The 72,089-nt window shown below is 30.0% G+C and overlaps 7 protein-coding genes across 14 annotated transcripts; 3 read left to right on the top strand and 4 right to left on the bottom strand.

Annotated features, from left to right (window-relative positions):
* The first annotated feature begins 4,546 nt into the window (after positions 1 to 4,546).
* Positions 4,547 to 7,632, top strand: LOC108488056 (protein SRG1-like). The gene is made up of 4 exons (XM_053020076.1): positions 4,547 to 4,795; positions 4,979 to 5,220; positions 5,774 to 6,080; positions 7,174 to 7,632. The coding sequence occupies exons 1-4, from the start codon at positions 4,568 to 4,570 to the stop codon at positions 7,423 to 7,425; spliced, it is 1,029 nt and encodes a 342-aa protein (XP_052876036.1). The 5' UTR covers positions 4,547 to 4,567; the 3' UTR covers positions 7,426 to 7,632.
* A 2,148-nt stretch (positions 7,633 to 9,780) lies between these two features.
* Positions 9,781 to 14,581, bottom strand: LOC108489522 (transcription factor GTE12-like). 7 transcript variants are annotated; one of them, XM_053020080.1, is made up of 11 exons: positions 14,243 to 14,581; positions 12,660 to 13,409; positions 12,369 to 12,432; positions 12,145 to 12,297; positions 11,968 to 12,032; positions 11,819 to 11,879; positions 11,652 to 11,735; positions 11,395 to 11,516; positions 11,214 to 11,247; positions 10,460 to 10,581; positions 9,781 to 10,368 (listed from the first exon to the last, which is right to left on the bottom strand). In XM_053020080.1, the coding sequence occupies exons 2-11, from the start codon at positions 13,398 to 13,400 to the stop codon at positions 10,096 to 10,098; spliced, it is 1,719 nt and encodes a 572-aa protein (XP_052876040.1). In that variant the 5' UTR covers positions 13,401 to 13,409; positions 14,243 to 14,581; the 3' UTR covers positions 9,781 to 10,095. The 7 variants fall into 7 exon arrangements, with proteins under 7 accessions (XP_052876040.1, XP_052876038.1, XP_052876039.1 ...); XM_053020078.1 differs by having other exon boundaries at positions 11,214 to 11,250; XM_053020079.1 differs by having other exon boundaries at positions 12,660 to 13,416.
* Positions 14,582 to 21,401: 6,820 nt separating this feature from the next.
* LOC108488890 (bidirectional sugar transporter SWEET2a-like) lies at positions 21,402 to 23,604 on the bottom strand. Of its 2 annotated transcripts, none has more exons than XM_053020081.1 (6): positions 23,426 to 23,604; positions 23,153 to 23,189; positions 22,851 to 23,067; positions 22,615 to 22,773; positions 22,406 to 22,530; positions 21,402 to 21,882 (listed from the first exon to the last, which is right to left on the bottom strand). In XM_053020081.1, the coding sequence occupies exons 1-6, from the start codon at positions 23,484 to 23,486 to the stop codon at positions 21,798 to 21,800; spliced, it is 684 nt and encodes a 227-aa protein (XP_052876041.1). In that variant the 5' UTR covers positions 23,487 to 23,604; the 3' UTR covers positions 21,402 to 21,797. The 2 variants fall into 2 exon arrangements, with proteins under 2 accessions (XP_052876041.1, XP_017648657.1); XM_017793168.2 differs by having other exon boundaries at positions 22,411 to 22,530; positions 23,426 to 23,602.
* A 2,788-nt stretch (positions 23,605 to 26,392) lies between these two features.
* On the top strand, positions 26,393 to 32,502 carry LOC108488500 (exonuclease 1). Its single transcript, XM_053020082.1, has 15 exons — positions 26,393 to 26,777; positions 27,361 to 27,480; positions 28,279 to 28,402; positions 28,515 to 28,652; positions 28,787 to 28,996; positions 29,133 to 29,308; positions 29,397 to 29,469; positions 29,565 to 29,688; positions 30,234 to 30,418; positions 30,501 to 30,555; positions 30,623 to 30,978; positions 31,066 to 31,117; positions 31,572 to 31,791; positions 31,889 to 32,074; positions 32,169 to 32,502. Exons 1-14 carry the CDS (start codon positions 26,617 to 26,619, stop codon positions 31,968 to 31,970), a joined length of 2,076 nt encoding a protein of 691 aa, XP_052876042.1. The 5' UTR covers positions 26,393 to 26,616; the 3' UTR covers positions 31,971 to 32,074; positions 32,169 to 32,502.
* Positions 32,503 to 39,772: 7,270 nt separating this feature from the next.
* On the bottom strand, positions 39,773 to 40,577 carry LOC108488737 (uncharacterized). The gene has a single exon (XM_017793023.2). It carries the CDS (start codon positions 40,466 to 40,468, stop codon positions 40,019 to 40,021), a length of 450 nt encoding a protein of 149 aa, XP_017648512.1. The 5' UTR covers positions 40,469 to 40,577; the 3' UTR covers positions 39,773 to 40,018.
* Positions 40,578 to 47,530: 6,953 nt separating this feature from the next.
* LOC108488057 (subtilisin-like protease SBT5.6) lies at positions 47,531 to 50,698 on the bottom strand. Its single transcript, XM_017792372.2, has 9 exons — positions 50,624 to 50,698; positions 50,337 to 50,529; positions 50,072 to 50,248; positions 49,861 to 49,972; positions 49,197 to 49,758; positions 49,032 to 49,126; positions 48,598 to 48,952; positions 48,292 to 48,505; positions 47,531 to 48,203 (listed from the first exon to the last, which is right to left on the bottom strand). The coding sequence occupies exons 1-9, from the start codon at positions 50,696 to 50,698 to the stop codon at positions 47,668 to 47,670; spliced, it is 2,319 nt and encodes a 772-aa protein (XP_017647861.1). The 3' UTR covers positions 47,531 to 47,667.
* Positions 50,699 to 65,109: 14,411 nt separating this feature from the next.
* LOC108489731 (GDSL esterase/lipase At1g29660-like) lies at positions 65,110 to 67,356 on the top strand. The gene is made up of 5 exons (XM_017794442.2): positions 65,110 to 65,471; positions 65,598 to 65,722; positions 65,825 to 66,070; positions 66,531 to 66,786; positions 66,868 to 67,356. The coding sequence occupies exons 1-5, from the start codon at positions 65,237 to 65,239 to the stop codon at positions 67,089 to 67,091; spliced, it is 1,086 nt and encodes a 361-aa protein (XP_017649931.1). The 5' UTR covers positions 65,110 to 65,236; the 3' UTR covers positions 67,092 to 67,356.
* Positions 67,357 to 72,089: the final 4,733 nt, after the last annotated feature.

The following is a 72,089-nucleotide window of genomic DNA, read 5'->3' on the forward strand; positions in this document are numbered from 1 at the left end:
AACTTATAATCAAATATTATGGGATAATTAGAGTGTTAGTATAGTTTTTAAGGTTAGAATTGTTAGAATAGCTACTAGAATTTTTAGGTTAAATTAGTACAATGACCATTGTCTAAGTTACTATTATTTCTACAAAATCTTGTTCATTACTTTGTCTTTTTTCTTTTCAATTGAAGAATTTATAGATTGGCCATTCAATAATCTCTTGGATTGAAGTTTTTTCTACCCCAAAATCAAGAATTTTTTGCACTATTCCTAAGCATTTCTCAACCCTTGCAATTTCATCCTTATATTTTGTTTTATTGTATGAAATTGATTTGCTTGTTTAATTGTGTTATAGGTATTGCTAAATTACTTGGGTGATTGGTTAATTGGATTGTTAGAATATTATTTTGTACCTAAAATACTCAATTGAACAATTTAGACTAAATTAAATAAATTATAAAAACCTAGAATTGACAACATTGAGTGGAAATTAAGATAGGTGAGATCTAGAGGAGAATGTATTGAGTTTCGACTTAATTGAGTAAGGCTGAGTGGATAACTCAATTAATGTTCTTTATTTGATTAAATTAAGATCGAGTCGTAAAATTTGTTGAGTAAGAGAATTGTCGGTTGAGTCCTTATGTGTAATTTTATTGCTAGCATGAAAGTTTTATGCTACTTGAAAGTTTTATGCTTAATTACTTTTACTAATTTTTAGACAAATCACTTGTTTTGGACTGTTGTAGTAACTCAATAGCCTTTCTATTGCATGCTAGTTTTATTCTTTGCTTTATTTTGCACAATCTCCTTTAGGTTCGATCCTCGCACAATCACCTTTATTGTTTGGTTGACAAAATGTAGGATTATGAAAAAGCCCTCAGATTGCGACCGTTGTAAACAGTTTTGTTCAATCTTCTGTTAGAATAAAAGTTGTAACGGAATTAGATAGTTTGAATAACAAATCCAATATGTAAGTGAGTTAAAGAAATATATAAAGAGAGAATCAACACAAGATATTTGCTAATACAATTCAGATTTACCAATCTTACATCTACGAAGCCTTTGTTCAGAGAATTATTTTTTTCAACAATTTATTCGGTACAATTATTGGCTAAAGGTCGATCTACCCTCTCCTGTTGGATAATTGCAGCCCTAAAGTCGAACACAGATTGTTACAAATCACTCTCCTTAAACACCTCACATTACATTCGATATCTCTCCATAAACATCCCTAAACAAGGGATGCTCAAATACACCCCCAAATAACTCAATGAATAACTCGATCAATAGCCTATATATAGGCTAATAAAAGAGCCCATTCAGCAGAGTTTGTATGGACTTTAAACTGACATTTAAAAGTTGAATATTTATCTCAAAAAGTTCTTCATAAGCAAGCTCCCCAAAAGCTTCAAATTCTCAAAAAAATGACAAGGATAAACATAAGCATATTCAACACTTCAAACTTCTGTTATGCCCTCCAAGTCAATCAAATGGATAAAGATGATATTCTGGCACGAAATGCTTCTTCATTTGTTTCATTAACAATATTTAATTAAAAGTCAAATATGCCAACACAAAGACTTTGACTGTTCCAAACTAGTTTGTTCTAATTGTTGTTCGAACATGAAATGGGACACGTAGTACAAGCAATGTTTTATCATAAAGAACCTTGAGCTAATCAAATATGGGCCTTAAGCAACGTTCATGTCTCTACTGGTTTGCCCCTGAAAACATGGCATTTTAATGTCAATAATGGCAACCTAAAAGAACTTTGTCTGGAACATACACCGCTATAACATTAATTCAAATAGTCCATGAGACAGCAAGAGACGATCATGTTCCACAACTTGTTGTAAGTAACAAATTACTTAAAAATTGTTGAGTGTGCTAAATTATTATTAATAATTCATTTGTATAGGGGAAGAATTTGTAATAAATATTGACAAAGTGTTATTATCGCGAATTTTGACATTGTAATAAATATTGTTAACATGAAATGAAAAAATAATATAATCTAGAAGAGCCTAGATAATATAGAATCCTAATGTCCATTTCTTCATAACTATACTTTTATACAATAAAATAAATATATTTTCGTCATTGATGACGACGACTCCACTTAAACATATACAGTCATAGGCCCCAGATTTCAGAATTAAAAACGTGGCCTGCCTTTTAAACAATTATAGTGTAAATCATAAAAATTTGTGAAGCGACATTGTGGCAAATTTATGATTTAAAAAGTAATCAAGCACGTTTTTTGTAATTAGCTTTAATTTTGCTTGGGAAAAAGCAACTGCCTTGGTAAACACGGAACAGATGACAATGACTTGGTTTTTTCTATCAACAATGTCGACCATTCAATCAGATAATTATCAATTAACAGATAATTATAAACTATAATTTGTTTGATGGATATAGCTAAGTCATGAATCTTAACTTGAAAATAAACATTATTCAATGTATTACTGCAAATGTTTAAGGTTTTATACGTTTAATGTGTTCATAATTCATTTTTGTTAATGGATGAGAGGGATTCACACAATGAGCAAATGGCTATATTTTGTATAATTGAGGTTGAGATTAGGAAGTTTATTCTTCTAAATGAAGGGGGCTTAGCGATGATAGAGAGAATTTATATAAAGAGGCTTGGATTTTGGCGTCGACCCCCTTGAATTAGTGCTTTATTTGGTAGTGGTTGAGGTACATAATAGTAGATGTCACTATCATTTATGGTTAGTATAAAAATAACAGTGATGATAAAATAAATAAAAAAAAAGCTAAACGTATTGCACTGAAAATAAGCGTTCATTCAAAAGGACCTTTAGTACTGAAAAATCAATGTAGAATCCTCAAATGTGACCAGGTTTCATAATTTTTGAATTAGACGAGTTCCTACTTGAGTAAACCTCTTCTATTTATGTAGTTATCCTAGTAAATTCTTTTGGAGTGACATTTTCTGAGACAAAGTGATTTGGGTATATCAATGATGTATAAATTTTTATATCTATATTCATTTTATGATCTATATGTATTTATACTAAAAATAATAATATTTTTTAAAGAGGGTGGCATCACGAAAAATTTTTAATCTTTCAATAAATTTAATTAATTTAAATACAAATTAATTTATATTTAAAAATAAACATATTCTAAAATATTTGTGTTTCACTGAAATTATAACACGAAAAAACACCAAACACCCTTAATTTTTCTTTATGTAGAATTCAATTCTCATTCAAATGTTATTTTAATTATAAAAAGATTGGGAAAACGTTAGGGCAAAAAAAATTTCAAAGTAGGTTGAAATAAAATTTTAATTTTAATAGTTTTTATCTTTATAATTTTTAAAAGATTAAATTAAATTTTTATAATTTTAGATTCGCTTACTAATTTCTAAATTCGCCTTTAATTTATAGTATCTAATACATTAATATGTATTAATTTACATATTAATAGTAAATTACATGTTATAAATAACACAGGTTGATTTACATGCATTAAACATAAATCCTAGTTTGACACCTCTTTTATGTCATTATTCCATTTTAATAAATTTTGCCACTAATCTTCAACAAAATTATGCCATTAAAACTATACATGCCCTTCTTTATACGTTAAGATATTACTAATTTATTTTTATAATTATTTATTGCATCGACTAAAGTATAAATATTAGTGTGATATTATTTGTATTTTGTTTTATAATTATTTATACAATATAATTATTTATACAATCTTGTTTGTTCAAACGTTTGTATTTTATGTTACATTTGCATTCATCGTCTTTAAAATATCTAATTATTCATCTTATATATACAGTATATACTTAATTGAGTTGATATCATAAGTTAATTAAATATCTTCAATTAGGAAATAAGTAAAAATTCTCTCTTTTCACATAGTAATAAATATTTTCTTATGAGTATTTTTTTCATTTTTAACACATACGACGATAATTTCTTAAATTCTTAACTTTATCAATTCGATTAAACTCTCGTTTATTTTTTATATAAAATTATAATTTTTTTCACCCATGAAATTATGTAAGTATTCTCATTTGTTATAATATAGATATAAAATAATTTTGATTCAATTATATTATTATCCAGTACAATTATATAAAATGTTACAATCATGATGATGAAGAATTATTACTAATTCAACTAGTTGAATTAATTGTAAAAATTACATGGGCGATTATTTTTTAAAGTAAATAAACAACTATATCTTTAATTTCAAATTTTTAAAGTAATTTTGCGTCAATTTCCAATCCATTGAATCATATGATAGTGGAAATATGTAACCTAATTAAACCCAAATGTAAGATGTACAATGCATGCAGAAATTCACCTGGTACAGCAACAAGGAGAACGGCTGCTATATGTATAATTATTAGAAATTATGGTCAACCACGTTTGTAGCCCGTAGGTGGTAGTAACCGACATTTTTTTTTCTTTTTTAAATTTATCCACTTTTTGTTTTAAATTTAAAAAACAATCCAAAATGTTAGACGAAATTTTCCCTATAAATACTCTTGTAGTGAGCTGTTCTATAAGCATATCAACCAAGGTCAGCAAATATGGCGGCAATTCCAGCTCTTAGTGTTCAAGAGCTTGTCAAACAGCCTATCATTACAATCCCCCAACACTATGTTCGTTTAGACCAGCAACCCCTCACCGTCCCTAACGGTGGCCGTCCCTTACCAACGATCCCAATCATTGACATGAATCAACTGGTTTATGGGAAAGATTTTGATCTTCAACTCCACAAGTTGCACTCCGCTTGCAAAGACGGGGGTTTCTTTCAGGTTCTTCAGTTCACCCATATATTTTATAAGTTTGCATGCTATCTGCATGAAATCATAATTTTCTTGTTATAGTCTCACGTTTTGGACTTATATGTACTTTCACTATATATATAGATATTAATTTTATTAGAAGAGAAAGAAAAAGACAAAAAAAAAAACCCTAAAACTGGTTTTGCAATGCAGTTGGTGAACCATGGGGTTGACAGTACCGTAATGGAGAAGGTGAAACAGGAGGTTGAAGAATTTTATAAGCTTCCATTGGAGGAGAAGATGAAGTATAAGATAAGGGAAGGTGAGGTTGAAGGGTACGGAACTATAGAGAGAGAGGACGGCAAATTTGATTGGGCTGATAGGCTTTATATGATCACTAACCCTATTCTTCTACGAAAACCTCATCTCTTCCCTGAGCTCCCTTCATCCTTGAGGTTTTTAGCCTTTTTCTTTTAAAAATTTCGTTTTCTTGAAAATAAATAGTAAAATGGATCTGAAATATAGATATTGAATTAAAGAGAAAATAAATTAATAACACAGTTGAAATGCCGACATATAAATTTGCACCCCATCTGAAAACAGAAAATAGAAAGAGACATTTGTGGTCCTTTGATTTTTTTGTATTAATTTGGTTGGATATTTATGTCGGGCAGAAAATTAAGACAGAATTTCTTGATGTTGTTTTTCTCTTTTAAAAAGTCGGTGAAGTTTGATTCAACCAAACTTGGTTTCGTCAAACAATTTTGGTTTAATTAGATTATAAGAAGCATTTGAATTTCAACCCTAATGACTCAAATAATAAAAATTTGAATTTGAAGACTAAAATTTTAAATTGACTCTGTCTAAATTAATTAATTCGAAAATTAAATATGCACATTAGGTAGCTAAAATTATCTACCTCCCATTTCTTATCAATGTGGAAGTAAAAATTACAGATTATTAGTGAATCTATTAATGACAGATCATTGTTTTTCTCTTCATATGAAGAAATACGTTGGAGTCTTACATCTTGGAACTGCAAAACCTTGCGATGAAGCTTCTGAGTTTAATGGCTAAAGCTTTGGAAATTGATGAAAAAGAAATGATAGAATATTTCGAGGATGGCATGCAATCGTTGAGGATGACATGCTATCCTCCATGCCCTCAACCGGAGTTGGTGACGGGCATTACTCCCCACTCTGATCCCACTATCCTCACCTTTCTCCTCCAACTTAATGGAGTCGACGGCCTCCACATCAGCAAAGATGGTTGTTGGTTCCCCGTTACCATCCTTCCAAATGCCCTCGTTGTCAATGTAGGAGACATTTTAGAGGTTCAAATATTTCTCTCATCTATCTCTCTATTGTTTTAAATATGGTTTTATTCTGCAACACATCCTCAAATTATGGTTCATATTTTAAATTGGTCCCAAATTTTAGATTTTCTTGTTGAGTTCTTAGAATATTAATATCATAACAATTAGGTATATCCTTTGACTAATTTGGACGTTAAAGTTAGCTCAAATTTAACCAGGAGTATATTTTAAATATGTACAGGTTGTATGATCAACTAGAATGAGATATATTAAAAAAATGGCTCTCATAAATTAATAACACTATTTTTTTTAACACATCAATTTCAAGCTTTTCATGTCATAAATGCAACTTAATATAACATCTGATACTTTTTCTTAATTTGGTTCGTGATTTTTCTTGTTCAATTTGGTACCTAAATTTGACTTTTTTTTTCCTAATTTGGTACCTATACTTTTTTTGTCCAATTTAGTATAAAAATTTGTCAAACATTGTACAAATTTCTCCAATATGCTAACAATGTTTTTTTCATGAGGTAGAAAAAAATAATCCATTATCCATGATATGCCCAACATGTGGCAAATGATATGGATTTTTTTTCATTTTAAATATTCAATTACTTTTAGTTTAAGTTATTTATTTTATTTTATGTTTTAATTTAATATAATATTTTTTATTTTGGGTTTTAAAACTCTTGTTTTCTTCTTTAATATTTTATAATCCATTAAGCATAGCTCAAAGTACAATTTTTAACACAGACTTCTTCTAATATTGAAGATATTTTTTTATAGAATTAAGGCTTTGTGAAGACTAGACCATGCTTTTAGCAACAATCAAAGCAATTTTAGCGCCAATGAAAAGTAAAATTTAAGCCAATTGTTTAGCGATAAAAAAAACTACAAATAGATGTAACAATTCATGCCATTAATTTCATATCATGTGTGAGTGTCACTTGTCAGTCATATATATCCACTCATAAAAAAATATAATATTGATAGTGTTTAAATTTTAGACTATAGTTCAGGGATGCGCGGTAAAATTATCCTTTTATAATATATATATATATATTATGACTTAAATATTTAAATATTGCAGATCTTTAGCAATGGGGTATACCGCAGCATTGAGCATAGGGCAATACCGAATGCAGAGAAAGAAAGAATCTCAGTAGCCTTTTTCATAAAGCCTAAAAGAGAAGCATACGTAGGGCCATCGCCAAGTTTGATAAATCCTCAAAACCCTCCATTGTATAAAAGGGTTGGGATGGAGCAATACGTTAAAGATTTCTTCTCTCGTAAGCTCAATGGGAAAACATATCTGCAACATATGAGGATCAATAATGAATAATGAAGAAGGCTATCACTCTACTTGATTTTACTTGAAAATCAAAAACTATATATACACACACAGCTTTAGTGTGGTGTGATAATATTGGAGCTTTGGTGTTATATATGTATGAGACGTGAGCCCTGAGCTCAACTGCTTCTATCTGCAGGGATTTGTGTTCGTATAGCATAATGAATAAAAGGTGTAAAACGTATGTGTTTGTGTCTATTTGACTTTGTATAATAATACATTTATAATAAAAGCTTTAAAAAAAAACCATTAAGACTTTGATTGAAAAATTAAAATTTATATTGTTTGGGTAGAGTTGAAAAATGAGATGAAATTAAAAATTATAAACTTTAAATTAGGTCATATTTGATAAAACGTTGAAAAAATTCAATCAACTGAAAATTAATATTTTCAGCATCTTGATTATTTGAACACGTTTGATAACCCACAATGAAAATTACTATATAGAAATTTTTCTACAAAAATGTAAAAATAATAAGTAGATAGTAACCTACTTATCACTTAATACAGAATAATTTTGATTATTTTTATTTTATTTTATTTTATGTTATATTATATTATCTTTAATTAAACAATCTAATTATATTTAGAATGTAATTTTAAGTTTAATATGTCAAATAAATTTTATAACTTAAATTCAACACTTATTTTTTCAGTACTTATTTTTTCAATATTTATTTTTTAACACTTAATGTTTCAGTTTATCAAACATAGTCTAACACACATCATTCTCTCATTTTCTCGACTATTATCATACTAATTTAGAATTATTGGTTTTTGTGTATTAGGATAGTAAATGATCATCTCTTTTATTTTTCTTTCCTCCCACTTTTCTTTCCCACCAAATACACTCAAATTTTATTTTTTTCCCACTTTTTTCACTCCACAACTCTTTTTAAAATGATAAGCACCTGTACAAGTATACCATTAATTTTCTCTTATAACTGATTAATTTTAATCCGACCCATAATTTTTTGAAAAATATATCATTTTAAAAAAAAAATAAGGTTTAAAAGTTAGAATTTAGACTTTAAAATTTAAAATTTTAAAGTTTGAAGTTTTAAATTTATAGTTTAGAATCGAGTTTTTGAGTTCAAAGTTTAGGGTTCAAGAGTTCGATAAATAGAGGTTTTAGGATTTTTGAGTTTTGAGGATTATAGTTTAAAGTTTGAAGTTTAAAGTTTAGGACTAATAGTGAGGTTTGGTGGTTCGGGATTCAAGGGTTTAATTTAGAGAATTGAAATTTTGAGTCTTTTCTAAGTGTGGTAAAATTTATAAAAAATTTATAAAATTATTAATAATATAAATTATATCCAGTCATTTTCCTGAGAATGTTATGGATGGAAATGGAGTGGGAAATGAATGAAGAAATCATTTTAACATACGAAAAACAAGGTTGGGGATGTGGTCAAAGTTGGCTAAAGAAGCTCCAATTTAAAGCTTTACAACATTTCCAGCTATACTTAGAGGAGAATTTGGACTCATTTTTATACACACACACACGAGGGAGGGAGTGATTGATGTGATTTATGTCCCGAAGCTCTTGTTCCCCAACGTGGCTGTCAACGTCTAACGCCTTCACCATTTCATTGGTGGAGTTGTCGGCGCTAAATTTGTAATCTTTTAATGGACAAAACATCATAATTGAAAACCAAAACCCAGTTCAGCTGAGGAAATTGATAATTGCACCACAGACAAAATTAACATGTGGTGTCTATGTCCTGGGGCCCAACCAAACCGACAGAATTAAGCCAGGTGTTGAAATCTTTTGATAGAAGTAGTGACTAATTTTCTCCCAATCAAATTATTCAAAAAAATAAATAATTAATTATAAAATATACTCTATTTTGTAAAAAAATTAAATCTCAATTACATAATTAAAAATAAAATAAATTTTCACTATGCTACACCTTGTAGTTAAAAATAGAACAAGAATTAAACCCTAAACCTTATACCAATCAACTTAAAATTCATACACTTAATATTTACTTAAAATCTAATAAAATATTATGATCCCTTTATTTAAAAATTGATAAATTAATCTTTGTATGTTGAATTAAAAATTTAAAATCTCAACCATAACCATACAGTTATACGTAACATGCCATATATATCTTATAATGATGTATAAAATTAATTTTTAATAATAAAAATTTTAACAAAATAATTAATTTATTATTAAATTTAATATAAAGTGACTACTTCATTTTTTAATGGAGAGAACAAAAATCAATTCGACTACTAATAAAAAAAATTAAGGTGGCAGTGTTCTAAACGTGATGAATTTGTTGGTTAGGTTGTCAATCTAATCCCACAAAATAAACTCCCAACCCAAAAAGGCAAAAATCCCAAAGCATCTTTTTCATTTCAACATCCACAGCTGTGAGAGCATTTAGCACCTATAGGACAGATGGCAATATCACTATAATAAATGAGATATCTGCCTTACATGTAGCAAATCTTTTGAAGAGAGTAGGCATTGAAGTTGTTGGGAACTATGCTTTTTAGCTTTTCCTATATAATAATAATAAATGTGTTTGTTTGACTACACAATTAATCCTACAAAAATACTTGGATTTACAATCAAATCTGGGGGTTTTCGCTAAGAAGCTATTAACGAGGACCGCGGCCAATTTTTAATACTAACAATCATGTTTTTTATCACAGTATTTCTCCTTCTTCACCAACAATGTCTTCATTAAGAACAGCATCCTCATCCTCCTCGTCTTCAAAGTACTCGTCTTTGAAGAATAAACCCAGTTTATGGAGTGGATTCTCACCTTTTATCATCCCATAAGCTCCTCCTTCAATTACCCTTTCACATGCTCCACTTTTTCGACCATAAAATTGATTACTGTACAGACAACATCCTAACAACGTTTCCAGTTCCTTTAGAATCTCCAGATTCTGTTCAATCTCTGCTGTTTTTTCCATCTGCAAATATCAAAAGGCCATACAAATCTAAACCCACTCCTACAAAATGAACATAAAGTACACCCGAAAAGGAGGGCAAAAAATTGTAAACCTTTTGCAGTGCAAGTCGAGCGGCTTCTCTTTCTCTTTCCCGTTGCTTTTTCAATTCAGATTCCGCCTTCATTTTGGCAGCATATTCAGCAGCCCGGATTTGAGCTTCAATCTTTGCCTTTTCTGTACAAAGATACAACAAAGAGTCAACTACCAAACCTACAGGTATTATTGCTGAATAGAGTTATCCAACTTAGAACTACTAGTAACAAGGACTGGTTCCTGTATTCAGCCTTCAAAAAATGTGCATCAGGAGGACTGGTATTCCTAATCACATATATCCCATCTTAAATCAAACCCACCCTACAAGTACATTCATTTCTTTTATATAATAAGAACTTTCAGATATGAACACATTAGCACAAGAAAACACGAGGGGAAGAGAAATTGTAGAATATGATATCGAATTAATGATTGAATATGGAGGCACAAACTGGATCATCCTGATAATAAGATTGATTTGGCACATACAAACAAAAAAGGGTGAAAATATATATATCTTATTTAATAGTTCATATGTCATAAATGAATAAGTAACAAAAAAACGAAGTAAACATGTATTTTAAATTGGAACGCATTACTTGAGAGTTGAGACTTGAGACACCCATAAAGAGTTTAACTTCTTGTCAATCTTTTTAATTCCATTTTATGAGAATCAGAAGTTCATTTTATAGCAGCCAAATTAAAAATAGGAAATAGAAAAAAATAAAATGACCACCAACAGACAACAATAACTCAAGAACTAGAACAATCACCTTCGCGCTGCCTCCGTTCCAATCTTTCTTTTTCCTGCTGTAACTTAACTGGATCAGCTTTATCACCCTATTTAGTAAAGCAGCTTAATTATCACTATTAAATACCAAGAAGCCAACAAGCAATTCACACCATGCAAGACAACATTCAAAATGAAAAAGATATAACCTTGCATAAACTTACATGATCAAGTAGTGTCTTCGTCTGAGCTTTCAAAATGGTTTCTGCAAAACGGCTCTTTAGCATTGCAGCACGGAGAGCCTTCTTCGGTGACATTTGTGCATCAAAAATAGGAGTTGAGAAGCCTAATAATAGAAAAACAATGAACTGGTTAAACTTACCGCATTGAAGCAATTTTAACGACAACCACAAACCACATCAGCTCTTCAAGGCAAAGAGAAAAGAACTTAAAACGGTTTAACATCAGTAGATAAACTAACCTTCACCAGAACCAGCATCTGTTGCAGGAGTTGTAAGATGGGGACTAAGAGAAACATTCCCTTCGTCTAAAGCACTTACAGCACCTAAACATTTTTTGAAAGAATTCAAATACTCAAATCAAGAATCAAGTAGAAAATCATGAAATACAATTGAGATGTTTCCTCACCATTAGAATCTGGATCAGACTTGCTCATTTGTGATGTCAATGTGCTTTTTGCCTGGCAGTCCTATATTTTAATGTAAAATTTTAGTAACATATTTCATGGCACTAATCAGAACAATAACCATTGATATTATAAAAACAATCACATGTACCATTTTAGAGGCATCAGCACTACACACTCTAAGATCTCCACCCAACAATCTTTCTGAAGTCACATCTACACCAAGCCAAAAATAAGATTTTTGGAAAATTAAAGAAAGTTATGGCCTAAAATAACAAAAAAAAAAAAAGAAAAGAAAAAGTGGTAGCACAAGAAGTTATTAACTGACCACTCGAAGATGCATGATTTGAATCACACGGAAGGCTACACTGACACTTCATGCTCCCACATGAACTGCATTTGCAGGCACCAGGGCTCAATGGTGGCTTGGCATTGATAGACCCATTTGTACACCCACCACTAGAGCTAGCACTACTGGTGCCTATAAGACACATCGCAAATTAGCTCCAATAAAGAGCCATAAAGCAGAAACTTTATTCTGCCACTTCGTACCTTTTTGTAAGTTCTTTCCTGGCAACTTGCTCACACTATTCCGTGCAGGTTTAGGAGTCTCAACCTGTTAACAAGTCAATTATCTCAGCATCAAAAGCAACTTGGATTTTCTATTATAATAACATAAAATGAGCAAACGGATAACATCAAGCCAGAACAAAGATGCTTTACTCCTACTTGTTTTGTAAGCAATTTTCAAACCCAGCCTTTTTCTTTAATAAATAAATCAAATTTAAACCAATTCAGAATACACAAGAATGTTTGTTTACAAATACCACAGACAATACTCACTTCTGCTGCTCTTACATTCAAAGTCACTTTCTCAACCTTCTCCTCAGATAGCTTTGACTTCTTCGGCAAAGAGCTATTTCGGGATAGCTGTATTTTAGGACAACCCTGCCTTGATTCATCAACATCTTTCAGTCGCACACTTGAAATTTTCCCATTCCCAACCTTAAAATTTTCTTGATTCCACTTTTCCTCCAAAGATTTCCATCTTGACTCAAAAAACTCGTTCATTTCTTGCGCCATTTTATGAACGTTATTAGATGGGGGATTATACAGCATGGCATTAGAAAACGTCAGTCTAATATCAGCCACAAATTCTTCAATGCCAAGATAAGCATTCTTCACTAGCTTGGACTTAATTGTACCCAAATCCATGGGGTTTTTTATTATTGAAAAATAATCAGGAATCTTTAAAGCTATAGGATCCACTGGTTGATTGAAAACCCAACCAGCTGGATGCTTCATCAAAGCATTCAGTAGGGTAGTACACTGCTGAGTCATGCTGCGGTCCATCTTTCGCCTCTTCTCTTGTGGACCACCCATTATCACCCCTTCTGGTCGACGCTTAGAAGCACCATAAGTCTCTTTTGAATTGCCAGGATATGATTTCCTTTTCCCATCAAAAGAGCTGCTCAGTTGCTGCCCAAACTCAAGTGATTGTGGCGCAGAAACTGATTCAATCCTTAGAATGGGGAACTTAATCTTCAACTTATGCTTTGGCACTACACTTTCTGCAGCAATCATTTTTTGAACCTGCGAACTTGAAATATACCACCTTCTATATTTACACACAGACAAACATATGGAGAAGTAAAAAAAAAAAAAAAAAGAACATAAACAAGAGCTTAAACTTTTTTTTTTTTGAAGCATGAACATGCTAAAAGATCCATAAATTCATGGCTTATATTGGCAGGACCAATATCAAAAGCATCACGCATTAAACAAATGGTAAGATATAATGCCAACATGGATTCATACAAGTAAACTAAGGGTAAAATCAAGAACCTTCAAAAGAAGTAAAAAGCTGATCAGATGCAACAGGGGTTTCCCAAACAAATATCCAACAAAAGCAACCCCCCGCCCCCCAAATAAAACACTTCAAAGTCAATGTATTTGTTCTTTTTACAGATCACCCGATCATTCTTCAGACAGCGTTGACCAAAAAAGACCAAAACTTTGTAACAAACACGACTAAAGATAATAAACCCACAAAACATCGAATTTAAACCGAGGATTCAGTAACTTAAACACGAAATTTTGCATCAGTACCTGGGAAATTTTGGAACTTTCCATGAAACGAATTCAACTTAAACTAATAACAACAAAATTATTCATCAGAGAACTGATCAGAAGTACATTCATAACAAACCCAACCCACACATGCATTCCAGACCTCAACCCCCAATTCCAAGAAATCAGAAGATTCAAACCCATGAAGAAGAAAAAAAAAACCAAATTGGGGTCACAAGAGAACAAATAAAAAAGGCTTGTACATACATTCCAAACCTCAATTCCCCCGAATCAAAACAATAAGTTTCAAACCAACAGAGAGAACAAAACCCAAATTAAGGTTCGCCGAAACATACCAGAAAATCGAAACAAGCAATCACCAGGATCAAATTAAACCGATTGATCGAATCCAACGGCGAGAGATCGAAGAGAAGCGAAACGAAAGTATAATAGAAGAGAGTAAAGATGGAGAAGAGAAGAGAGAGAGTGTAAGAGAATTAGCTAGGGTTTATCTCTCTACACTGCTACTCTTTACTCTTACTCTACCGCTTCTTCCATAGCAAAACAGAGAGAGCGGCTAAATCTCATCTTAGGGTTTTCTTTTCTTATCTCTGCTCCTCAACCCGCAATGTACTTGACCAACTTACCCTTTTTTATCCCCAAATCAACAGTCAATTTATGCTTTTCTGAATTGGATATAAATGTACTTATCTAAGAATCATTAAATTTGTGAAGAATTAATTAACTTTTATATATATATATTAAATATCGAATTTAAGCATAATACAAAATGAAATTTAACTTTAAACTCAAATTTGCAAACAAAATAATTTTTACTCATTAAATTAAGCATATTATTAAATTTAACTCTTAACAGTTTATATTTTTGTTGTCTTGACTTTTTTTAATTAAATTTTACTATTAATCTTTTAAAATTAATTAAATTATTTTTATGATATTAACATGATAACTAGCGTGACAATTTATGTATACTTTATATTAGTCTAACACTAATTTTTGATATGTCATATCAACGAATAATTTAAAATTATAAAATTTCAATAAAAATTAAAACTCAAAAAAAATCATAAATTTTTAAAAATTATTATAGAGTACATATGAATTGACATACAATTAAAATATTTACATTAAAAATTAATTTAATCTTTTTTAAAATATCAATTTTAAATTCAACAGACTCAAAAAATATATATAAATATTAAATTTAATATTTTACCATTAAATTAAGAAGGGAGGGAAATTAATAGCTTTAAAGAAGTACATAGTTTGTAGATTTTAGTGTTGACTTTAACCAAAAGATAATAATAATGTTGTTGTGGCCCAGGTTCAACTGTCATCATTAAATATCTTATTTGTGTTGCCCTCAAAAAAATATCTTATTTGTGTTGATTTTTTTTTTGAGGACAACAAAATATATAAAAGTAAATATTGCATATATTGTGGATAAAATAAGAACTCAAATGGCCAAAAGATTAAACATATTTATAGGTTAGTTCGGATTAGATCTGAGTTCAATTTATGATATCGAATTATATATATTTTTCGATTTAAAATTTTACTTAAGTCAATAAATGATAAATTAATCTTTAATAATTATATATTTTTAATATTATGTAATATTTGAACTCAAGTTGTGACTTATTTTTCGAGTGTTTATCTTCTTCAAAAACCGTTTGGATTTAAATAAAATTGTACTAAAAATCATTATATAACATTTTATTTAATTTAACATATTTATTAATATTTACATTACAATATAATGTATTAAATTTTCACACCATATAAATTATTAATATATAAAAATAACAATATACTATAGATTTGAAAAAGTGTAGTACTTGTTTCAAGTTTGGGAGATTAGAAGTGTTTATAAAGTAAAGTTGGATTTGGATCGAGCTGATGCATGGTATCAATACTATATAAAATTTCTTAGCCCGACTTGAAATATAGGCCTCAATTTTTCATTAAACCTTTATATATGGCTAACCCTAAACCTATTTAGTTAAAAGTGTTCATAAGTTGAGTTAAATCAGGTTATGAATAGGTTTAAGCATGATATTAACATGCTTTATATTTGTCAAAGCCCGGCCTGGTTGGAAACACGAGTATAAAATTTTATTCAAACCTGTTCATATCTTTAAATGGTTAATCCAAATTGATTTAAAGCTCATCCATATTGTTTTTCTGGATTATTTATAATATTTTTAATTTAATATTTAATAATTATATATAATTTTTTTATATATAAGCATCTTAACAAATTTTTAATATTTACATTATAATATTATATATTATTATAAATTATATAATATATAAAAATAACATAATATATAATAAATACAGAAATGGGTCGAGCTAGGCTCAAGCATTAGATGTTCAAGCTTGAACCCAATCTATATTTTAAATGGGTTTATTTTTTTGTTCAAGTCTACAATATTTTTATCCAAAATCACCCAAATTTCATGCGAAACTTTAGGCTTGGGTCAGTAATTCAACCTACGAATAAGTCTAATTTAGATAACACATATTATTTTATTTAATATTTAATATTTATGAATATATCATTTACTTTTATTCTATTAAAATTTTAAGGCTTAATATAACATTTCGTACCTGAACTTGGTATTTTTTTTCTAATTTGGTGCCTAAAACTTTTTGTTGCCCAATTTGATACTTGAACTTGGCTTTTTTTTCCCTAATTTGGTATCTAAATTTATTAAATGTTACACAAATTACGTAAAACACTAACAATATTAATTTTTTTGTTATGGTACAAAAATATTGCCGATTAAAAGAAATTAATGTTAAAAATAGGTATTGAGCTATGCTTAACAAATTAATATTAAATAAGAAAAAAATAAGAATCCAAATTAAAAAAATTCATTATTTTAATTAATAAAATAATTAATTAGTTAATTAAAACTAAAAGTAATGGAACATATAAAATATAAGAAAAACATTATATCATCTGTCACATGTCGATCATACATTGGTTATTTTTGCTATCTCATAAAAAATAACATTGTTAGTATATTGGAATAATTTGCAAATGTGTGTCAAGTTCAAGTACCAAATCGACCAAAAAAAAAGATTAGATACTAAATTAGGAAAAAAAGTAAAATTTAGGTATCAAATTTTTAAAAAAAGAGTCAAATTCAAATACCAAATATTATATTAAACCAATTTCTAAACATAAACCGCTTAATTGTAACATAATTTTCAGTGTTCATGTTATAGGATTGTACAATGTAAATTGCTAATATACATTAAAAAAATAATACAAACGGATCGATTTAGAAACCTTTATAAGGTTAAGGGCTAGTTTAGTATTATTTTTAAAAAGTGTATTTAAAAGTACTTTTGAGAAATGTTTTGGGAAGTTTTGTGTAAAATTTAAGTGTTTCCTATTGCTATCAAAAGTAATTTTGATAAATAAAATATTTATTTTAGACATAATATTATAAAGTAACAAATATGCATTTAAATAATGTTCAAATAATTAATATTATGATATTTTAGCAAGAATATAAAATAATTTATTATAACTTATTGTTAATATTTTAATATATAATATTAATTTTAAATATTTCTAAGTAATTAATATTATTTATTAAATTTAAATAATCAGAAAACAACTAACCTAAAAGAGAAGAAAAAATGAACAACTTGAAGAGAATAATAAGAAAAGAAACTTACCGGTGGAGGAATTAAAAGAGGAACAAAAGAGAAGAGAACCATAGGAAAGAAAAAATGAGTATTTTGACGTGCCTTTTGGAGAAGATAAACTGATGTTAAAAATGTAAATAGCAGTGAAAGCACTTTTTGGCTGAGGAAAAAGTTAAAATTTTCAACTTTTTCATATGCCAAAAAATACTTTTTTTAAGTTGAAATTTTTATTCAATCAATATTTGTTTGGCAATACTTTTAGGTGAGAAGTAATTTTTGAGGGAAAAATCTATCTCAAAAGCATTGCTGAACGGAACCTAAGTTGGGTAACGGCCAAATTTTTTTTCTCTTTAAAATTTATTCAAGTCATCCTCAAAACTTATTTTATTATTAAAACAATATTGTTTTATGTATTATAATTAAAATTAGATAAAATATTTTAGTTATTTATGTTTGAAATGTTACGTTATCATATTATAATATTTTAGTTACTGAACCGTTAATTACCGTTAATGGTATAACGGTAAGCTGATGTGACACATTAAATCATCATTTCAAACAAAAAATTAGGTTAAATTATACAATTGGTCTTCAAATTTTTTCATTTTGAGCAATTTAAATTTTTTTCTTTTATTTTCTTTTTATTTTCTTTATTTTTCATTCTCTTCTGCTTCTCTCTTTGTTTTTTTACCTTTTCAATTTCTTTTAACATATCTGGAAGCCGAATTGGCAGTGAAGAAAGAAGCATGACATGGGTTTATGGGTTTTAGTTATTGTAACACCTTAAAAATTTCTACAGTAAGATATTATCCTTAATATAGTAAAATAAGGAAATAAAGGAACAAGAAGAGGAAAAATTGAGTTATGTCACTGGGAAGTATATTATGATATATTGATTCAAGAAAGGACTAAATTGTAAAAGTGAGAAAAGTTTTGTAGCCCAAGAGTAAATACTCAAAATTTGAAAGATTAAAGTGTAAATATGAAAAGTTGAAGGACTAATAGTGAAAATATTTTAAGGGTGGAATGATCTAGAAACCAAGGAAAATTGATGAATTAGGACCAAATTGAATAGGTGAATTATGAGGGACTAAATTGCAATTTTACCAAATGACTCAAGAATGGAATTTTAAAAAATCACTAAGGGAAAAATGATCAATTGGAAGAGAGAGAAATCCAGAGACAATGATGATGTTGGAGATATTTTAGATAAAATAAATAAATAAATATTAGTTTATTAATACTTTAAATTGATTTTTAAATAATATTTTATTATTTTTTTATTATTTTATTTAGTATATATAAGGAAAGAAAGATGAAGAATCATCATATTTTCTTTCCCATGCAAACCAACATGAGAGAGGAAGAAGAAAATAAGTTTTCTTTCTTTACAATTTAGTCCTTCTACCAAAAACTCATTGTTTTCACCTAAAAATTGAAATAATTTTCATAGTCATCAAGAGAGAAAGATAGCAAGGAGATGATGGGAGCAAGAATATCAAGTTGGATTCAAGAAACAGAAGCTAAAGGAGAGAGAAAAATCAAGTTAAAGATTGAAGTCAATAAGAAAATGTAAGAACATCAATATTTCAATATATTTTCAAGTTTAATATTGTTGAAAAAACATGGAATTGATGTTGATTTAGAGTTTTCTTATATATGGTCTTATATTTTTGTCATGTTAGTGAAGAGAAAATAAGAGAAAGTAATGAAAAATAGTGTAGAGAAAGAAAATAAGGGTGTTATAAACATGGTAAATAATACATTGCACTAAAATAGTTTTAGACAATGACGAGTAGTCTAAATTTGAAAAATCACCAAAAATTGTGGGAATCAAATTAGAGGTTAAATAAAAAAATGAAATTAAAGCTTATTTAGTCTAGATTCTTATAAAAGAAACGGTGTAAAAAATGAAATTGTAAATTGTGAGATATAGTAAATTTTGTGAGATAAGGTCAGAATGATTTCGGGTTCCTCTGTTCTGACTTTGGAAAATCATAAAAAATTGGAAAAAAATAATTAGAGGCTTAAATTTATATGATGAGTCTATTTTCAAGAGAAATAAATGGGAACATCATTTGAATTCTGTACAATGAGATAATTAATTTTTAGTTAAGAAGGGCCGGAATTGTCAGATAGCAGAATAAGGGTGACTTTAAAGAATAAACTGTACTTATTGGCTAAACCAAAAATTCTGAAAATTTTATGGTAATAAGATACATAAGTCTAGTTTCATGGAAAATTAGCGGATCTTAATTTTGAGTTCTGTAGCTCAAGATATAAATAATTTAGTGACTATGACGCAAATGGACAGTTTTGAATATACATATAAGTAAATAGTGAAATTATTAATATTGTTATTTGTAGCATGTTATATAAATTAAGGATGTGGAACGGAGAGGAGGAGGAGGAAAATATGTATGGCTACTCATCTAGCATGGCTAATTTGCATGTTTTAGGCTCAGGGACTAAATTGAATAAAAGTAAAACTTTATGGGTAATTTTGTAAAAATGTTAGAAATGACCAATTTGCATGAAATGGATTATTTTATCATTTAAAATTACAAAATTTAATGAAATTATTAATTTAGCTCAAGATCGGGGAAAAACATGTTTTAAGGATTAAATTGAAAATTGTTGAAATTATGGAAAATTCTAATATTTTATAGAATTCATGGGTTGTTATCAATTTGTTTGAGAATAACAACTGGAAATAAGGATTAAATTGCAAGAATTTTATTTTTTTTAGCCTAAGGATGAAATCGTCATTAATTAAAAAGTTTAGGGGTAAAATGGTAATTTTGTTTAGAGCATCAATTGAATGTATTAGAACATGAAATAAATAAAAACGATGATCAAATTTCTTTGTAAAGATCTGGATGACTCGAATACGAGACTTGAATGTGAAAAAGAAAAGATATCGAATTAATGAAATTATAAACATGAACAAGTAACGAGGTAAGTTAGTGTAAATTGAATTGTATTTTTAAATGCATGAAATATCGATATAATGAATTACTTGATTTATGTTTATGAAGAAATGACAAAAGAATAATATTTATCATGACATGTAAATAGGTGATTATCTTTGATACGTTGATACAAGGAAATTAATTAAATTGAGACGAGTAATAAATTCAAGTACAACATATTGAGAAAAATAAGTACGTTAAGAGACAATATGTTTGATTTTAATTGGTTCCAAATATGAACGTTAGATGAAATGAAATATCTGATAAATAAATCGGTAACTCCGGTAATGCTCTGTAACTCTATTCCGATGACGGATTCGGGTTAGGGGCGTTACAGTTATAGACAATGATGGCTTTCGACTTCCTGCCTTTTTCTTCACTGCCAATTCAACTTCCTGATATGTTAAAAAAATAGAGAATGTGGGAAAACAGAGAAAGAAACAAAAGATAATGGAAAATAAAGAAAAGAGAGAGAGGAAATTTTAAAGAATATAAAAGAAAAGAATTAAATTGCTTAAAATAAAAAAAAATACAAAGATCGATTATATAATGTAACCTAAAATTTTTGTTTGAAATGATGATTTAATGTGCCACAACAGCTTACCGTTAACCGTAATTAACGACTCAGTGACTAAAATGTTACAGCATAATAATGTAAGTGACTAAAACGTAACATTTCAAACATAAGTGACTAAAATGTAATCTAAGGTAAACAAAAGTTATCACGAATGTAGTTTAGCTAAATATAAAATTACGGAATTTAATTTACAAAATTATTGTCAAGACTCGATCAATTTCCTCTATTGGAAAGAAAGAGCTTCATCCTGTTATTGAAGCTTTATCAGCTCGAAAAAGATTTGTATTATTCAGGTAATTTCTTCATTCAATAATTTCTTTCTCTAAGTCCTACAGTTTCCTCTCAAAGCAGTGTGATGGTAATACCAATGACATTACATATCTAAAATCTAATGGATATACATTGATTTAAATTACAACAAGAAGTAGCCTCTGCATTATGAACCCTATATATAGAAACATACGTATTAATAATACATGTTGAGAGAGACAGTTATAAACCGCGAACATGGACAATAAAACAGAGGTGAGTTACATGTGAAGTTCAACTGGAACAAACAGGGAAAAAAAAAACAAATTTTCAATGCCAATCGAAAACTGGAAAAAATGTTGAGTGGCAAAGCACTAGTTCATGCACGAAGCTCAGCTCTCTTTCAAGGAACAATCAATGGATGCCTCAATTCCTCTTGTGAAGCTCTTTTGAAATAGGCATACAAGGCCAATTGGACTGTTCCCAGTACTGTTCCAATCCCATTGGGAGCCTGTATCAACACCACACAACATTTTAGAACAATATTTAAATGGTTACTGAAGGAAACTCTTCAGGGATTTTCAACTCCTTCAATAGAAATCTTTAAAATGTTATTCATATGAAATTGACGGATCTCTTAATAAGTTTAGTATTATTTTATATTAAGGTTTATCTCTCAATAGTCGCACAAGATTCCTCATTAGATCGAGCTGTGCATGATACAAAGCTACCTATCAAGGAGACGTGAGTGTCATGCGCTTGGTAAGATTTAAACCCTTAGATAAAGGGCAAGGGTTCAAATCATATTAAGCATGTGACACTCACCTTCCATTTCTAGATGGCCATGCACCACACACAGTTCGATTTGAGGAAATGCTCTCATTCCATGAACTCTATACAGCTATCAAAAGAGTTAACAAACCCCAACTTTAAGACAATATCAAACTTGTTGAGGGATTCACTGGCTCCAGACGAGTAACAACTTTTCCTAAATAAATCGAAAATCTCTCAACAAAAACCAAGATTTGGTGGACCTTACATAGATGAATGGATCGTGCTTAAGCAATCCATATACAAAGAAAGCTAAACTCATCAAGAATGTTGCCAGGGAGAGTGAAAACGGCATGTACTCGACGCTTTTCATTTTGATCACCAAATTCTGCCATATGAATGTTGAAACAAGAACATGAATGAGAAGGGATTCCGGGTTCTAAAACATAGAAGAAATCCGAATTGAACTTACGATTATGAGCAGGGGAGAAGCAAACATAGAAATCAAAGACGCGACGCTTAAATATCCGATGAAAAGTTGCCGTGACGATGAGTCCAAGAACTGGAGGCTCACGAAAACTATCGAAGCAAACACCGCGAAAACCGATACCAAGAACCCCAACATCTTCAGCTGCAAAGCACAAACATCATAAGATCAAAGATCATTTTGCAAATGGGAAAAGGTTAATAGTTCTTTTAGAAAGTTACCTTCATTGGCTTTGTAGCATATGCAATGAAAATGATGATGTAAATCAACTGAAAAACAGCTCCAATGGAATTGACAGTTGCCACCAAGATAATACCAGGAGATATAATGGGGAACCCATACCAGAGGCAAATCAAACAGTTCAAAAGAGCATATATGTATGGCATCCCTGAAAATTGTTCTGTTGATCCATTTCTGATTATTCTCCTAAATGTTGGTCTAAAAAAAACCAACGAAACAAATGTCAGTAAAAACAAGCCTTGTATCAGCTTTTTTTTTTTTTTTAGTGTGCAAATAAACTTACATAGGTGACAAGAACAGCCCAAAAGCAAAGATGTTACCTGCAAAATTTTTTAAAATCAACACAGATTAACAAAGTGCAGGACTGAATTTGATTGTTTCATTTGATGAACAAGAAAAAAGAAACCCTTAACCCAGAAAATCTTTATCTATTTCGAAGGCATCAAATTTCAGTACATAAGTTCAAAGTTTCCCCATCATGCATATTACAAATAATATGAACAGCTCTTAAGCTTAATCAAAATCAAACAGGAAAGCTTGAGAAGCTATAGCCTACCTGCAATACCAGCTGCATCACTGCAAACTTCATAAACTGAAGATATTATTGTTAACGACATTTGCAAACCTCAAAATATCTTTCCTTTTTTTTTTTCTCTCCCACTAATCTTGCTTCTCCCCACTTATTTCTTTAGCTTTGTATTTTTGCAAATAAATCCCAAGAGAAAGCTTCTGGTTTATATAAGACTCAGCTTGCTGAATGCTGATCACTTGTAAACCACATAAATAAATTTAGTTTAAATACTTAGGAGGTCCCTGTATTATAGGGACTAGATCAATTTAGTTCCTGTATTTTTTCAATTGCAAAAAAATCATTTACAAAATCACAAAAGCTTTAAAAATATTAACCCCTTTAATGATAAACGGTAAATATTAATTTTATTCCCATTTGACTTTATCTGATTTTTTTTAATAGTATGAAATTAAATTAAACTGTTAATAAATGACTAATTTGATTAGGCCCCTATAAGAGAAGGACCTCTTTGATATATTCACCAATAAATACATATAAGCTTTCTGAATTCTCCATGTGGGTTATAATTTAAAACCACTAGTTTTGATTGCCAAATTGGTTTTGTCTTTGCGTGTTTGAGCAGTGTTCACAAATCACAAAATTCTTCAATATACAGGGGTGAGGCAGAGCAGCCTGTCTTGCTCACCAAGTCACTTTGAGTTAACTCGTAAATAGTAAAATTATTTTTTTAAATGAAGTAAACCTGGTTCTTGATTGATTCTTACCGAGTCATTGTCAATCAGTTAAAAGAACAGCTCAGCCTGGACTCACTTTTCACAGCCATAAACTCACTAGTTTAGTTTCTGGAACATATGTTCACAGCAATTAAGTGATATCATTTGATGAACTCATGTTTTCATGCAAATCAAACCCCACACACAGAGAAAAGAGAGGATATATTTGTTTCTCCCCTCATAGTAGAGAAGGTAGATAAAATATATGGTGTAGAATCAAAATCAAGGTTAGTGCTGGTGTAGGATGGATTATAGACACAGATTCAAGTAAAAGTCTTCAGCAGGCTGCCAAGCTCTCCTTGATGTGACACTTTTCTAATATGTCGCTGTATATTTATGTAAGCCACATTTATAAGATATTCATATCTCTTTTAACTCACATGCATAATAATTTCAATAAAGGTTTAATGACAAATTTAGTCACTAGCATTTTTATGTTTTGTTAAAATGGTCCTATTTATATCTTTAAGCATTTTTTGGCTATCAACTTTTTTTTTAAACTGTTTTTTCTAACAGATTTGATGAAAGTACTATTAAAAAAATTAGCGGGGATGAATTATCTAAAAAAAAATTTTCAAAATGGATGCATACATTTGTTTACTGAGAGGTTTCAAGAAGATAATTAATAAATCAAACCGAAAATACTGAATTGAATGTGAGCATTCATTTTAAAACTATTTTAAATAATTATGTTTAATTACGTTTACATGAACTATTTATTTATTTTATTATTTTCCACATGTAATTATTTTATTAGGTTATCTAAGTAATTAATTATATCTTATTAAAATATTTCACATATCAAATTTCACATCATCCCTTAACTTTTTAATAGCACTTTTACCAAATTTGTTAAAAAACAATTTGAGAAAAAGAACAAAGATTGATGATTAAGAAAGACTAAAAATACAATCAATATCATCTTGATAAATTATGTAAATATTAGTGGCCAAATTTATCATTACACCATTTTTAAACTAAAAGGTAGAAGGATACATATGTATTCCAGTTGCATCAGCTACGACGAGGGGAGTCATAAAACTGGGCATGTTTGAATACAAAATAATCCAATTTGCCCCATTACAAGCATCCAAAAATAAATCAAAATGAAAGCTACTACCCTTCCTAACAAAGGCATCGACACAACGATTTCGTTCTCGAAAGATATGGAGAATTTGGACCACTCAGCATAGTCCTGCAATCAGTCACAATGGGATCATGCAACAAGTTGTCCATTCTTAAATTCTTAATGCAACTAAGCATCAACTTCAATAATAAGTTTTAATATAGTAAGTTGCTTGGCAATGGTGAGGCTAATGCGGAGCGCCTAAAGTTCTGCTACCTTACTTGTATTAGTGCCTAAGAATCGATGATAGCCTGAAACCCCATGGTCGTGCTTGTGTCGAATGATTGCTTCAGCACCAGCAGGTCCGGGATTTCCAATGGAAGACCCGTCAGGATTTAACTCATACCATCCTGTGGCCCTTTGACCGTAATGAAGAAGGGATGAAAATGCTATTTAATGTTATAACAGAGACTAAAGTATTCAGTCGCAGGAAAGACGCGTTTTGAATGATGGAATCTTGACAGGAAGGGCAATTAAAGACTGAAAATCTAGTTAAAAGATTGACAAATGTGGTTTTCAATAATAATCTAACAGGAGAATAGGGGCTAAATCTATAGTATAAGATTAATAATTGAATTTAATTAAATGAATTTAATTGATAATATTTGCGTTCGACTAAAATTTTAAAATTGGAGAAGAAATAAACTAAAATCAATCAAATTAAAATATAAAAACTAAATCAATAACTTTACCAAAGTACACGTACTAATAGTAGAATTTAAGTAGAGGTGCTTATGAGCTGAGTTGAGCCTAAGCATCATATTAACATACTTTATATTTTTTTAAGTTTAGACCGGCCCGAAACATGAGTTAAAATTTTCACTAAACCCGCCTACATTACAAAAAATTAATATAAGCTTATTTTAAACCTGCACATATTATTTTTTAAAAATATTTATTTTATTTTAATATTTAATAATATTTTATTTATTAAATTTTTATATAATTATCTTAACATTATTTTAACCTTTATATTAGAGTATAATATATATTTAATTAATATGAATTTATATTTTAAATATATTCTAAATTACATAATGTATCATACTATAAAATATTATAAACTTAAAAACTAATGAATTTCAAGAGAGACCGGTAGCTTGGGCCATGAAGAGCTTAGTAAAAATTCCCACATTTGATCATGGGACCCATCAAATCATCCCACCATTTTTTCCCGCCCAAAATTTGGGACAATATTGGGTTCTTCTTCTTTGGTATCTCAAACAATTTCTCTTTATTTCTCTGTAAATATGATGTTAACAGCGCAAGATTAAGGCGCTGGTCTTTCACTCTCTATTGTGAAAAGAATAACAGGGATGGGAATACAAGGGCTTTTGCCTCTATTGAAATCGATTATGGTACCAATCCATATCAAGGAGCTTGAAGGCTGTAGCGTAGCTATTGACACCTATTCTTGGCTCCACAAAGGAGCCTTGTCTTGCAGCACTCAGCTCTGTAAAGGATTACCCACCTCCAGGTTCCTCTCTTACTTTCCAGCTTTCTTTTCTTTTTATCCCCTATAAATGCACAGCCATTGACTATCAATTCATAGGTTGCTCGTTGGGGATTTTAAAGTTTTGGATGAAATGGGTTAATGGGTATTAGTTGAATGATGGTTTTTTTTTTCATTAGGTTGCCTCAGGCAAGTGAAAAATATGGAGATTGTATCAATCTGGGTAATTTGGGTGATGTGTTTTCCTTTTAGAATATTCAAAAGTATGCCTCTTTTCTTTTCTTTATTTAATTCTGATGTTGAAAAGGTTGGATTTGGGAGTGATATTTTGGTTTCTGATTTCAGTTTGCATTTCTTTTATTCAGGGAAGTTTAAAGTAAAACAGAAATGGGTTTTCTGCATTTTATCGTTTTGTAAAATATTTTGTATTGTTCCAACAATCAATGGATATAATAAGTGAATTCAGTTTATTAATTGTAAAAAGAAGAAGCACAGCTTAGTTCACCTTGTTTGGTGACAAATGACCAAGGAACAGGCAGATGAAAGAACTGTTTTTTCTCTGATTATATCCGTTCTAATGTGTGTGCATGGTTCTCTGATACTCTAGGCACATTGAGTACTGTATGCATAGGGTAAATTTGCTGCGACATCATGGTGTTAAACCAGTTCTCGTCTTTGATGGAGGTCTTCTTCCAATGAAGATTGAGCAAGAGAACAAGCGTGCAAGGTATGTTTGATATCTTTCCTTTTTTTTCTTTTTCTGAAATGCTAAACCTGATTTAGGTTATACCAAATATATGAACCAGTCTTGCTTTGGTATCCAGCTAGCAAATTAATAAGCTATTTAAGAAGTTATAGTCCTAATTATATGGCATTGTTCTTTTATGTGAGCTGCCTGTCCACTTTAGGTGTCAACTATCAAATTATGTATTTAACTTGCATTTTATATGCTTTAGTTTGTGTGTAGCTCTGCTTCACTTCTCAGGAACTGTTAAAGTTGTTCTTACAATCATTCTTGCTTTCACGGTCGAAACTTTGGGTCAGATTGATCCATGGAGGTTGATAGTGAATTTTAGATAGGTATTGTTACTTGAAATAAGTTGTTCTTGTTAATAGTTCTTGCTTTCACACGGTCAAAATTTTCAGTGACATTGACCATGGTTGTATGATAAGCTTGAAATCAGAAGTTTAAATAGGTATTTCTTGAGACCTCTGTGAGATAAGTTATGTTCTTTCTTCATTCAAAGTGATTCGTATGAAAAAGTTATCTTATCTGAGGTGCACTGTGATGTTCACAGTACATGAATGCTTCCTATTCATGCAACTAAACTGCTAAAAGTGTCTAATTCAGAATGTACTACAAACTCAACCTGGCTCTTTTTGGAGCTTTATTGTGATTACCCTCTCTAGTCTCAATAGTTTAGATGCTAGGGGGTATGATTTACATTGACTCCATTATTGGTTCTTTTGAATTGTTGATCTTTTAGTATGGTCTAAAGAACTGTTCCATGCCTCATAAATGCAGGGCAAGGAAGGAAAATCTTGCACGAGCAGTTGAACATGAGTCATGTGGGAATTCTGCTGCTGCTTATGAGTGCTACCAAAAAGCTGTTGACATTTCACCTTCAATTGCACATGAACTAATCATGGTAAGTAACAAATTATAAAAGAGGTCCTGTTAGATTTTCTGGAAGGAATCAATCTTAAACAGTCCTTTATGTTATACTGTTGTTTCTTTGTCAACATGGTTGTCTGTGGAAGGTCTTGAAGCGGGAGAATGTTTGTTATGTTGTGGCACCTTATGAGGCAGATGCACAAATGACTTTCTTGGCCATTAGCAAACAGGTTGATGCAGTTATCACCGAGGATTCTGATCTTATACCCTTTGGCTGTCCTAGAGTGAGTTGCGTAGCTATTGGTTTTTTTTCAGCTTCATACTACAGTTTCTCCAATGTTGACAAGGATTTATTTTATTTTATTTATTGTATTAATCTTTAAGATTTTGAAGGGATATGATTCTTTATCTAATGCAGGTTATCTTTAAAATGGATAAGTTTGGGCAAGGTGTTGAGTTCAAGTCTTCCATGCTACAGCAAAACCAGGAGCTAAGCTTTGCTGGATTCACTAAACAGATGCTGCTTGAAATGTGTATCCTAAGTGGTTGTGACTATTTGCAGTCACTGCCAGGAATGGGGCTCAGAAGGGCCCATGCACTTATGAAAAAATTCAAAAGTCATGACAAGGTGAGTACCATCGTGAATGCTCTCAATACATTGAATATCTTTAACAAGAGAAAGTGACGGTAAAGTCTTCTAATATTTTCAAGCATTTCCTGCATATCTTCTCTTTGATTATACTAATTCTTCTTGTCTCTGTTAGGTGATTAAGCACCTGAGGTACAGCACTGTTTCAGTTCCTCCGTTGTATGAAGAATCATTCAAGAAAGCAATATTAACATTTCAGTGCCAACGAGTCTATGATCCGATCACAGAAGATATTGTGCATTTATCTGACATATCTGACAACATTGGTGATGATTTGGACTTTTTAGGCCCATATCCTTAAGAAACCATTCTATCAGTTAAAACTTTTTTTATTACTCCTTTTATTGAGAAATGTTTGATAAACCTTAATTTGGAATACGCTGATACCCCAACAAATAGCTCAAGGCATAGCAAGAGGTGATCTTGATCCATTTACTCAAATACCATTTCAGGTAATTGTTCTATCTACTTTCTGAATTCTATATTGCTTCTTTCATCATTTCCACTAATTAGAGTTTACTCCTGTATCCTTGTTCTTCTTTAACAGGCTGTAAGTGATAGTTCTCAGCTGGCACTTGATAGAAATTTACGGCTGAAAAGTTTTAAACCCGAGAGTGAAAGAAAAAGGCTAGATTTGCCTGTGCAAAAGAACCTCCTGACCAACTATTTCTGTATCCTTGATGTTACTTTCTCTTAGCTTTGATTTATATCATATTTACGGTAAAAATACATTATTGACTCTGAGTGAGCATTTTTCAGTTATCATTAAGCAGTCTAGTTTTACCATTAACGGAACGGGGACATCTTCCCATGGAAGAGATTTCTTCCTCTGGCATTTTAATAGTCTCTTATGAAAATTAGACAGTTTATATTCTCTGCGTTAAACGCTGCTTATATGACCTTCCTATGTGTCTATTCTTTCTAGCAAATTAGGCATTTTCCGGTGTCCTCTGTACTATGTATCTGATTATGCATCTGATAACTTTTCATGTTCTAAGAGATCCTATTCAATTCTTCCAAAATATGGCACGGTCTATATAGACTTTCGGAAAATGCGGAGTTAAATTATTGTTATAAATGTATGAAAGTGTCCTAGCCAAATATTTATATAAAGTGATTGTTAATAGTTATATCTAATTGCCCTTCTCGCCATATATTTCATCAGGGTGATTCTTCTGTCTTTATTTGTATATGATTTGTTCCTTAACAAATGAAGGCTTTGCATCTGTTGAAGCAAAAAGAAACTTCAAGGCCCCTCGAGTATCACCTAAGCATTCAAGTCCGGTTGCTAATTCTTCTACCAGTCCTGAGTCTGACAAAGACATTACTGTGGAAGATGGTTCTTGCCAAATTGATACCCTGTTGTCAGCCTCTCCTGACTTCAAGAATACTAACAGCATTGTGAGTGATGCAAGTGAGAGTTACATTTAGTTTATTTTAATAGTTGTAAATTTTTTTATGCTTTATGCCTCAATTTCTGCAGGAAGAAAATGGTTTCATTACCAAGCTCCCTGAGTATTCAGAATCTTCAAATCCTGGTAAGCATACATGCCTGATAAATTTATAATTTTACCAGGTGTTAATGCTTACTTTGTGCATTCATAGATATAGAAGCCAAGGTGGATACAACCAGAAGCCCTGACCATGTGTTGCCACTAGAATCTGACTGGCCAACGATCAGACCTCCTACAGCTTCAGACAAAGAGCATGATAATAATACGGTCCCAGATGCAGCTAAAAGCAAAACAATAGCAGATAGCAGAAAGGGCATTGTAACAAGTCGTTACTTTCAGAAGAAGCAAGTCGACATAAATGATCAGGAAGATAAACAAGGAAAAAATTGTTGCAGGGGTGGTATTACCAATCAGTTTCCTGAGACTGGCAATCTTGATGGTTATGGGAATACCTATTCTAAGGGAATGGCTTCAAAAAGGAAGAACTCCTTTGAATATGTTGAAACAGTCAGTGTTTTCACTTTATTTTTTCAGGTTTCATAATTCATTCAACTTTTTCTTGTATTTCTTGATTAAGTTAATATTCTTTTACAGGAAAATGTGAATCCCAAGCAAATCTACACTGATGCATCCTGTGATGGTAACGGTAAGTATTAATCATAATGGCTCTTAATGAACCATACATTTCAAATTTGGTTTACTAGTTGATATAGAAGTTTCTTTTTTGGTCACGGTGAATCCGACTAATAAAACACCAATTTTCATTTCAAATCAATTAGTCAACAGCCTTGCATGCTTATATTTTGTTGGAATTGATACTCATTTTTCTATTACTATTCTTTCTTTCCTCCCTTTCCCATCAAGCGTGTAATTTTAGTTCTAATTTTTGTATCATTTTCTCATTCTGTTTGCTTAGGAGCCTTATTTATTTATGCCAGTGTGCTAAAGTCGAAAATACAGATTTATATTGCTTGATTACATTGCTTGCTTTCACTGAATGTAAACTGCTCTTGCTTAGTTAGAAATTTATATGGTTGTCATGGTCCAACTTTGGCACAAAGGTGAAGAGTTTTTACCTGTTTTTTTATTTCCATTTCTAGCTGATTGTGGTCCTAATCTTGAAACATTTGGGGAGACAAAAACTGGAGAGGCAAAATTTGGATCCAACATTTCACATTTAGGCCGTTATTCTGACGTAGCAGAGAAATCCATGGAAAGATTTGTTTCAGTAATATCATCATTTAGATTTTCATCACCCGGTTCTCGTGCTAGTGGTCTTCGAGCGCCTTTGAAAGATGCTTGGAACACATGTAACAACAGGTAAACGGAGTTAAATCTTTATCCTACAGAGAGTTACATTTTTAAAGGTTATATTCCTAGCATTTGTAAGTTAAAACTTGGTTTTATCTATTGTTAGGTCATCTGCTGCTGTGGATTTTAACCAGTTTGCTTATGTTCCAAAAAACAAGAAGGCCAAATTAGCATCGCGTAGATTTTGAGTTTTGGTCATATTTTTAGCAGAAGTACCAAACTTTGCAATGGCTAAGCGGTCAAATCTTTGTTTTCCCAACAATAGTTAAAAGACCGTTCATCCGTATAAATTGTAAGTGACATTCTTCACCTTCATGCCTGTTACTTATAGCTCTTTCCCTTACAATGGTTTTCGTATTTAAAGATCAAGGGTTTCATCCTTTCAGGGTACTCATGATTTTGGACTGCCGAGGACTTTAAACGAATTACAGCCAGCAGAATATCGAGTTTTCAAGAAAAAAAGATGTTAATTTGTACCATCCCCCCAACCCCGCCATTTTCATTTATATAGAGCTACTGACTGAAGAAATTGCCAACAACATTGGTTTTGTAATTGTTATTTTTCATTAAAACTGCATTCTTGGCAAATATGATAACAGTACATTTTTCATATGTTGGTGACTAGTGTAAAGGGGCCGTAGAGCCAGACGTGAACTTCAGGTTTTGGTGGTTCTGTTCTATTCAAGCGGTGGCTATTTGGTAGCGTGTTATAATTGAGAACATGTTAATAGGTTGTTATGAAGTAGGCGGGGTACCTGTTACACCACGATAATGACATTCACTGGGAAAAGTTCGGCACTTTGCCCATATAATATTAACCAGCAATTCAAGCTAGCAGCCACTTAGATCTACATCGCATTACGTATTGCAGGAAATTAAGAGTTGGCAGTGGGAAGTTCAAATTAAACATGCTTACCGAGAAGCAAACTCGATGGCAGGTTTCATGGCTATGAGTGTGGATCCGGGTATAAAGTATTTTGAGACTCCTAGAGGCATATATGGACTATTCTAATAAGCGACACCATGGGGATTACTAAGAGAAGATCTTGTGTTCTGAAATTTGATAGCTAAGTTTTTAGCTTCCTTCTTTAAGAGAAAAAAAAAATTGTAGGTAAAGTGATTGATTCCTAATTTCCTACTTTTCATTATCCATAAATTTGACTTAAATGTAAAAATATTATCTAAATTAAAAAATATCTTATCTCGGAATGATCATAATTTAAAATTATATAACTTAAAATCATTTTAATTCCAGGCTAAAAAACCTTAATTGGTAAATTATTATAATTTGAATCCAAATTGGCCCTAAACCGGAAATGGTTTGAAATTTTTTATTTTGAATTCATCCAATACCAGTCCAACCTCTAATTAAAATTTTAATTATTTAATTTGTGTACTTTTATTTTAAGAATTTAGCTGCTCTACTTTTTAAATTTCAAAATTCAAAATTCAAATTCAATTATTAATATTGTCAAAATTATTTTGTTGAATATAAGTTCATTACATTTTTAGTTAAAACAATATTAACAATTGAATCTAAATTTTAAAATTTAAAAATAAAATATTTATAAATAATACAAAAACTTATAACATATTTTAACTTTTAATTTGTATCCATTTAATTCATCGTCATCACAAATTTGAATAACCATGATAATAGCATATCCTACTAAATTAAAGGCAATTGAAGCATCCGATGATACTCTCAAATTTGCATCAACCCCAATTATATTTTGACATCTTTAAAAAATAATAATAAGTAATTACAAATAATTAAACTGAAATCCGATTTCAAATTTCATACATACCCACCATTATAACCAGGGGCGAAACCAGGTGGGGCAGGCATGGGCCCCGGCCCCCCCTAAAATGTGAAATTTTCATTTAGGCCCTTTAGATTTTTTTTAAAATTTTAAATTAGTAAAGGTAAAATTACACTTTGGCTCTCCCTAAAATTATAAAAATTTAATTTAATCCTTTAAAAATTATAAATATATAGACTATAAAAAATTAAAATTTCCTTCGGCCCCCCTAAAAATTTTTTTCTGGCTTCGCCCCTGATTATAACAATTTTTTCTTTAAAAAAAAAAGACAGTTCAAAAATATTTTGCATGCATGTTTAGGTACGCAAATTGTTTCCCTCAAGAAATAGAAACCTTAGCTGATCAGCCGCTTATTACCTTTACAAATCATCAGAAAAAGGCCAACTATTAAAAAGTTTTCGATTGATATTCATTCTTGTTAAACAATAGCGGTCACCAGCTTGAATTTTAAGAATGATCCGGGTCGCCTAGGCACCCTTGATAAGTCCCACTAATTAAGGGAAGACCGTGGTCTCAATTCGCATATATTCAAGGAGCTCGTAGAAGGGAGATCACGTGATCTGGTAGGTAACCTAGAGTGAAACACGTGTCCAGCATGCCTGAAGTTCGCTCAGAATGTCAGTTCTAGGAATAGTGGGGTCAAGTTATGAACAACAAAATCATGTCGTGAAAAGTAAGAATATGTATAAATACCAGAATGTTCCTATTAATAATATACAAGATAAAATTACTCAATAATTCTAAAATTTAATAATTTTAAGATTCAAATCCTTGTATTAAATAACCCATTTTGGCAAACCAAAAGGATAAGGATGGTAGCATCATCCAAGTCTATCTAAAAACTCCATTTTCCACCATTGTTATGTTTTTAGTCGATGAAGGAAATGGACACAATTATAATGGTACGTACAAAAGAAAAAGTCCTAATCAAAACCTTCACGTTAAAGTATATTTAAAAAAAAAAAAAAAAAAAAACAAGTAAAGGGTTCCTCATAGTGCAATCCAATAATATTGAGTAACCCAAATAACAAGAAATGCTTTGCAACACGTATCTCTCTCTCTCTCTCTCTATCTGTTTTTAATGTTAAAAATTTCCTCTTTCTCTTTATCTTTTTAACTTAACTTAGCTGATGACCATACAAAATCATTAAGGGTATCTCTTTTTTCTTTTCTTCTTTTGGAGTACATGATAGCTATGTTTTCCTGAAAACTACTTCTTGGAATATAATTACATGTAGGTTTTAATTAGCTGCTTACATATCGAAGGTTTATCCTTGTGGAATTGAAAAAGCATCTTGTGGTAGCTAAGCTTTTGTAGATTTCTTTCGTTTTCTGGATACTGGAAGTTGTTTGAATATGGGGTTTGTTTATTTCTTTTTTACCCTTTTTCTTTACACTTTTTCTTCAAGATAGGTCAAATGGGAATCCATAAAAATGCTAGATTTGTCCCTTTTCCTTTTCCTTTTCTAAAACTAGAATATACTATAAAAGGTGAACCCAAAAGAAATTGATTATAAAACTTATCCCTTTATTTAACAAAAATCGAGAGTTTAGTCTATCTACTTTAATATGTCATAACTTTATGAAAATCGAGAAGTTAATTCTGCTCTTAAAAAATACGTAAAATTGAGCGATTAATTTTTACTAATATGTTTGTATATAAATTGTTGAACTATTAATTTTTTGATTTTGTACATATGAGTTAATGAATTGTTAATTCTCGTATCAATGATTTAATGGAAAAGTTTAAAAATATTACCAATTAAATTAATTTCTTAATTTTTATAATTAATAAAGTAGACCAAAATTTTAAAAATTTAAGTTAATAAAATAATAAAATTATACTTTCACCCATGATAAAAAAAGTTTTAAATGTTTGGTAGTTTATGAGAGGATTGTGCTTTTTAATAAATGGTTAATTTTTTAAATATTATATAAAATTTAAAATATATATATTAGGGACGAAATTAGAAAATATTTTTAGGAGATTGAAATTAAATTATAATTTTTATGATGGTAAAAAATAATTTTACCATTTTAATAGTCTATATCTTTATAATTTTTAAAGAGTTAAATCAAAATTTTATATTTTAGGGTAAAATGAAATTTTACTTTTACTAATTTTAAATTTAAAATTTCTTTAAGGGTTTATATAAAAAATTCCATTTTAAAGAGGCAGAGCCCTTGCCAGCCCTACTAATTTCGCCCATGATATATGTATACTTCTAAAAGAATATTTGTTAAAATTTTGGTTTATTTTAATTTGTTTCAAATTAAATTAGTATCTAATTAACTCATAAATTTAAATTCAATCAAATTTATATATTAAATATAGATATAAATATAATCAAAATTACAAAAGATAAATAATACACATCCGAATAATTATGTTTAAAATTAACTATTACAAAATATAACTCGAAATTGAATTAATATAAAAGATAAATACTATTTTATCTTTCAATGAATACTTTAATACACATCACTCTTTTATTGGATCAGATTTTGAATAAATTAGATTTTCATTACTATAAAATTAATATGATTTAAATAGATTTATGTCTAAGTTATCCAAAAGTCAAAAATTAATTAAAATTATAATTTTCTTTAAGTAATTGCAAAAAAGAATAGTTTAAAAAAACCCTTTACAACAATTATACCAATAATCTTTTTTATGAAATACCGACAAATTCAGTTCTCACCTACTTGATTTGACAAATTAGATTTAAATATTTAACTTTCTTTGCAAAGTGCAAAATAATCCATTTTGCATCCTAACAACCACACATTTTTAGCTCAACCATTTGTGATTACATATAACACTTTTGATTAAATCTTCATTATTATAGTTTAGGTTCTAACGTGAATTGAATTTTAATTTAATTAATATTGGTTGCGCTGAAGCGTATTGTCTTTTTATTTATAGGTAAAAAGAATTATGAATAGTTTTATAAAAAATAAAATAATATATTTTAATGCACTCAAATAATAATGTCTATACTAATCAAATTAAGACAGAATTAATTAATATTTTAATTCCTAAAACATGACATATTGGTGTTTTTTTTAAGAAAGCAAAATCGACACCAAAGAGAAAAATGATTGAGATAAATAAATTAAATCTATAATTAAGGTTTCATTTTATTAAAATATAATAAAACACAAATCAAGGGTCTGATGAACTAGCACGTGGCTTCGTTGTCGATTTCGTCCCAATCCAATTAATTTTTATATTATTTTCAATAAATTAATTTAGATATATTTTTTATCCATAAATCGTGAACACGTGGTTCTCAGCCAGATTTTCAACCAGAAAGCAAAAATAAAAATAAAAATAATATGCTGTTGCAATATCTAACTTAATAATGATGTTTTGGTAAATCCTATAATTTTAAAACACAATTATATTTATTTTGTATTTTTAATTTTTTCATTTATTAATCATATATTTTAAATCAAAGATATGATAAAATATAATTTTTTGATAAAAACAAAAGTTAAAAGTTAAATTACACTGATAAAATCAAAAGCACTATTAGTTTTATCATTCTCAAGAGTTTCTAATAGATTTATAGGAGCATGTCAAAACATTAACTCTGTCCAAATTAGCAGATACCATTTTGGCGATCTAATGTATGACTAGATTGGCCTACCTTGGAATATGTTTAATTACCCAATGCTCAATATTTCGTAGTCGCTATTGAATCTGCCTAACAAATACTGAGTTCGAATTAGCATGAACTATCTCAAGACTATCAGTTTGAATTAAGATCCCATTCAAACCTCGATCTTGTAGAATGATCAAACCATCTAAAATACCCCACAACTCAACGTCAAAAACAAAACACATCCCCAAAAAGTGATCAAAACCTAAAAATTCAAAATTAATTAATACTTCAAAAAAGCCTCTAATCTAGGATTTTTTTGTCCATTAAAATATTTATTTATTTATCATTTCATATTTTCAAACGTTTTAGATTAATTAGTAAAAGGGTTCATAATATGCAATTAATTTAGAAGTAATTAGACAAGTTTAACATGTGCATGAACAGTAATTAAAAAAGAAGAGCATGGAATTAGGTAAATGAATGTGATATTAATTAACATGTAATTATAGGGTTCATATAATTTATATAAAGAAAAAGGAACGAATTTATGCTTTTCTTGATATTTTCATGCTTTTTTTATTTATTTTTATAATGAATAACCCCCATTTTGTGGTGTATGTGCATGAATGTGGGAGAAAGTATTGAATTTCATATCTCATATCATCAAAACCCTAGGAAAATTGAACCTTTAACAGAAAATTTCAGCTTTACAGCATAAATGTAAGGCCATCTTTCATCTTTATTCCTTATGAATGCAATAAATTTGTCCATCTATATATAAATTGTCAAATTCTATATGAAGTCCCTATACTATGCATTTTTTACCTATTTAATCCTTCTATTATAAGTTAATAATTTATAGTCTCTTTACTTTGCAAAATATGTATTTTCGGTTTCAAGGTCAAAATTTTCGGTTAGATCTATCAAATAACTTGAGGTGATTTTTAAACATGTGTTAATATATATATATAAATATATATATATATACCTTAACGTTTTTGTATAATGTTTAAGAAAATGTACGATATTTGTCAAACTAAGGGATGGAGTTAGAAATTTTTTCTAGGTGGCGGAATTAAATTACATATTTTATGAGAGTTAAAATGTAATTTCCTCATTTTATTAGCTTATAGCTTTATAATTTTTCAAAGGGTTAAATTAATTTTCTTTTATTTTGAAGGACTGAGTACAATTTTACCATATACTAGCTTTTAATTTTATAAAATTTAAACGGTATATATATGCCGGTCACCATGTTTTACAAAGCAAGTCACGCCAAATTATTTGAATAAATTTATGAAAAAAAATCGATTTCATGATTGGAAATACATATTTTGAAAGGTAAAAGAAAAACCCAAATTTATTAAAAATACAAGGACCTCTCATACAATTTTCCTAAATATATAAAGTTTGATTGATCCCAAAATATATGTGAACTTTGCTTTTGTTTCTTTTACTTTGATAGGAGATCCTAAGAGATCCCCAAAAGGGGTTTGTTTGACTGTGGTTAATGTGCCTAATTCTCAAATAAAAAAACCATATAAAATAAACAGCAATGGTACACTTAGAAGTTGTCAACAAAACTAAACTAATACTTATCTTTTGTGGAGTAATTAATAAGAATTGTAATCACATGTCCAAATTATTGAGCCTAAGACCCTATCCTACAACAAGTATTAATCAATTAGAAGTTGTGAATTTTATAATATTTTATGTTTTAATATGTTGATTGAGTCTTAATTCAATTGGTATAGATAGTGTTGTCAATACAGGAATTTATATGTTCGAGTGTGCTGAAGTGCGTTATCCTCTTATTTATAAATTAAGGAGGAGCTATGGGTAGTTCTAAGTATTGTAGAAAAAAGAGCATATATGATCGAACCTATAATGATATTGTTAAAAAAATCTAAAATTTAATAAAAATTGAGAAATTAGTCTAATGGGATAAAATTGTTAGACATTTTCATTAAATTATTAATATGAGAATCAACAGTTCATAATTATTTATTTATGAAACAGGGGACTAATTTAAAATTATTTATAAAATAGAAACGTAAAATTCAAAATTTTACCCAAAAAGACAAACAAGCAGCATATTTGTCAAAAATAGTAGATAAAAACTGTGAAAATATTGAAAGAAGCTAACAGTTTTTTTTTTTTCTTTCCTTTTTTTATTATTTTTTTCACATTATTCCAATGAACCCAAATTATCATCTCTGCTTTAAGTTTTTCTTTTTCTCTCTCTCAATAATTAAAAGGAAAAGAAAAGAAAAGAAAAAAACAGCTGTTCCTGTTGGGATTGTGTCCCATCTCAGGACAAAACAGTCCAATAGTTGTTGGTCTAATCCTATATTCAGTCCCTGTACTCTTTAAACTTTTGAAATTTAGTCCTTTGATTTTAAAATTAAGTTTGAATATTAAATCCATTAACTATATTCAATGAAAATTAAAGTGGAGATTAAATTTCGAAGTCCAAAGACTACAAGGACTGGAAGTGGAATTAAACTACTGTTTTTCTATTATGTAAAACGGCGGTGCAGCCACTGGAATATTGCAGAATTTAATCATTGCACGAAAACTAGAAAATTCATCTCTATTATGTGTTTGTATAATTAATTCTTCATTCTGTTCTGTTACAATGAATGATTAAAAAGAATCAAAAGAGAAAAACCCCAACAATTAACAAAGGAAATCAATCGGGTTTTTGTTTGTTTGTTTTTTTTTTCATTTCGTTTCTGAAATTCTGAAATGAAAATCAAAAGAAAAAAGAAGAAAAGATTTTGAGATAATGGAGTTATGGTGTTGTTATGCTTCCAAAAATCCAGTCATTCTAAGAATCGAATTTCGAACTTGACTCAAATCCCTTCCTTTAAGCGTCCTTCCATTTCCAGTACAAACGGAAAACGCCATTTTCCCGGCAATTCTCCTTCCTAATATCACATGCGGTGGTACCATTTCCCCTTCTTCCATATCATCTTCATCTTCTTCCTCGAAATCATAAGCTCCGCCGCGGCCGCCGTAATGGAAAACACCGCACGGAATGTTGACGGGAAGCGAACTAGCAGCCGCCACCTTCTTCTTCTTCTTATTCTTCTTCCTCTTGATGGTGTTCTCGTCGGACTTGTTCGAAAATCCTCCTCGGTAATTGAAGCAGCCGCCATCAATAACAGCGGCATCCTCGTTATGAGAGCCGTGAATGTTGCTGATGTTGTCGGAGAATATAACCTCGGACTCTTGGAATTCTTCTTCAGCCATGTTAAAAGATCTGATGATTGGATTGTGTAGTAAAATGAAGAGATTGAAAGCTTTAATTTTCTTTTTTTGGGAAAAACAGTGAGGGAAAATGAAAGGAAAAGGAAGAGAATTTATAGGAGCGAATCTAAATCGTAGTAATTACTCTATTGATTGTATTTTTTTTATGTTGCTACAGATGACGTCTGAAAGGCGTCCAATCTGGTTCCCACTTTTTTAAAAATAAAAATTTTTAATTTTTAATACTAGTATTTTTACTACGGGTGAGTTTAGATAGACGATAAGATATGATGTATTATGTTTAACTTATTTTTTGCTTCAAGCTATACTATCGTTACAGTATCTAATTTCATCGCCGCCGTTATTTTTACACTAATGGTAAGTAAACTTATCCAAACCCACACTAAGTTATTAGTCTATTCAAATTGATAATATCATTAATTGCTGTGAATAAATTGATCATTCAATTAAAAAATAAAATTGATCAAATTAAGTTTTAAAAATTGGATTAGTGTTTAAAATGATCAGACTACTAAACTTGTTCAACCAGTTTAACTTCTAATCTAATAATAATTAAATAAAAAAATAAAACTTGATGATCAATTGATTCAACCATAGCGGTTCACTCAGAGGTTGATTCGACACCTTTATTCATATTGGTATAACAACCAATTCGATCGGCCAATTTAATCCAATTTCAATAACATTAATCTTGTTTGTATTATCGAATAAAAATAAAAAGAATCCGCGTCATTGCTTTAACAAAAGTAACTTATGGTGTTATTAGTTTAGACCAACTAATAATATTATAAAAGAGATATATTGTATATCAAATTTTATAGACGAAACTTTGATTTAATTCAAATTTTATAAATCACTAATAGCATTATTGAATTAGTACAATTTTGCGTTGATATATAACATATACAAATAATTATATTAATCGATATGAAAGTAAATGTATGTATCAAAATCATAGTTTCATGTACACATATGCACGAAATTTAAGTTGTATATGTATAATTGCTCCAAATCAAAGTTTATGTATAAATTTAATATTTATCTTTATTATAAAAATAAAACAACTAAATTATTTCAAATTAAACTATATATTAAATTTCAAATTTTAATATTATACCATAATTAAACATTTTTAAATGATAAAAGTTTGATCTATGAGTTATCATATATATTTTAGTATTTGTCATGTCTATTTTACTGTCAATGTTCGAGGTTCGTGGATATCCTTCATAATAATATTGTCTCCGAAATTTGAACATGCATCTTTCGTTAAGAGTATAAAGTATCTTATTACAGATCCGTTGATATTAAGTTGTAATTATAAACATCCAAGTTGAATTATCTAGTAATTGAATCCCAAACGTAAAATCAAACATGATACAAGTTATTGACAAAATATTTTCTAGAATAAAATATATTAATTAATGTTTTTGTTGTCCACTTTAATGTTCTTTATATATATATATATATATATATATTTGGTTGCTTATGTGACTTTCCGAATCTGGGTTCTGCCTTGTGCTTGTGATTTTTCTGATTGTTTAAGTTATGAAGTCGACTGCCCATTTGGCTAATCTCTTCTCTTTTTTACTTGAGCCTTACGGCTTTATGTGTAACTTCTTTAGCTAATTTATTGCTTAACTAACCTGTCTTAGCTTTTATTAAGCTTATTTTTCGCATAATATTTAATTAAATTTATTAAAGGTTTTTCTTTTACGGTTAAAGGGATATTTGAAGCTAATAAATTCTATTGTCAATGTACAAAAAATCGGCTCCTATTTTCGTATTAAAAAAAATATTTTTAACAATGAAGCTTTAATAAGATTTTTGATTTTAAGTGTTCATACTTGAGTTCCATTACCTGTATTTTGTAATGTGTGAGTCTTTAATTCTAACATGTGTATTTTTCATGATGGATTTTATTCGGTTTTATTCTTTATTTATTATACTTTTGTATTGATCATATTCTACTTTGTTTATATTGTATTTGCATCGATAAATTTTTTATAAAAAAATTAAAAACTTTCGCCAATAATAAATCATCAATATACTTAAATGGTGATTAAGTGTTTTTCTTGAATTTGTTTATAATTGATTATTCAACATGACTAGAGGTTAATATGGAACATGGCATGAATTGCTGGCCATTCATGCAAACCAATAAAAATAATTAAAATATGAAAAGTATGAATTACACAACATTAGTGAAATATGAAAATATAAAATATAGCATTTTGTCCAAAGAAAACATCGAAAATAGCATGAAAATAAAATGTGTTAAAATATATAAAAATATGAATCATTAACATATTTCAATTTATATAAATATATAATACTTTAAACATAATAATCATAAATACAATATAAATATACGAATAATCATATCTATGATTAATATATGATACAATAGAATTAACAAGTGGTATGGAAATAAACTTCTTCCCCAAATATTTGGATCAATTATAGATATTGAAGTTGGTATTGTTGGGAAAGTTTTACTTGAATATCAACCCTAGCCTAAACAAAACTAAGTTTAGAATTAAAAAACGGATGAGTAAAGTGTATCATCAAGACTTACGGAATTGAGTGATAAAGAATTCAATGTTTTTTAGTTAAAAAACAACATTAAGAGAGTTTTGCCTCCATTTATAAGTCTACCTAATCCAACTCCCTTATTTAGTTTGAACCTAATGTGATTACTAGATTTTTTTTTTTTAAAATAATACTCATTTGTTGACGGGAGGTATCAACAAGGAAAGAGATAAGGGGGGAGAAAGTGGTGGTGTAAAGGAAGCTAGTTCATCTATACAAGCAGAGAGCTAAAGAAAGACAAGAGGAGGAGGAAGGTAAAGGAGACTAAATGTAGAGAGTATGTGCTTAAGGTGGCTAACAAGGAGGAAGATGAGGTCTTTATGGAAGGTATTTATAAATGAGGTCTTTTTGTCTAGGAGTGGTGGCATGGTAGGTTGTTACTAATAGGTTGTTATCATAGAGTGTGAGAGAAAGGTATATGATAAAGCTTATTCTTTATTTTTTTGAGGTAATACGATGTTATTATATTCAAATGTACATCAGTAATTCATAAAAATAAGTGTTTATATTGAAAAACATGAGTGGCTTGATCATAACAATTGGTTGCTTGATATTGAAAATGTTCTCGCTATTAATTAGTGGTGCTTACGAGAAATAACTCGTTCGAAAAGTTAAACAACTAGTGCCGATGCAAAAGATGAGAGGTAAAGAACCATCCACGTGCATCTCTATGATGCTCTCTCGAAATGCCACGTGTCCAGATGTGGGTATGACATCATTAATAAAACTTTAAAGAAAATAAATATCAGTTAAGAAGCCGAGTCACAAGGGAAAAGTGGCTAGGCTGAACGGAGCCAAAAAAAATGGTGTAACGGCGTAAGTTAAAATGATTGGGTGGAGTAGGCGTAAGTTTAAAGATATAAATCCATCCATCAGCTCGGGCCAAAACCCACGGCTTATGCGGCGCATAAAACAAGAGTGTGGAGTGGTGAGGTCCACCTAATCTATCTCTGGATGATTTCTAATAAGACAATCCAATTAGCTATTGACACGTCGTACATGACGCCAACTGCTGTGCAATCCAACACGAGGTTCAAGGGAATCTCATTATTCCTTGCCCGCTTAGGTGCCACGTTGTTAGCCGTTGTTTTCGTGCAAGTAATTAATAGTATAGTATTAAGAAGAAAAACCAAAGTATAAAGGGAACTTTATTTTTTAACACTTTTTATTAACAAAAACACCTTATATTTCGACTGTAATTTTATTATTATATTTTTATTAAAGTCTTAATAAGATAGTAATTAATGTAATTCAAATTTCAAGTTACACCTTAAACGATAAATATATTGACTATCGGATCAATACACGAAATTTAATTTTATTATTATATTTTAACTGTAAATTTTATAATATTATCATCATAAAATTTAAATTTGAGATCTATATTAAAATAAATTAAGTAATACATATTATTTGTTAAGAGTTATAAAATGATATAATGAGGATTCAAAATCATATCAATATTCATTCCTTTTAGTAAAATTATCATGGAATTTATATTAAAATTCAGATTATATTTTACTAATTTTATTAAAAAATAAATAAATTAGTCTCTACCTGATAGATTAAAATGTAAATTAATTTTTCTGTTAAAAAGTCTATGCAGGGCCACAACTAAACATTGCCTAACTACTTTTGTTTCAATTATTAATAATAAAAATAAATGAAATTTTAATAAAAAAGCAAAATACAATCTACTTTCCACGATTTTTCACTCCCTTTCCGAATTTCCTACACAAAATCTACATATTACCAATATCATTAAAAATAAAACATTTGAATTTATTATGAAAAAAATAGTAATATGTTTTCATTATATTTATTGATTATTTATAATATTCACTAGAAGTGTAGATTATCAATTACTCAAACATATTAGAACCCTAAATTATGATATCTTAGTAAAAATATAAAAATAATTTATTATAATTTTTTGTTAATATTTTAAAATATGAAATATAAATTTTAAATATTTTTAAAATTAATATTAATTATTCATAAAATTTAATTTAAATATATAAACTATATTTTAAATAATAAAATATAACCAATAAAAATTAAAATATAATATTATATATTTAAAATAAATTTTAATTGGAAAATAATTACATACAAAATATATTATAAGGGTTAAAACTGTCATTTGGTCTAAAACCACTTTTGTCAATAGCACTTCTAACTCTAAAAGTTGTTTGTTTAACATTGCTTCTGTCTTGAAAAATGTTTTTTGACCCAAAAGCAATGCAATGCTAAACAAATCCTTAATAATATTTGAAAGGGATAAGAGAAGACTCTTCAATATTATTATTTGTATTATAATTATTATTAAAATATTGAGAGAAAAGGAAATAAGCAGGTTTAAACTTACATCATTTAGGCGCTAGACGAAAGAAATAATTCTTATTTTTACAAAGTAAAATATATCGAGTGTTTTTGTTTATATATATATATATATATATTGTATAAAATCAATAAAACCCCACATGATGAAACTTAAACTTAAAACACTAAGATTTTTGAACTTTCAGCTTTCATATTTCAACCAAAATTTTATTTATTCTATACATAAATTAAAAAAAAATTACATAAAAATTCTTCCCATTGAGTGTGCAATAATTTAGGATATAAATAAAAAACTTTAGCTAAACTTATTGTAGACATTAGTTGAAGTTATAAAAGTATGCATTAAAATATGAAAATTTGTAGGTAGAAAATACCCAAACCATCAAGGTTTATAATAAACATTGTTTTGTCCTCATAGGAAAAGGAATATTAAGATATAAAACTAATAATTGAAAAGATAGTAATTAATCATTTTTGGTCCAATACCAAAGTCTAGTCTACGATAAATATATAGTTGGTGACGTACATATAATCTCTTTTCAAAGAAAATGACCCCTCAACCTTCCTCCCTCCATTCATTGATTTTCATTATTATTACATTCTTTTGGGTACCTTTTATATCCAACTTTTTATGATATTTTTTCAATGAATCTAAACCAAAATTTTGGTTCAAATTCTTAGTTAGTGAGACTTAGTGTCACGGCATTAGCATTTGGCATATTTTCAATCAATTTTGAGGTTCATCCATCCAAAAATTCCTACATTAGGTATTAAGTTTTAGGGGTGCTTAAATTGAATTTGGATAGGCTTTGGAATTTTTAGAATTTTTTTTATAAAAAAATTCCATTAATAAAAATTCCATTATAAATCAATCAGTTGAGGTAGAGTTGTTCATGGGCTAGGTCAAGTAAAAAATTTTGGTCTGTTTTCTAGCTCAACCTGAAAATTGAGTCTAAAATTTTGCTCAAGTCCGACTCAGATAAAAATATTAAAATCTGAACCCGACTTAGCTCACCCATGTTAAAATTTTTTATTAAGTACACTAAAACATTATTAAATGTTTCTCAACAAATGAAAAAAAACACTAAAAAACAAATACTTCTAAAATAGTAGTAAAATTAATAATAAAACTAGAGTTATATAATATATAAATAATAACAACAAAATAGTAGCAATATAATAGAGAAATGATAGCAAAACAATGAAAAAAAAAGTAGCGGTTTTTTTTTCTACAAATTCGGGCCGGGCTAAAAAAGCTTACCGAAAGTCTGAACCGTTTAAAAAATGAACCTTATTTTTTTTTGTCAAAATCTATTGTTTGAATTTATATTTTACCTAGATTCTCCCATTTTTCGGATTGCTCTTCAACTAAAAAAATATAATAAATTTTTTATGCAAATACTAGTGAAAATTAAATTATTTTTCGTATGAGTATCTAATAAGTAATAAAGGTAAATAATCTTTAAATTACGTGTGGATGATAAAAATATTTGAAAAAAATTAAAATAAAATCCAATTGGACTAAAAAAATCTATTTAGTGGGTAATGTTTAATATAAGAATACAAAATATCATATAACTATTAGAATACAAGAAAGTTTTAGACTTCATATAATATAAATATCAACAAAACAATATGTATATATAGATAAAATATTGTATGAAACTGTAATTTTACGTTATCTTTATCCTCTTAAAAATCCAAATTCAATTAAAATCTAGGAAAAAATCTAATTTGTCATTCTCCTATTAAAAATGATAGGGATGATATGAAATTACAATTTCGTATAATCTTTTCTCATATATATAATATTGACTTAAGCGATTATACAGTTTAGGTTGGGCTGATGTATTGTAACAATATATAGTTGCTAAAGTCTAAATTATTTAAGTTTGTTTTAATTATTTATATTATTTTTATATATAAATGCTTAGAATTATTTAGTATTTTCTTAATTTTTTAATTGGAAGATAAATCAATTTTGCACGTTTAAATTTGCATTATCTTATATTGACAATAATACAAATACTAACCGAATTAAGACTCGATTCACTTAATATTTATATTATTGTATCACATATTTAGCTTTCATATAATATAAATTATATCATATAATAAAAGAGAATCAATACATTCACGTATAAGAAATATTCATAAATCACTTATTTATAATTATTCTATTATATTTCTAAAAAAACCCTGAAAAAATCCACTATAAACCCTACCAAAAAAAGTATCTATAAAAACTAAGGTAAAAAAACAGCAAAAGGACTGCTTACGAGATGTCGACCATCACTCCACATGTACCAACCAAACACATATTGATTCCTCACCGAGTAATCATTTGCAGGAAATATTGTCATGGTGAAAGAAAACGACTGGCCAACATGGTCGAAAACCAAAACAGTTGGTGAAACAAGAATGCTGACCCCTTGCGGCAAATTCCAACTGAACTCGTATCGGCTTTGGCCATCGAATACGTTGGTGACCGTCCTCGTAACCGTGACCGGACCGTAAAGGTTGGGAATCACAAACGATGGATAATTCAAGTTAAGTGGTGAAGCTAGCTGATTTGGGCAATTGATTTTGGCGTTCACTTTGTTTAGAAGCCCGGGGTTAATGGTGCAAAGGTAATGAAGGTAGTCATCGTACGAGATATCGTAGACGAGACCCGGATCGGATGCTTTAATAGGCTGGAAATGACCCGAACCAAAAACAAATGGAGTTGCAGGATTCCCTGTATAATCCTGAATTGGATTGTTTAAGTTGTCTGTTACGCTAGCTGCATACAAATGAAATGGTTTAAATAGTATATCAGTTGGACGGGTTAAATTAATTTTCGGATTTGGGTTTGGGTCATTAGTGATTACCTGTTGTCATTAGAGCAGATTTTATAGCTGAAATGCTCCAATTGGGATGTACGGCTCTAAGAAGTGCGGCGACACCAGAGACATGGGGGCAGGACATGGATGTTCCGGAATACAAATTAAATTTCGTCGATCTGCGATCGTACGGAAGCTTTGTAGGAGACGATGCTTCACTCCATGCTGCCAAAATTTGCAGTCCAGGAGCGGTGATATCCGGCTATATCATAGAATTATAGAAAACAAATTAGATGATATATAATATATAATCTCTCAATTATATAGCATGTTATAGGACTCATCACAAATTACTTTGAGAATATGTGCATCAACATGATTTGGACCGCGACTGGAGTACCCTGCCATGAACGGTGCAGGAGTATGCGATACTGATTGGACCGGAAAGATCCTTGCGGTAGGGTATGCGGTAGAGTAAATGTATTGAAGGATCGTAACCGCACCATCATAACCCACACCGGTTGCGGAAATAAAATGACTATCGTAAAATATTGTATTTCCGTTGTCTTGGTTATTGGCTAAGATGAGACCGACGCCACCAGCTTTGCTCACTTCGATGCCTTTATCTACGTTTCGTCCCTGTCCTATGAAGCACAACACAATCTTCCCGTTCACCTTATAAGGGTCAAGTGTATCAGGTTGGCATTGCCTAATCCATTACATATCCTCATTATTCAATATTATGTATATTTGTATGTATGTATATATGTAAATGAAAATATACTTACGTTGCAAGGTATTGAGGTACACCAAGGCGAGCTACGTCTCTTGCGTAAACTAAAGGGTACATCTGATTCATTGCGTATGGTGAAATGCTATATCCCTACAAATAAGAAAAAAAATGAATGAAATATGATAATTTCGATGTATGATTGAATCGGATAAGTTTTTACTTGGATTTTCATGCCGTTTCCGAGCAAAACGGGTGAAGAGAATTGCCGGTCGATGCCACTAGCGGCGACAGTTATCACCCAAGGTGCTATGTTAGCCAATGATGCTGGGGAAGGACCGCCGTTTCCAGCACTACATACAGTGAGGATGTTCTTACTCGCGGCATGCAACGATCCGATGGCAATGACATCTTGGTCTAGAGGGGAATGCTCATTGAATCCTATGGAGAGGCTAAGTATGTCAACACCATCACCTATAGCGTCGTCGATGGCAGCTAGAACGTCTTCATCCATGCATGTGTTCCCATCCGATTTAGGCTTACCGGGCATCGCCCAACAGGCCTTGTATACGGCAAGACGGGCCATAGGAGCACCTCCAGAGGCAATACCAATTGCAATCCCACCGAGCGCAGCCGCATTCGGAACTTGTCTGCCAGTAGCTGTGGAGGCCGTGTGTGATCCGTGGCCATCGGCATCCCGCGGTGAGAGGTAATCTTCAGACGGCTTTACTGCACCAAACACGTTATAAAAACCCTTAACATAGTATCGAGCTCCGATTATCTTCCTACATCAACAAAATGACACGGAAGAATTAAACACAAAACATAACACGTATATTGTACGTCATTAAACAATACATATCATAACCATACATAATTTTAATCACCTATTGCAGTGAGATTTGTTAAAAGCAACCCCTTCTTGGCAGATTCCTTTCCATGTTTTCGGGACCGGATCCATTCCTACGTCTGAGAAGCTCGCCGATTCCGGCCACACACCTAAATAAAAAAATCGCAAAACATAATCATGAAAAATACAACACTGTACACTTTTAGTTATCTATAAGTATATAATTCGAGTTAAACTTTAATATTTACCACTATCAACTACACCAATAATTTGATTTTTTCCATATTGAGCATTTAACAACAAATCATCTCCCATTTGAGCCCTATTCCATGAATGATCATTCAACCCTACAAAATCCCATGATCTTGTCGTCTGCGATCGGTATTTTCCATGTGAAGGAATCACCGACACAACCTCCTTCATTTCTATCCAAAAAAAAAAATAAAAAATTATAATGCCATAATCAAAGAAAAACAGTATATACACATAAGTATAAGGGTGTAAATGAGTTACTAGAGAGCTTAGAGGCTTCATCTGGGGTAAGCTTAGCAGCAAAGCCATTAATGCTGTTTTTGTAACTATAAAGAAGTGAAGATTTAGCATCTTCATGGGATTCTTTCACAGAATTCAAATAAGAATGGTGGGTATTTTCGATCTCAAGCAATGTTTTCTTCCCATCATGTTCACCAAAATATACAATGTATACCTACGTAGAGAAAATATAATTTAGTTATATAATATTTTTCTTCAAACTTGAAATTATTAAGAAGAAAAAAAAAGAACAAACTGAGTATATATACCTTTTTCTCTACTGATAAAGCCAAAAGAGGAAGGGAAATGAAAACAAGAAGCAAATAAAAAATTGTTATCTTCATGTTTAAAGAGCATACAAATATTTTTTTGAAAGAGAAAATGAAATACTGTAAATTTTAGTAGAATAATTTTACTTAAATAATTGTTCCGTTTTAAAAAAAAATTAAAATTCAAGAGATATAAACACTATCTTATTAATTCAAAATTCTCTTTTAAATTTGAATAAGATTTATCTTATTTAAAAATTATAAAGCTTTTTAGTTCGAAATTCTATCTTTTGAAAAATGAAATTACTTATAAATATTTATTAGAATAATTTTACTTAAATAATTGGTTTTTTAAAAAAATTAAACTTCAAGAGATATAAACACTATCTTAATAATTCAAAATTATTTTTTAGTTATATAAAATTTGATATTTATGTGTAATTTGTTAACCTAAATACTTTATTATGATTAAAATGATAATGTGAATTTTAAGAATTGTTAATACCATTAAAATTCTCTTTTAACATCAAACACATTCCAACAACATTTTAACACATTGTTACCTAGTGAATTTAATAGAAGAATTTCAACGATGTTAACAACTGAACCTGAAATTTTAATTTTGAAAGTAGGATTAAATTATTAGAAATAAAATTATAGGGACTAAATTCTAAATGTGAAAAACTCGAGCATATTGTGACATTTAAATTTTAACAACAGTCTTATTACTTGGCACTTAAGAATACTACTCCAACAAAAATTATTTTATCAAAACGAGTTCTTATGGGTGTTATTAAGAAAATCTTAATCATTAGTTTCAACATTATTTAATTTGTTACATTTCTTAATTTCAAAATGTCAAAGCGGTGAATTTAATAGAAGAATTTTAACAATGATGATTACTTTACCTAAAATTTTTAATTTGAAAAGCGAGATAGATTAAATTCTTAAAAATAAAAGTGTACCTATATTGGTATATATATATATATATATATATATATATATATATATATATATATATATAAATATATATAAAGTGTCCATATGGGTTAAAATCAACATAGTTAGTATCGTACCGTGAACTTATTATTTTTGTTTTGGTATTGGTACATATCGGCACCAACATGTTTTATTTTACCATTTTGGATTTATTAGTGTTTTTAAATATTTTTCACATATATATTTATAGTTTCATTTTTAATTTCTTGATAAATTATATACACATTTTCATATATGTTTATAGTTTGCTTTTTAGTTTCTTAATAAATTATATATTATTTTGATAAAAATAAGTTATCATATATTATATATACATGCAAATATATTTCAACCACATCCATATAAATATATTTATATGTAAATATAAATTTTAAAATTATTAATTAAGTTCAATAATTTAATATAATAGATTTTAATTTTAAAAAAAAATTAATTTAAAATATTAAAATTTTGCACCAACTGGTATGGGCCGGTATGCACCAATATAAGCATGTATTGATCGAAACAGGTTGAAACATATTGAAATGTACTAAAATTTTGATCGAAATAGAATATAAACTACTTAGTACCGATTTAAGATAACTGATACTAATACAAGTACAGTACCGACTACCATGGTACTTAAAATCATGACAAATACATGGGCTTGGATTATTTTTCTATATTAAGACAATCTTAAAAGAGTTTATACATGGACAAAAGAAAACAATTTCATTAAACCACTGTTTATTTTCCTTAAAAAAGTATGACTCAGGTTATCTCATAAAAAATAATTCTTGTAATAATGAGTTTATAAAATGCAGAGGATTAATTATTGGATTTTTTCAATAAACACTATAAAAATAACAAAAAAATCTTGCAATAATTTCACAGCATCTTTATTAAATTATTCTAAATTAATTCATGAAGGTTGGTTAATCATATCTATTTTGGTATGTTTAAGTTATGATTGTTTATAAACTATATTATTTTTGTATGGCAAGAATGTGCTGACAATCAAGTTTCAAACCGGTTTGCTCAACATTATTATGTTGTTTAGGTTTTATTGTAAAATGAAATATTATTAAATTATTTATTTAATTGTTTACTGATCTTATTCTATTTATTAAGTTCTTTTGAATTTATATTTTTATTAATGTTTTTTTATTAATTTAAGTTGTGGCGCTTTTAATGTGGGTGTTATTTTTTTTTTACCAGAGGGGTTTGAGTTAGCTCCGCCTGATCGTATTTTTCTCGAGATGAAAGAAAAGATAGGTAATCTGTCTTTTCAGAACTATAGCCTCACTAAGAAAAATATTCTTGTGATAGGTCTTGTTCTTGGTAAAAAATATAGTGAATCACCTTTTCTATTCTTTCCCCAGACCTTACTAGTAATAAGGATGTTCGTTTATTAAAATATCCCATGTACGTAGGTGGAAACAGGGGAAGGGGCCAGATTTAGCCTGATGGGAACAAATAACAATACTGTTTATAATGCTATGGCAGCAGGTATAGTAAGAAAAATCATACGAAAAGAAAAATGGGGGTACGAAATAACCATAACGAATACCTTCGATGGACATCAAGTGGTTGATATTATCCCCCCTAAGACCAGAACTTCTTGTTTCAGATGGTGAATCTGTCAAACTCGATCAATCATTAACAATTAATCTTAATGTGGGTGGATTTGGTAAGGGGGATGCAGAAATAAACTTCAAGACCCATTGGCCTATTTTTCTAGTGTTCACTTTTTTTCAAAAATAGATAGAGTTCGTAAAAAAGAATAAAGAATTGAATATATTAATATAATTGTCTTTTACTATTTTTATGGAAGGTTTAAATAAAAGAAATAAAAATATAAAAATAACACTAAGGAATTGTTTATGTAGTTCGATTTACTTACGTCTGCAGAGCCTTGCTTAATGAGAAATTCCACTATCCTTAGTAAACAATACAACACATGACTTACACTCTATTACACTTGGTCAAGGATGAGGTCTCAATACTGGGAGTGCAATAGAGTGTTAGTCATGTGTTGTATTGTTGACTAAGGATAGTGAAATTTCTCATTAAGCAAAGCTCTACAGACGTAGGAAAACTGAACTGCGTAAACAAATCCTTGGTATTATTTGTTATTTTGTTTGTGCAATTGAACAATGCCAAGCCATAGTGGCCACTACAGTCTAGCACTTTCATTGCACTTGTTGTGTTAAGCAAATAAGCAACTTAAGGTAGCAACAATTGCAATTCTAGCTTTGGGGCCTGTAACGCCCCCACGCCCGATACCATCACCGGAGTCGAGCTTGATGGGTTACCGAACATAATTTATTAATTTAAGAACTTCAAATTATTTGTTCTACATTCGCAGCTTTCTAGCTACTCGCGTCACAGTTACAAAAAAAATCATATCTCGAGTTACGAAACTCGAAATCAAGATCCGGAAATTTTCCCTGAATCTAGACTCATATATCTATTTACTAATTTTTTTCTAGAATTTTTGGATGGGCCAATTAGTACAGTTTATTAGTTAAAGTCTCCCCTGTTTTAGGGTTCGACTGCTTTGACATATGTGTATTATGAATCTGATATCTCTCTATACAGAATTTCAATGACTATAAGGTTTGTTTTTCTTAAAACTAGACTCAATAAGGAATCTGTACATATAAATAAAAACTTCTAATTATTTTTTTTAAAATTTATTATGAATTTTTAAAGTCAGAACAGGGGATCCAGAAATCACTCTAGCCCTGTTTCGTAAAAGTTTAAATATCTCATAAAATATAATTTATATTCCTATTTTGTTCAATCCATATGAAAATAGACTCATTAAGGTTCAATTTCATAACTTACTCATCATTTATTTCCATTTATACTATTTTTAGTGATTTTTCAAATTCATGTCATTGCTGCAGCAATATTCTGTTTTAAAGCAAGTTTCATCTTTCCATGAATTTTTATGAACTAGATAACCTATTAAACTTCCATAATATCAAACATGATCTAAATTAGCCATCACCATGACTTATCAATATCAAACATTTTCTCAACCAAACATGGCCATATCATAAAATTATTTACACAAAATAGGTATATTGCTATACATGCCATACTTAAGTAGTTGTACAAGCCATTTACCAAGATAAAACTCCTTTGGATAGTGTGATCGAACTTTCGACTGTCCGATTCTGAGCCAGCTTGTTCAAAACTACGTTGAATGAAAAGGAAGGAGTAAGCATAAATGCTTAGTAAGTTCATATGTAAATAACAAGTAACATAACAATACAAATATACCAAACAACTTTAGCATGGTACCACCAAAACATATATCACATTTCTAAACATCATTCATCATCTTACCACCTTATCGTTGTTGTATCTATTTTCAACCCGAGGGTTAAGAACATACCTGTCCAAAGTGTCCATTTCACAACACTTACCAAAACGTCACTTGCATCTTAAGTGTTCTTCCATTTCACTAGAAATTTCACCCGTTGAACACATCGAATACAACTTCGGATACGGATAATTTGCACATAAGTGCCTCATATGTAATCAAGAAATCATGTAACCCGCCCCTAAGTGAACTCGGACTCAACTCAACGAGCTCGGGCGTTCGCATCCATAAGTGAACTCGGACTCAACTCAACGAGTTCAGATGCCTAGTTACATCTCACGAACTCGGACTCAACTCAACAAGTTTGGACATTCGCATCCATAGGTGAACTCGGACTCAACTCAACGAGTTCGGATGCTCAACCATCCTAGTGACATGTCACTTGTATCCTAATCTATTCCTAAGGTTCAAACGGGCGTTTTCCTCGATCACACATCTTTGCCATCTTCCACGGAATATCGAAATTGATACTTCGGTGATAGTTCATACTCATCAAGTAATTCACATAATTACATATTATTCAACAATAACCACAGAGCATAATATTTCATGATAATAATCAGCATCATATCATATAAACAATATTAAATTGCTTAAATTGACAATTATGTTACTACATTTACACATGAACTTACCTTGGTACCAAAATATAAAGATTTTGCAATTTAGTCCACAATCTTTTCTTTTTCTCGATTGAGGTCGATTCCACGTCTTTCTTGATCTAAAATAACACATTTAGCTTATTTAATACTCACATTATCAAATTAATCCTTAACTCAAATTTTGGTAAAATTACAATTTTACCCCTCAACTTTTGCATATTTACATTTTTGCCCCTAGGCTTGGGATTAAACTTTATTCCTTATTCTTATGTTTTACAACATGCTGATCACTTTTCTCTTCTATGGCAACATCAAATTCTCACTCTAACATGTACTTGTGACTATTAGGTATTTTTACCGATTAAGCCCTTTTACTCGTTTTTACTTAAAATCGAGTAGTACAAGTTGTCTAACATAATTTAAAACTTCATATTCTATCATAAAACATCAAAATACACAAATTTCACCTATGGGTATTTTTCCAAATATAAACCCTAGGTTGAATTATTGCTAACATAAGCTTTATCGAGTTACTGGATCTCAAAACGTAAAAATCATTAAAACGAGGCTTAGAATCACTTACTATGGAGCTTGGAAGCTTGAAACAAACCCTAGCTATGGAGAACCCTTGAAATTTCGGCCTAATGAAGAAGATGGACAAAATTGGCTTTTAATTTTGTTTTAATTCATTTTAATAACTAAATGACCAAAATACCCTTACTACTAAACTTTTCAAAAATTCCTTCCATGTCCTAATTTTTCCATGAACTTAAAATTGGTCAAATTGCTATTTAAGACCTCCTCATTAATATTCCAAAACAATTTCATACTAAAAACTTCTAGAATGCAAGTTTTGCAACTTATTCGATTTAGTCCCTACTTTCAATTTAAGCACTTTAGGCATAGAATTTCATCACGAAATTTTCACACAATCATGCAATCATATCATAAACCTCAAAATAATTATAAAATAATTATTTCTATCTCGAATTTATGGTCACGAAACCACTATTCCGATTAGGCCCTAATTCGGGATATTACAACTCTCCCCCCTTTTAAGGATTTTCGTCATCGAAAATCTTACCGGTAAACAGGTGTGGGTATTGGTTTCTCATAGTTTTTTCAGGTTCCCATGTAGTCTCTTCTACCCCATGCTTTTGCCACAACACTTTCACAAGTGCAACACTTTTATTTCTTAGTTGTTTGACTTCTCGAGCTAAAATCTTAATCGGTTCTTCTTCATAAGTCATATCCGGTCGCAGTTCAATTTCTGTCGGTGAAATTATATGTGAAGGATCTGAACGATACTGACGTAACATAGATACGTGAAACACATCATGAATCTTCTCTAATTCGGGTGGTAACGCTAGCCGATATGCTACCGGTCCAACTTTTTCAATTATTTCATACGGTCCAATAAAACGCGGACTTAACTTGCCCTTTCATCCAAATCTAAGGACTTTCTTCCATGGAGACACTTTCAAAAATACCTTATCACCAACTTGAAACTCCATTTCCTTTCGTTTCAAATTCGCATAAGATTTCTGTCTATCTGAAGCAGCTTTCAAACAATCTCGAATCACTTTCACCTTTTCTTCGGTTTCTTTTATTAAATCAACTCCATAAATCTGATTTTCCTTGAGTTCAGTCCAATACAATGGCGTCCGACATTTATGACCATATAATGCTTCATAAGGTGCCATCTTCAAACTTGTCTGATAACTATTATTATAAACAAATTCTACCAACGGTAAATACTTTTCCCAACTACCTTGAAATTCCAATACACAACATCTGAGCATGTCTTCAAGAATCTGAATTACTCTTTCTGATTGTCCATCAGTTTGTGGATGAAAGGCAGTGTTGAAATTTAACTTTGTACCTAATGCTTCTTGCAACTTTTGCCAAAACCGTGAGGTAAACCTCGGATCTCTATCCGAAATGATTGACAAAGGTATCTCATGAAGTCTAACAATCTCTCGGATCTACAATTTAGCCAACTTATTAAGAGAATAATCAGACGTCTTTGGAATAAAATGAGCCGATTTAGTCGATCATCAACTATTGCCCAGATGGCATTTTTCTTCCCCGAGTTAACGGCAACCCCGATATAAAATCCATAGTAATCCTATCCCATTTCCATTCAGAACCATAATAGGTCAAGTAATCCCAAGGTACCGGTGTTCAACTTTCACTTGTTGACAAACTAAGCACTTTGATACAAACTCGAAATATCTCTTTTCATTCCACTCTACTAGTACATTTTCTTTAAGTCATTATACATCTTCGATCGCCCAGATGAACCGCTAAACAACCATTATGTGCTTCATGCAAAATCTTTTGAATCAACTCATCATTTTTCTAAGACACAACCGATTTTAAACATCAAACAACCATCGAACCGATTCAAATCGATCCCGTATCGACTTCACCTTTATTTTCTTTTGGCTAGCAAATCTTGATCATTTTTTTGAGCTTCAGAAATCTCTTGTAAAAACATCGGTCTTGCTCTTAACTCTGCTAGAATCGAACCGTCATCTGAAATTTTCAAGTGAGTGTTCATAACTCTCAAAGCAAACAACAACTTTCTGCTTAAAGCATCGGCAACCACATTCGCTTTTCCCGGATGATAATCGATAACAAGCTCGTAATCTTTCAATAACTCCAACCATCTTCGCTTGTCTCAAATTCAAGTCTTTTGTGACATCAAGTATTTAAGACTTTTGTGATCGGTATATACTCGGCACTTTTCACCATACAAATAATGTCGCCAAATCTTCAAAGCAAACACCACTGCAGCCAATTCCAAATCGTGAGTAGGATAATTCCTCTCATGAGGTTTTAACTGCCTCGAAGCATAAGCCACCACTTTTTCTTCTTGCATGAGTACACACCCCAAACCATTTAGAGAAGCATCACTATACACCACAAATTCTTTACCTAATTCGGGTTGTACCAACACCGGTGCTTCATTAATAACTTTTCAATTCTTCAAAACTCATTGACATTCTTCCGTCCATTCAAATTTAACATCCTTTCAGAGTAGTCTAGTCATAGGAGCAGCAATTATAGAAAATCCATTTACAAACCGCCGATAATACCCAGCTAGCCCCAAGAAACTTCTAACTTCGATTCGTTTTTGGTGGTTTCAATCAACAATGGCTGAAATTTTACTAGGATCAACCCGTATACCATCACGAAACAATATGACCCAAAAATCCAACTTCCGGAGCCAAAATTCACTTTTACTAAACTTAGCATACAAATTGTTTATCTCTCAAAGTTTGCAAAACTATCCTCAAATGCTCAAAGATGCTCGTCTCATCTTTTGAATAAATTAAAATATCATCTATAAACACCACAACAAATCTGTCCAAGTATGGCGAAATATGCGATTCATTAAATCCATAAACACAAAGAGAGCATTTGTCAACCCGAATGGCATAACTAAAAATTCATAATGACCGTACCTTGTTCTAAAAGCGCTTTTAGGCACATCCGTCTCCTTTACCCGCAGCTTGGTAATACCGGATCTCAAGTCAATCTTTGAAAACCATGTCGCTCCTTTTAGCTGATCAAACAAATCATCAATTCTTGGCAACGGATACTTGTTTTTGATTGTCACCTTGTTTAACCGCCGATAATCAACACACAACCTCATAGAACCATCCTTCTTTTCACAAATAACACGGAGCACCCCAAGATGAAAAACTCCGTCTCACAAAACCTTTATCACCAACTCTTGCAATCTGCGACTTTAATTCCTTCAACTCTGTTGGTGCCATTCTACTGAACAATCGAAATCGAGTGTTCCCGTGATCAAATCAATACCAAATTCTACTTCCTCGACCGAGGCAAACCCGCAATTCTTCCGAAATACGTCCGCAAATTCACACACAACCCAAGACTTGATTCAACTTTCTTTTTAACTTCTTTTGTATTAATTACATACGCCAAATAAGCTTCATAACCCTTTCTCAAATATCTCTGAGCCGACATTGAAGAAATCATACTAGATAATGCCTCTGATTTGTCTGGCTCAACCCGCAGAATTTCACCACTTTCACACTTTAATTCTATAACATTTTCTTTGCAATTTATTATAGCATCATGCAATGTCAACCAATCCATACCCAAAATAACATCAAATTCATCAAATGGCAACAACATCAAGTCGGTAGGAAAGTAATGACCCGAATCATTAAAGGGCATTTCTTGCTTACTTTATCAACTATCACGCATTTGCCTAACAGTTCGACACTCTAATCATAAATTCGTGTTCTCAACGGTATATTCATACTAGACACCAGTTTCATGCATACATATGAATGAGTAGAACCGGATCAATCAAAGCAATAACATTAATATCATAAAGAGAAAATGTACCGTAATCACATCGGTGAGGAAGCATATTCACGCGCTTTAATAGCATAAGTTCTAGCCGAGCTCTTCCTCGAGATCTAATCTGCGCATCTCGGCTATATTCTTCTCGCTTGTTTCACTTCCACTTTTCTGGATACCTTCCCCTCGAGTCTGCACCACTAGCTTTTACATTCTGAAATTTTTCTTTCTCAGCTCTCTCTAGACAGTCTCTAATAAAATGATCCGGAGAACCACATCGAAAACATTCATTTACTCTGCACGGACCAAAATGATTTCTACCACACCGCTGGCACTCGGGTTTAACAAATCTCGAGTTCCCTACACTGACTGCAGAAGTATTCTGAGATTTAGGACCCTACTTTCAATTTAAGCACTTTAGGCATAGAATTTCATCACGAAATTTTCACACAATCATGCAATCATATCATAAACCTCAAAATAATTATAAAATAATTATTTCTATCTCGAATTTATGGTCACGAAACCACTATTCCGATTAGGCCCTAATTTGGGATATTACAGGGCCATTCCAACTACAATATAGGAGTCAATCACGGATTGCAGATATTTTATAATCTCTGGTAAGCCAATTAAAACGATTGAAGAATAATTCCGAACCACGTGCGGTAATTTTTCCTTAATTGTAAATCAACTATGATAACAACTCGACAATAGACTCACGCTAATTGAATAGTCCTAGAAAGATGTTTCTAAGATTTAATTTGTTTGATAACTTTATGATTTAGAAAAACATGATTCTAACTAACAAACTCATCTGTATAGTTGTTTAGATTAGATTATTCACCCATTTAACATAACTCAATTGCCCTTCCTCTCGGACTATATTAATTTATTTAGTGATTAAAATAAATGGACAATTGCGTATCAATTTATCCTAATTAACTGCATATTACTTTCAATATTAAATAAGAGATCATTCTTGAATTGATACGAAAATAACATTATAAGAATGATTTTCACTTATCTCATAAATCGAAAAATATCACTAAAAAGTTGAAGCATGAATTTGAATCTGGGAACCTCGTTATCCAACTTGATTTATCCTAAACTAGATTAATTACTTAGTTATGCATAATGAAATGATTAATTAAGGAAATACTTTTATTAATTAAATTGGAAAAGGAAAAATAAAATAGTAAGAAGGAGCATGTTACTCTAAAAGAGAAGAAAAGATAAATTCACGATTGAACTAAGAGAACAAAAACAAAGGAGTTTTTCTAATACTAATCAAACTTTTTAAAATAAATTCTAATATTTATCAAATTAAATAAAATATATCTTATCTTAATTAATCTCTTAACAAAATATTCTTACAAATATTTATCAAATTAAATTCATATTTCTTGAAATTCATTATGTTTAAAATCTTATTCAAGTGCTTGTACTCCAAGTCCAAACTAACGGGTTGGTAGGCTCCCGCCCCCTAAAATGAAAATTTTTTATTTACACGTTTTGAAATTTTTAAAATTTTAAATTAGTAAAGATAAAATTATATTTTGGTCCCCTTAAAATGATAAAAAATGATTTAATCCTTTAAAAGTTATAAAGATATAAACTATTAAAATAGTGAAATTACATTTTTACTATCGTATAAATTATAATTTAATTCTGGGCCCCTTAAAAAAATTTTTTGACTTCGTCCCAGCTTGTACTTGACTTTTTTTCGAGGAAATCTTTATTAAGGGGAATTCTCTTTAAAAATGTCTAAATAATTTAGTGGTTTCAAACTCAAATTTCTTTTAAATATTTGTTATATTAAAAAGGGGAAATTGTTATCTTTGATGTCCCAAAGGTAACGATATTTAAAATAAATTTTATTACTAGGTTATTTAGTGATCAAACATTTTTAAAACTTTAAAAAATTCTTAAAAACTTGTTTTAATTGTGCTTCAACTTGTACCAAATATTTTTGAGTTAATATCAAAATGTTCTAAAGTGTTTAAAATAATTTTAAGACATTTTGATACCTTAGTGTCAATACTCGAGGTCTAAGTATCAATACGTTATAAGTCAATAGCCAAAGAACACAATTTGTAGGCCATGTAACTATACATTCTTTGCATGTATTGACACATGCCTTATAGGTATCGATGCCTTCATGTATGTATATATCGATACCTAACCCATTCAACGATCACTAACAATTACTTTTTAGTCAAAGGATCAGTACTCTCTTTATTGATATAAATACGTTAATTACAGGATCATTTTTTAAATATAAAACTAATGCTAGCATCGACTCTATTTCACTTTCAAATGTCAACAAACTCATTTCTTATTATAAATACAGCTACAAAATATAAGAGAGTAACATCCAAATTAAAAAATCAAGACACAAACTTATATAAGTTGTTCAGAAATTACTTTGAGAATATTTGCACTATGTCACCATTATTGTATGACAGTAAAAAAAATCCACATAAATTTAATCGTAACAACTGCAGCCTATAAATAGTATTATAAAAGTATATATATCAAACTATATCTAATTAAAGTAGATGTTAAAGTAATAAATTTTAGCAAAGTAAAAGGACCGACCCCCAAAATTAGACCATAAATTATTCAATCCTTATCCCTTGGTTCGATTATCATCAACATTATTATTTATACCAATGATGCATTTGGAACTCGCAAAACAAAAGCCAGCAAGTACACAGCTGAGCTTAGGTGCCCCTTGGATGACCCCATGCATGTTACTCTGTATGACTTGAGTCTCTTCATCATTAAATTTTGCTATCTACCACCATTAATGACTTTTATTACTTCCATTGTTTCAAAGACGCAGACACTTGCACGAAACATGTTTGAATCTTGACCGTTGATGAATTTTCATTTTACCCTCCATCACCATTTACTTTGATCTGAAAACCTGAATCGAAGCCATGAGCCATCACTGAATTGAGAAGATGACATAAAATTATATATGCATATTGGAATAGGACCACTGTAGGGCTATTATCGATTAGTGTAACTTTTTGCATGTGATGGAGTTGCCATTTTTCTTCTGTTAGATCACCAATATATATGATGACGATGACGATGATGGTGATGATATATATATATATGTATATATGTATATGTTGAGCATTTATAGGATTGACTTTCCAAATGTTATTTTCCCAAGGTTAAAAAAGGCTGCAACTATATATGGCTTATGTATAGGTGTAATTAAACATCCAAATGTAAGAAAAAAACGGGGCAATGAAAACGATAAACCATGTGCACATCATCATTCAATAGCGTAGCTACAATATTAATTAGAGCAGCAATCTAATTATTATTATTTTTTTCATTGATTATAAGGGTAGGTGTAATCGATTTATGAAAACGATATATAATATATACTCATTTATATGAAGGAAGTATTAAAATGCCTTACCAACAATCTTTATTTTATTTTTAAAAAAAGTAAATTATTTAAAGTAGAACTAGTTCATTAATGTAGTTTAATTGAAGTCGCTGAACAAGAAAAAAAAGTAGATGAATTGAAGTCATTGTTATTCATATAGATGGGACTGTCTCTCCTATAGCATATTATATATATCCATTTTCAGTAGCGTAGTTAGGGCGCTGGCAATTCTCTTAAAATGAACTTTCTTTTATTTAGGTTTTAAAATTTTAAAAATTTTAAAATGATAAAAATAAAATTATAATTTACTCCCTAAATAATAAATATTTGATTTAATCCTTTAAAAATTATAAAGATTTAATGGATATATCAACTCTTAACTAATTATATTTATTTATAAAACCATTATGGATTTAAATCTACTTTAACTTCATAAAGTTTTAATCACTTTGATTTAAGTTGGATGAACTTAAATGTTGTCGAGTTCTTACAAGATGAAGCTAAACTATAAAAATATTAAAATTTGTGTTTCAATATGCTTTTCAATGCTTAAATCAATAACTAATAAACAAAAATTAAAGTATATGATTAAGAGGAATGAATATGAGACAGGGATAATACCTCTTGCCACTGCGCTTGGTTCCTGGACTTACTTTTTATCGATTGTTGATTTAAAGAGTGGTCTCATATTATACTAAGTTAAGTCGATCGTGTTTGATAATTCTTATTCATGTTATGATATAGTAAGTCTTTAAAAATATCAATACCAACTGAACTAACATTCAAAGCTTATTTTGATATTAATATCAATGCTTAAATGCAATATATATATATATATATATATATATTTATTTATTTAGGGTAAATTACACTTAAGGTCACTAAACTGTTAGTAAATTTCTGTTTTGGTCACTCAACTTAAAAAACTTATAAAATGATTGCTAAACTATTTGAAAATTTTTATTTAAGTCGTTGAGTTGTTAAAATCGTTGCTACATGACCTTTTCTGTTCACACTGCTTGAATCAATTGAAAGTTCTTATTTCTCTTTTCTTCTATAATTCAATTTTTTTCGTAAAATATCTAAGAAAGTCACGCATTTGTAAACCAAAATCCAAACAATTTTTTTTCCCGATCTCCAACACTAATCGTCAAATTAACTTATATCTAAGGTATGTTTTTCTCCTCATTGATGGGTATTGATCACCGTACCGGTCATCGAATCGTCGATTGGAGTTCACTAGCTAGACTTTAAATAATAATAATAATAACTTAATAACCCAATGACTTAAATGAAAATTTTGAATAGTTCAATGACCAAAACATAAATTTACTAATAGTTTTGTGACTTTTAATACAATTTACCTTTTATTTATTTAGGCTAAATCAATATTTAAGACTTAAAAGTAAAAAAAGACAGTACATACACAAGTTGACTGTGGACCGACAAACTAACTTCTATTCAGTTAAGTAAAATCTAAGTCGTTTGCAGAAATGTAGAGCTGATCTAGGTTCAAGGCCAGCACTTGATGATCTTAATGCAATATATTATAATCAATATTATATTATTTTTTACATTTTAATATTTATCATAATTCATCATCACCATAAAAAAATTCTCGTCGTCCGCAATCATATAAAAATGTATTAATATCGAAACTTAAATCATTGCATCAGAAATACAGACTTCCACAAAGTCTCCGCGTACAATTAATGTTCTAACCTACTTCTTCACCTGTAAAAGCTTAAAAAACCAGCATCTACTCCCTCTATAAAAATACTTACCTGTTAGCATTTATATTGCTCATCCTATACATTAAGCTGACTTTCACATACATTTCCATCAATCTTTTTTCACACTTTTTTATATAATTTTGATAATATAATATGGAGAAATGGTATGGGGTTTTAGGGTTGGTGTTGGTTTTGAGTTTGTTCTGTGGGGTTAAAGGAGAACCCCAAGTTCCATGTTACTTCATTTTTGGAGATTCATTGGTAGATAATGGGAACAATAATGAACTTCGTTCATTGGCCAGAGCTGATTACTTGCCTTATGGGATTGACTTTGCTAATGGACCGACCGGCCGGTTTTCAAACGGTCGAACTACGGTGGATGTCATAGGTAAACTGAGCTTTCTTTCACCATTGTTTCTTTGAAAACAACAGATTGGATAGTACTATATGTAGTAATGGTCATGTGGTGATATATTGTCATTTTAACACATTTTATTTGCTTTATAATTTATAGCTGAACTTTTGGGGTTTGACGATTACATCCCTCCATACTCAACTGCAAGTGGTAGACAAATACTGGGAGGAGTTAACTATGCATCTGCTGCTGCTGGAATCAGAGAAGAAACTGGACAACAACTGGTAATAAAAATCATGGTCTAATTTTAAAAGAAAAATGTATAGGGACTTGGAGCATAATTAACCCAATAAATTGGTTTAACGATTGGTTGATTTTCACTATAGGGAGCTCGGATTAGCTTCAGTGGGCAAGTTAAAAATTACCAACAAACAGTTCAACAAGTGGTGAACTTGCTTGGAGATGAAGACAGTGCAGCAAATTACTTAAGGCAGTGTATTTATTCAATTGGATTGGGTAGCAACGATTACCTTAACAACTATTTCATGCCCCTTTACTACTCAACCAGTAGACAATATAGTCCCGAGGAATATGCCAATTCTCTGATTCAAGAGTACACTGAGCAGCTTCAGGTTAGTAAATATTATTTAGGTTTAATTCCACTCGATCTGGATTTTAAATTGCTCTTGAAACTTCACATATTCTAATTATGACCACTAAATGTTAGTTAAAATATGACGTGGAGCATATCTAATGAATCGAATTATAAACAATTTGAATGTCACACATCCAAACTAATTAGATACTATTTGTTGATATCCAAACTGATCATATGATAAGTATATACATGTTTACATTTTAATCCATATGTTTTAAATATATTTCATATCAGACTCAAAATAACATTGAATGATATAATTAGATTGATGAGCGGACGCTATTCATTCTATATTAATACTTTGATGACTTAGAATCTGGAATTAGGATAATAGTTTGAGGACGTTTAATGGAATTAAGCCAATTATTTACATACTTATATTTTACAATTTTTTATGATTATTGTAAAATGGATGGGATAAATGGTTTTTTCAGGCATTATACAACTATGGGGCAAGGAAGTTTGTGTTGATAGGTTTGGGTCAGATCGGTTGCAGTCCAAATGAATTGGCTCAAAACAGTGGAGATGGTCGAACATGTGTGGAAAGAATCAATGCTGCCAATAGGATTTTCAATAACAAGCTTAGGGGTCTTGTCGATCAATTCAATAACGCCAATTCTGATGCTAAATTCGTCTACATTAATGCCTACGGAATTTTCCAAGACATCACCAGCAACCCTGCAGCTTACGGTAACCATACAATCAGTCGTTTACAATTTGATCCAAACGTTATAATGTACTAATGAGTTGATATATGGAATAATATTTCAGGTTTTAAGGTGACAAATGCAGGATGTTGTGGAGTGGGGAGGAACAATGGGCAAATAACATGCTTGCCATTCCAAACACCATGCCAGAACAGGGATGAGTACTTGTTTTGGGATGCATTTCATCCAAGTGAGGCTGCCAATGTGATCATTGGGAGGAGATCCTACAGCGCTCAATCTCCTACCGATGCTTACCCCATTGATATCCGCCGTCTTGCTCAGCTCTGAACTGAACGTCGACGAGGTTTTTGATGGGAATTTATAGATAATTAATTGAATCGTTGTAGAATTCTTTCTATTTTTGTGTCGTTTTGAATTGTGTAACAGCTTACAATCATAAGTGTCATTGTTCTAAGGGAAGTGGCAAGCAATATATATGCACTTTTATATGTAGCTCCAAATGATGAATGTTGTTCTCTTTGGTAATTGTTGTAAAGTTTTGGTTTGTATCATCACTAATAATGTTAATGGATTGATGGGTTGGGTTTAACTATTCATTGGTTGTATTTTAGTTATTTAATTATTAATTTTCTGGATTTAACTATTCAACTTTTGGTGATTAAATATTTTAGTCATTATTTTATTATTTGTCTTTAACTTAATAATTAGGGATAGAGTTAAAAATTTTGGATTGTGTAGTCAAATTTTTAAAAATTAAAACGTTTATAAAAGTCATATAAATTCATGTATAATTTTTTTTTCTTGTTCTTTCTCCATTTCACTACTAGATTTTCTTTTAAAATATTTTTCCACTCTTGTTAAACATTTAGAACAAATATATTTAAGCCTTAAACACATAAATGTTTTCATGAAGTCAACATACCATTAGTAATTTTCTTTCACAAAAATAAATATCACTTAAATACTTTTTGGTGTCATGAGAATTAGAAAATATTTGGTAGACTGTCTGTGGAGTTTTTAGACTCCACAACTAGAGTCAGAGGATTAATAAGTGCTTTATAAGCACAAAGTAAAATATTTAAAAATAAATAAATAATTTAAAAAAAAGAGACACATGACAATTTTTTGAGGATATTTGTGGAAAAAAAAAAGCACACTACTAGTGTACCAAATACTAACCTGTCATGAGAATGCAATAATGAATTTTTCAAACACAAGATTCAAGGGTTTGTATTAATCCATCCTAATTTCTTCCATATTTGCATTAATCAACCTCTAAAAATTATTACTCAATCATGATGTTAGGAATCTCATACAAAATCAATAATCCTAAAATTATTCAATAAATAAATAAAAACTAGATCTTGTATGAAAATTTCTAATTTATAATAAAAAAACCACAATCTTAATTTTCTAGAGATTAATCAATAAAGCATGAAAAGAAAAGAATAGTTGTTACCAAATTGAATATTTATTTTAAAAATTCTAAAGACTAAAAGAATTTGAAAAATAAAAAGTAACGAGTGTTGGAACAAAATTTTAAAAAAATTTGAGATTTTGGGTTTTAATAACTAGAGAAAATTGCATTTATTTTTAAAACAATTTATTTTATAAAATAATTCTTTTAAAAAATTTGATTGATGATTTTCAATTTTTTTGTGAAGTCACTTTTAAATTTTTGTGAAATAATACACTAATTATAAAATAAATTAAAGAATTTGTAAGTAATGTTTATTTTTTATTTTTCTAACCCCAAAACTTATAACGAATTCACTACTACAGTAATGAAAATCAAACGTGAGCTTTTTTGTGTTTAGCAAAGAAAAAAGCTGCAATTTGGTTTCCCAATAGCATATCATTTCTCTCCACCCTTGCTTTATTACACTTGATAGTCAACTAGTAACTATTACATACTGCTATCATTGTGATCTGCTGGTACTTGGTCTTCAATGTCGCCATGTTGAAGAAGGAACGGTGAGCTTAAACTTTCTTTCGTTGCGAGTAAAGACCCTAAATGATAAATTGGAAGTGATTGAAGAAAAGGCACGAAACAAGCGGATGCGTGGCAGGGATACGAGACAACGATGAAGAAATTTCTAAAATTTTTAAAATCGAATCAAATAGATCAAATATTGGAGGATTACATTTGTTATTAAACCGGTTTAAAAAGCCCCAGTTAGACTTTCGTGAGTTAGTTAACTGCAGCTAAGGGAATCACTAAAATATTTAATTTCGGAAAATTGAGTGGTTAATTTTGTTATTAAACCAATTGAAAATATTAATAATTTGGATGGTCAAAATAGAATCAAATGCATACTTGGATGATTAATTTTGGTATTTACCCTAAATTTCTCAAAGGAAAATATTGATTTCTTACTAAACTAAATCATAAAACACAACAGGGCCAAGCCCAATATACATTTCTATAAGCTGGGCAAATACATATACAAATCAACGACACATTGCAACCCGCAAGTCTAATGGGCAGACATAGTTCTAACAATTGAAGAAATTAATAAATATTTATGAAATTTTGGAAAATAATCATAAAGTATTAAAATAATAATGAACCTTTTTTAAATTAAAAATAAAATTTTATTTATTTTGGTATAATCAATTGTGTGGCTTTACATCTTAGGCTATTTTATTCAAACCAGATAATAATATTCAAGTAAAGTTCTCAAAAGAGTAATACATCTAAGATTTGAACTTGATCCAAATACTTGAAAAGAAATTCTCACTTTTTCTACTAATTTGTTGGTACTTATGTAAATTATTTTATTATTTAAGTTTTAAGTTATTATATATTCTTATATTTTTATTTCTAGTTTTTTAACAATCTTATTATAGGTTCGATCATATCTGCTCTTTTTGACACAATGCTTAAAACTATCCATAGCTCCTTTTCAACCCATAAATAGGATGATAATGCGTTTCAGTGCTCTCGAACCCACGTTCTTCTACATTGACAACAATACCTATATCAATCGAATTAAGACACAATCATATTCCTATTATTATTTTTTTTGGTGAAAATAAAAACAAAGCTTAAATAGTTATGCTACGCTAATACAATCAAAAGCACCATTAACTTTGTCACTTCAAGAAGTACTAAAAGATATGTAGGAGCAGATGCCAAAACATTAATTCCCTCTATGTCCATAGACACCATCTTGACAATTTGATCTATGACTGAGTTAGCTTCTCTCGGAACATGTATGATCTCCCAATGCTCAAAATTTTCTAGCTTCTATTTGTTGTAGGCCAATTTTAGCCCATTTACATCAAAACCCAATTTAGCCTTACCTAACCCACCAAAATTAAACCCAAAACCCAAAATCTTAACTACCCAAAGCCCAATTTACATCAAAACCCCAATGACCCAAACCCTAAGCCCAAATCAAAATAAAAAACCTAGCCCACAACTTAAACTTTTCTCAACTAGCCACACCTTTTCCACTACCAACTCCACTAGCCACACCTTTTCCACCACCAAATCCACTAGCCACACTTGCTCCATTACCTACTCCACTAACCACACTTGCTCTACCACCACTTGTACCTACAAATGAAGATATAAACAATAAAAAAAATATTTTGTAAATGACTATATAAGCCTTCTCATATTTTGTATATGGGGGGGATTTTTTTTTTTTGGAGAGTTTTTGGGAGAGAAAGTTATTGTAAAGGATTTTTGGAGAGGTTTCTTTTAAAGTAATTAAGGAGAAGAGTTATTGTGAAGGCTAGTTTTGGAGAAGCTAGTTTTTTGAAGATTAATCAAAGATCAAAGCAAAAGAGGTTTCTTTGTCTATTCTTATTTTAAGTTCTTTGTTTACTTATTGTTTTCCTTTCAATCTTATTTTGTTTCTTTTATACTAAAGTAAAAAAAATAAAAGGAGGAAGCTTACCCATTTTTACCGAAAAAGTTTTTTGAGGTCCCATTGCTAGTGTCTGATTGGTAGCATGGCATGATCCATGACCGGACGATGGCTAACCTTATGGTAAAAAATCATCCACCCTCTCCTTCTCTCTCCTTTTTTGTTATTATTATATTTCTTAATATTATATTATATATATTCTTTTAATATATTAGGTATATTTTAAATTTATATTACGTATATATATATATATATTTTATACTATTTTATGTATATATCATTAATATTATATTATTTATATATATATATATTTTTTTTACATGTTATCTTATGTATATATCTTAACTATATTATGTATGTATTTTAACACTATATTATGTACATATTTTTAATATTATCACGTATTTATTTTTTATATATGTACATATTGATGTAGTATTATTAATAGTATTGATTTTAAACATCATTATTATTTCTAATATATATATTATGTACATTTTTTTATTTCTATTTTATTTTTATTTGTCAATATTAATTATTATTATTCTAATATTTTGATATTTTAATATTTTAATATTTTATATTTTATATATTTTATTATTCACATCATTATTCGCATTTTTTGACAATAATATTCTTGGATTTTTTTAACTATCATTTTAAAACTTTTTACATTTTAATTTTAAGAATAAGGCAATGTACCGATTTTAACATTAAGTCATCGATTTCATCGCTATGTTGGGTGAAATTAATCGGCTCGTGTTAAAAACGGGACGTCCTTCTAAAAAACAAAAAAACTTGCAACTTCTCATTTCCTTCAATCGGATCACACTTAAATGTCAAATTGAATTCGTATTTTTGAAAATCAAGACAACATGTGTTTAATAAAATACCAATTTTGGGCGTCGCGAGGGTGCTAATACCTTCCTCGCGTGTAACCGACTCCCGAACCCTAAATTTTCTCTGGATTTTAACGTAGACCTAAACTTAGCCTTTTATTTGTTTTAATAAGAGATCTAATAGGTGTCCGATCACACTTAGGAAAAAAGATCGGTGGCGACTCCCTGTTTATTTCAAAAATCAAACGTCAAATTTCAAACTTTTTTTCAATAAATCACCACAATTAGCGACCAAGCTAAGCTAAAATTTTTATGTCGCTACAGCTGGCGACTCCACTGGGGACAAAACTTGCGAGTCGAGTCGAATTAAACACGTTTTGTCAAAATTTTCAAATTTCCTTGTTCAAAGTAAATATTTGGTCGTGATCCGAAAATCTCGTTTTCAAAATTCATGCATTTGTATCGTGTTGTAAATATTTCTTCTAACTTGTTATTTGGTTGTTTTTCAGTTTTCAATTTTTATGGTTTTAATTTTGGTTTAGTTTCTTTAAGTAAAACGTAAAGGTTTATGAGTTTTTCCCCACACACCATGCACTTGCATTTTCGCA

Source organism: Gossypium arboreum, chromosome 10 (assembly GCF_025698485.1).
Source record: "Gossypium arboreum isolate Shixiya-1 chromosome 10, ASM2569848v2, whole genome shotgun sequence".
Taxonomy (NCBI): Eukaryota; Viridiplantae; Streptophyta; class Magnoliopsida; order Malvales; family Malvaceae; genus Gossypium; species Gossypium arboreum.

Bases quoted from the DNA above. Each gene is read 5' to 3' on its own strand.
- LOC108489731 (XM_017794442.2), top strand. From the start codon at position 65,237: ATGGAGAAATGGTATGGGGTTTTAGGGTTGGTGTTGGTTTTGAGTTTG. The intron at 65,723-65,824 runs GTAATAAAAATC...TTTTCACTATAG, and splicing joins AAGAAACTGGACAACAACTG to GGAGCTCGGATTAGCTTCAG. The intron at 66,071-66,530 runs GTTAGTAAATAT...TGGTTTTTTCAG, and splicing joins AGTACACTGAGCAGCTTCAG to GCATTATACAACTATGGGGC.
- LOC108488500 (XM_053020082.1), top strand. From the start codon at position 26,617: ATGGGAATACAAGGGCTTTTGCCTCTATTGAAATCGATTATGGTACCA. The intron at 29,689-30,233 runs GTATCCTTGATG...TAACAAATGAAG, and splicing joins CCTCCTGACCAACTATTTCT to GCTTTGCATCTGTTGAAGCA. The intron at 30,979-31,065 runs GTCAGTGTTTTC...ATTCTTTTACAG, and splicing joins CCTTTGAATATGTTGAAACA to GAAAATGTGAATCCCAAGCA.
- LOC108488056 (XM_053020076.1), top strand. From the start codon at position 4,568: ATGGCGGCAATTCCAGCTCTTAGTGTTCAAGAGCTTGTCAAACAGCCT. The intron at 5,221-5,773 runs GTTTTTAGCCTT...CTTCATATGAAG, and splicing joins GAGCTCCCTTCATCCTTGAG to AAATACGTTGGAGTCTTACA. The intron at 6,081-7,173 runs GTAGGAGACATT...TAAATATTGCAG, and splicing joins CAAATGCCCTCGTTGTCAAT to ATCTTTAGCAATGGGGTATA.
- LOC108488737 (XM_017793023.2), bottom strand. From the start codon at position 40,468: ATGGCTGAAGAAGAATTCCAAGAGTCCGAGGTTATATTCTCCGACAAC.
- LOC108488890 (XM_017793168.2), bottom strand. From the start codon at position 23,486: ATGTCGTTAACAATAATATCTTCAGTTTATGAAGTTTGCAGTGATGCA. The intron at 22,774-22,850 runs GTAACTTTCTAA...TGTGCTTTGCAG, and splicing joins ATGCTACAAAGCCAATGAAG to CTGAAGATGTTGGGGTTCTT. The intron at 21,883-22,410 runs GTAAGGTCCACC...GTGTTGATACAG, and splicing joins AGCACGATCCATTCATCTAT to GCTCCCAATGGGATTGGAAC.
- LOC108488057 (XM_017792372.2), bottom strand. From the start codon at position 50,698: ATGAAGATAACAATTTTTTATTTGCTTCTTGTTTTCATTTCCCTTCCT. The intron at 50,530-50,623 runs GTATATATACTC...TTCTCTACGTAG, and splicing joins CTTTATCAGTAGAGAAAAAG to GTATACATTGTATATTTTGG. The intron at 50,249-50,336 runs GTAACTCATTTA...TTTTTTGGATAG, and splicing joins TGAAGCCTCTAAGCTCTCTA to AAATGAAGGAGGTTGTGTCG.
- LOC108489522 (XM_053020077.1), bottom strand. From the start codon at position 13,400: ATGATTGCTGCAGAAAGTGTAGTGCCAAAGCATAAGTTGAAGATTAAG. The intron at 11,880-11,967 runs GTACATGTGATT...ATTAAAATATAG, and splicing joins GTGCTGATGCCTCTAAAATG to GACTGCCAGGCAAAAAGCAC. The intron at 11,517-11,651 runs GTTAGTTTATCT...TTCTATTATTAG, and splicing joins AGATGCTGGTTCTGGTGAAG to GCTTCTCAACTCCTATTTTT.